Genomic DNA, 57,849 nt, shown 5'->3' on the forward strand with positions numbered 1-57,849 from the left:
ACAAAGAAGAGGGAGTCAAACTATTCTCCAAAGCACCTGAGGGTAGAACAAGAAGCAATGGGTGGAAACTAATCAAGGAGAGAAGCAACTTAGAACTAAGGAGAAATTTCCTGACAATTAGAACAATTAATCAGTGGAACAACTCACCTCCAGAAGTTGTGAATGCTCCAACACTGAAAGTTTTTAATAAGAGATTGGACAACCATTTGTCTAAAATGGTATAGTTTCCTGCCTAAGCAGTGGGTTGGACTAGAAGTCTTCCAAGATCCCTTCCAACTCTGTTGTTCTGTTCTATTCTATTCTGTTCTATTCTGTACTGTTCTATTCCATTCTATATATCTGATTCAAAGGATTTAAATCAGTGGTGGAATTCATAATGTCTTACTATCGGTTCTGTGGGTGTGGTGGGCATGGCATGGCTTTGTGGGCATGGCGTGGCGGGGGTGGCAGTGGAAGGTTACTGCAAAATCCCCATTCCCTCCAGATCAGCTGGGACTCAGGAGGCAGAGAATAGATGGGGATGGGGCCAGTCAGAGGTGGTATTACCGGTTCTTCGAACTACTCAAAATTTCCGCTACCGGTTCTCCAGAACTAGCCAGAAGTTGCTGAATACCACCTCTGATTTAAATTTACATTATGTTATAACTTTAAAGTGTGTTTTGGTAAAATGATGTTGCTTTATGATTCTAGGGAAATTGTTTAAAAGTATTTCAAATTTATGTTGGAAATGTGGATAACATCAAGGGTCATTTTATTATGTCTGGTGGACTTGTAAAAAGATAGAAATTTCTGGGTTCAAAAGCATATAATGATACAAAAAATTTCAAAGATCTACTTTCAACTGAAACCAGAACATTTTTTATTGTTGCTGGGATTAAGGGAAAGTCAACTACAAAAGATCCAGGAAGGTTTACATATAGTTACTGCTGTGAGGCTATTTTATGTGCAAAAATAGAAAGACTCTGAAATACCCACATAGGATGATTGGTTGGTGAAGATGACAGAACTAGCAGACATGACAAAATTAAGTTGTTTAATAAGAGAACGACAGCAGTTACATTTATCAGTGACTGGAAATCATTGATGGATTTTTACTGAAAAGGGAGAAAAATGAATTTGTGATTTATGGATTTGGAGATTAAAAAGAATAAACTAGGGAAACAAGAAAATTATGATGTAGCCTTAGAGAGAGATAAAATATAACTGTACTTATAACTATTGCACTGTGAAAAAAAATTGATGCAATTTTTGTTCTATTTCTATTTCCTTTTTCTATTTTCTCTCTTGTACACTACTTTTCCACTTTTTCTTTTATAGTATTGGTGTTATTTCTAGCTAAAAATTACATCAGTAAAATTATTATATTTTTAAAAACTCGTTTTTTTCTATTTAGTTTTGTCACTGCAAAAATTTTAAAGATTTTATTTTAATAAGTGTATGACGAGAAAGAGATCAGGAAAAATATCTAAAAAGCAAAAAAAAAATGCAAGATAAGTAAAACAGAATTCAGTTGTGACAAAGCACCTGCCTTCTTGCAGATTTTGACACACTAAGCAAAGCACAAGAAAGCAGGCAGAGATGCTTAAAGCAGGGGTCTCCAACCTTGGCAACTTTAAGCCTGGTGGACTTCAACTCCCAGAATTCCCCAGCCAGCTTGCTGGGAGTTGAAGTCCACCAGGCTTAAAGTTGCCCAGGTTGGAGACCCCTGTGCTACAGAAAGCTCAGCTTCACCTTGCAATGTTTGCTGACTGCTCATCTTTCTTCTTTCTTCAATCCCAGCTTTTCTCCTCCCAACCTCCATCGTTTTCTATCTAGTTTTTAATTGTCTTTAAATTATGTTGATGCCTTAGCTCAGTTTTTCTCATTTCTAGTATGATTTGATTGATTACGGTATTTAGCATCCTATGACTATCACTAAGTGTTGTATCTTATGATTCTTGATGAATGCATTTTTTTATGAACACTGAGAGTATATGCACCAGACAAATTCCTTGTGTCTCTAAACACACTTGGCCAATAAATTATTCTATTCTATTCTATTCTATTCTATTCTATACTGTTCTGTTCTGTTCTGTTCTGTTCTATTCTATTCTAAATGGCCCTATTCCACCGGAAGCGTTTTAAGAAATGTGAAAAGATGAATATTTGGCTCTAAAAAGCCATTTATACCAGCTTGGCAGTTGGTCCTGCTGCCAAGAACTTAATTGCTTATTTAAGACCAGGAAAGGCTCCACAATGATTCAATTCCTGTGTTAATTAAAAGTAATTCAACTTGGTGGTCACCAATTTTGGCTTCACTGTTTATATTTATGGATAAATATGCCTGTATGCCTATTTACTTGTAATGATAATTCCCATCTTTACAAAAGGGAATCCAACAAATTACAGACTCATCGGTTTGCTTAATTAACTGCAAACTACTCTACTGTACTCTACTCCACTCCATTCTATTCTATTCTATTTGTGTATACTTCAACTCCCAGAATTCCCCAGCCAGTCATGTGGACTGGAGAATACTGGGAATTGAAGTCCACCCTTCAAGTTGCTTGAAGGCTGAGAAATAGTGGATTAGCCTTCTGTTTTCATTGTTTACACCTCCCAGAGCCATATGCACAAGATGGGTGGCTGTATAAATTCAGGAAATAAATTCAACCCAATAAATAAATCACCTTTTGACAGACGAATGCTCTAGTTGTGTTCCCAGAACATCCTAAGCTTTGTTTTAATTATCCATGGTTTATTCAACAACTAACCCAAACTAGGTGCATATAATGCATTAACTATAAATCATGTTTGACCAACTACAATGATGAATGAGGTCAAATCAATGAGTGGAGGTCGTATTAAAGCCAAGGAAACCACATTATAGCTGAACAGCAATGCCCTAAGACAACCACATTGTGGTTATAATGACAATCAGTGCTTGAGGTCATCATAGAATTGCCATTGTGTCAGCACCACCTGACGTCTGATGTGAGTACGTAAGTTGCAAGCCCACACATTGCAGCCATGATTTCCCCGCCCCCTCCCTCACCTGCTCCAGGCTGAGCTATGGCCCTTCCCAAGAGTCAAGACAGATCTGCTAGTGATTCTCAGACAAGATCATTTTTTTTGCAATTCAAAAAAATCTGGAGATGCAGAATTCAAGAAAAACAGGCTGCAGGTGGAGAGTCTATTGGGGATTCAGGAGTTATAATTGCTGGACTTTGGTGGCGTGTCTCTCTGAAAAAGGAAAACTCAAGTTCAATTCCTGATCAGTTCGTGCATGCATTCATGTAGCAAAAACAAAGCCAACATCCTTTTCAATTTGTTCTTCTATACTTTTCCCCCTTCCTTATTTAGCTAATCACCGTGGTATTTCCGATGATTCCCCCACCAGGTTTGAAGGGACTCTGCTTAGCTTCAGCGAGGCATTGTCATTTCACATTCCTTCATCCTCAGCTTAACCCCTTCCTGTTCCACTAGCTTGTTCTGTTCTGTGCTTTCAGGCTCACGCTAAAAGAATAAAAGAACAACACTCTACAGCTCAAACTTTAGGAAAAATTATTTCCAAAACCCTAACTCCAACTTTAAGGGATGTGTTGGCTCTGTGGCTAAGACCCTGAGCTTGTTGATCAGAAGGTCGGCAATTCAGCAGTTTGAATCCCTAGTGCTGTAATGGAATGAGCTCCCATTACTTGTCCCAGCTTCTGCCAACCTAGCAGTTCGTAAGCACGTAAAAAATGCAAGTAGAAAAATAGGAACCATCTTTGGTGGGAAGGTAACAGCGTTCCATGTGCCTCTGGCATTTGGTCATGCCGGCCACATGATCACAGAGAAATCTTCAGACAGCGCTGGCTCTTCGGAATTGAAATGGAGATGAGCACCACCCCCTAGAGTCGGGAACAACTAGTACATATGTGCACAGGGAACCTTTACCTTTACCCCCAACTTTTCAATTTTGACTCTGGAAAGAGTGAAGAAAAGGTGATTAGGGGGCTGGAGGCTAAAATATATGAAGAACAGTAGCAGGAATTGGGTTTGTCCAGTTGTGAAAAAAATATATTGGGGTTTTGCAGTTTTGTGGTGTTGCTGTTGTGCCCCACGCAGACCCTTAAACACTATAAGGATTGTGGCCTGAGTTGGGTTCATTATCGGCACCCGTTGCCTATCGCAAATATAAAGGGAAAATTTGTAATCAGCATGAGTATATTAATTAATGGAGACTAAAACATATGAAGAACGGTTCCAGGAACTGGGTATGTCTAGTTTAATGAAAAGAAGGACTAGGGGAGACACAATAACAGTGATCCAATATCTCAGGGGTTGCCACAAATAAGAGGTAGTCAAACTATTCTCCAAGGCACCTGAGAATAGAACAAGAAGCAATGGGTGGAAACTAATCAAGGAGAGAAGCAATTTAGAACTGAGGAGAAATTTCCTGACAGTTAGAACAATTAATCAGTGGAACAGCTTGCCTCCAGAAGTTGTGAATGCCCCAACCCCGCAAGTCTTTAAGAAGATGTTGGATAGCTGTCTGTCTGAAACGGTATAGGGTTTCCTGCCTAGGCAGCGGGTTGGACTAGAAGACCTCCAAGGTCCCTTCCAGCTCTGCTATTCTGTTATTGCTTCCTTCCTACTGCTTTCACCTGTTTATGTGGTTTCAGATTTTCCCCAGAAGCAATAGCAGTGGACTTATATACCGCTTCATAGGCCTTTCAGGCCTCTCTAAGCGGTTTACAGAGAGTCAGCATATTGCCCCCAACAATCTGGGTCCTCATTTTACCCACCTCGGAAGGATGGAAGGCTGAGTCAACCCTGAGCCGGTGAGATTTGAACCGCTGACCTGCTGATCTAGCAGTAGCCTGCAGTGCTGCATTTAACCACTGGGCCACCTTGGCTCTTGGAAGCAAACTTAATCCTCCTCGCCCACAGTAGATATTCTCTTGATATTGTCTTCTCAACATCAACCAGTGAAGCTTCCTAATATCAGGAGTGGGGCAAGGGAAAGAGAGTGCAGTGAAGGTAGTAAAGGACCAAAATTGGATCCAGCATTTTTATTAGTAAGTAAGACAGTTGTCAAGTGAGTTACACCTGATTTCACAAACTTTTTTCTGCCATTGTTGTTAAGCCAATCAATGCAGCTATTAAGTGAATCATGGTCATTTAGCAAATCAGGTTTCCTCCCTTGACTTCACTTGTTGGAAGACGGCTGGGAAAGTCACAAATGGCGATCACACCACCCAAGGTCGTTGCAACCATTGTAAATACATGCCAGTTGTCAAGAACCCAAATTTTGATCATGTGACCCCGGGGTTGGGTTGGGGGGAATGCTGCGATAGTTGTCAGTGTGAGGATCCATTGCAAGTCCCTTTTTTCATTGCTGCTGTAACTTCAAACGGTTGCTAAATGAAAGGTTGTAAGTCGAGAACTTACCTGTATTATTTCAAGAAATACAACACGGGGGAAGCCTTCATCTCTGCTGCCTAACATAACCATAGCTAAGGCCATTCATATTTCTCAATAGCCTAGAAAGGAAGCCCGCATTTTTAGTCATTTACCCTTGCCCTAGTTAGAATTTCTCTCTGAGAAATGTTGCTTGCCAGTATAAAACTGAAACTCTATCCTGCACCACGAGATTTTTGTGGGTGGGAAGTGAAGAAGTGGACCAAAGCAAAGTAAGGTTAGATCACCCTTATTCCTTCTCATAAACAACCCACTTTCCAAGGAGTGTTAAAAGAAATAAAAACAACAGCTGTTATCCAAATCAAACACTACTCCTGCTACATTTTCATATGATGTTTATTAGTTGTGCACCTTCCATAGCCCACATTGCTCCTCTTCATCATTTGAGTGGAATATATTTTGTAAATAGCAGTTTTATCTCCACAGAACGATTCGTTATTGTAATAGAACAAATGCACGATGTGTTTACTGTCCAAGATCTACAGACCATGATATTGTTTCTAAACAGGCTAGCAAGATGCCTCCAAAAAGCCCAAAACAAAAAATATCAAGAAGAAAGAGAGCTGTCATCACTCACAGACTATGAATCTACTTTGCTTGGTACTTTTTAGGGTTTTGTTTTTTTAGTTCTTCAGAGCTTCAGTGTAGAGAAAGAGTTTTTCAACTCTTATTATCAGACATACAGTAATTGTAATCAACTTTAGTGGGATACTCACAGAGTTAGCGTGGACTGGATAATCAGATGCCAGTGGTGAACAGGGGACCATCCGCCCAGCTAATAATCAAGAGAAACACAACTTCTCCAATATATGTGTGCATGCCTACAAAAAGCTATATACATAAATATGCCACAGTAGCTTACAAAACTGCAGGAACACTAACTCCTAACACTCAAGAGTGCATTTACAATTTCCATCCTTTCTGCTTTCGTTGTGAACAAATGTAGTAGCGGCATGAAATCACAATGAAAATATTGACTGATTGCATTCATATCTCATCGGGCTGATGTCACAGGGATTACATTCAATCCTCTCCATAACTCAACAAGTAAAGAGACCTGAGACAGAAGGGCTGATGTGGAATTTTCACCAATGGGACCAGAGATGGGTTGCTCCCGCTTTGGCTTGGATCGGGCAAACTGGTAGTAGTGGTGGCGGGAGGCTCTGCCACCCACCCGGATGCTTGTGCACATGTGCAGAAGCATCACAAGCATGGGCGCACCTGAACCAGTAGTAAAAAAATTGGCAACCCACCACTGCAATGGACCCTCAACCCGACGAAGGAGTAAGATATTTGAATGAATCCAAAGATACTGAAGGAAGCCAATGTAAAAGACATCAATGTACAAGACAGAGCTAGAATTAAATGTCAGTTATGTTATAGAAGAGGGTAGGATCCCAACTTGAGATCCACTTCACTGGCCCCAAAGCTCTTCCAGGCCTTCCCTCTTCAATTACTGCTTGAAGTCTTTTTCCACAGAGGTGAATGTTTTCCTGTCCCCACGCAACATTTCAGTCTTATGCTTAGGAGCTGTTTTGAATTCTTAGTTGTCTTTGTCAATGTTTCCTTTAGCTCCTGGGATAAGAAAAAGCAAAATACAAGGAAAGGATTAAGTGGCTTGTCAAAATAACTTGACCAGTCATTAGAATTTGGACGCAGGTCAAGGTTGATATTAATCCTACATCCTGTTCTTCACAGTGACTAACTGGATGTTCTTGGGAAGCACACAAAAACATTGTGTGCACTCCACAGCCTTTCCCTTCTCCATACCTTGCGGGGATGATCTGCTTGTGATTTATAATCTGCTTAGCCATCATGGTGAACAACTTTGACCTGATCCCACCTTCTTCTTCCTCCTCCTTTTCAACAACCTTTCGAAAGCCTCTGAGATTATGGTATCGTCACCTTATGTGGTTTTAATTCCCATAAGCTAATTCTTTGAAACCCCAGTTTGCTACCTGTTCTTGATTTTCTTTTAACCTCAGAGTCAGTTTCAGAAATTTTGCTGTTGGAGACCAAATATTTTAACTTAGAGATGGAGCTAAGTGTTTATGCAACTCCCTCTGGTACAAAATCAATCAGCATTTGCACAAACTCTGCTCTCCAGCCCACTTAAATTAACCTGATGCTGCCCTCCAATTGGGAAACTTGAAAACCACAAATTCATCAACTTACTTGGACTGTCCCACTGGATTTACTGGTACTAAGTTTGACAACTTTCCGCTCTGTGTAGCAGCCTTCCAGATCTCCTTGACTTTGCTTTGTTCTAAAGAAAAAGCAGATATAAATTTGCACATAATAATGAAAGGATCGCCAGCCTTCCTGCCACAAGCACAAGATCTACTTTTTCCCACTCAGAATATTTGGGTAAAAATCATCTTCAGTAGGTGTAGCCCAACACATGTGGAAGACACCGGGTTGCAGAAGACCATTCTAGTCAAAGTGACAAAGTAAATTATGAAGAATTATTACTCTAGCAAACCACACTCACATGTTTTAAATATTACGTTAAATATTAGAAAGAACAGAGAATGAACTCAAGACAGTGATGTAATTTGGGACCGGGATCAGAGAAGAGTGACTACCCTGGAGAAATGGAGAGTTGGGCTATTTCCATTCCGTAATGTGCGCTTCTTAGTGATGATAACTCCTAGTGTAGCCAGAGATGTGATAGTGAGATAGGAGGCATATAAATTTCATACATACATGCATACATACATACATACATACATATCAATATGTACATATCAATACATACATACATACATACATACATGCATACATACATACATACATATCAATATGTACATATCAATACATACATACATACATACATACATACATACATACATATTCTGCTTCTCTGCCTTGATTTAAGAGCTGGTGTCAATTAATAGCATGTATAGCACTTAGACTTATATACTGCTTTACAGTGCCAGGGTTTTATAACCCTCTCTAAGCAGTTTACAGAGTCAGCTTATTGCCCCCAACACTTTGGGTCCTGATTTTACCCACCTCGGAAGGATAGAAGGCTGAATCAGCCTTGAGCCTGGTAGGATTTGAACTGCCAAATTGTAAGCAGTGGAAGTAGCCTGCAGTACTGCACTCTAACCACTGCCCCACCGTGGCTCATTAAGTTTCCTATTAGTTTGAATTTGACCAAAATTACAATACGAAGTCCTTTCTGGCCTGATCTATCCTTTAAGCAAGGGGTAGCCTGCAATGAATATCATTAAACACCACTATCCTATTCTCAGATTACTTATCAGAGGATCATTTCAACACTGTCCAAAGGAAGAATTGCTCCCCCTGTTTTATTCAAGGAGATCAGCAAAATCTTCTGTTGGGCATTCAAGAGTCATTCCATAAGTATCATTTCCAAATTCTCAAGCAGAAGGTCCAAGAAAGTGTCAGAATATCTCCCATATAAGGCAATTGAAAAGTGGCTCCGAATTTTGATATTTATGCTAATTTGGAGTGGGTGGCTCATGTTATCTTAGGACAAGTATCTTCTTAATTATATTTATGGTGTGTTCTGCTCTCCCATTGCACCAATTTACAGTTGCTTGTCAGTCATGGTGTAGTACACAATAAAGATTACGGCTGGCTAATGGGAGCCAAAGGATGTTTTCCCCTATCAGTTTTCAAGAAATCATATTCATATTTTCGGTTTAAGTTTGGGGCTGGAGGAGCTGCTAATTCTCAATGCTCTGTGGTTAAAGACTGCTAGAGTCTAGTAGAGCTTTAAGAACAGCAGTATTTATATGCAACCCCATCCAAGCTGACTTCAATCTTTCCAATGCCTCGATTGTCTTGAGTGCATTCTTAGTCTACTGCAGTGTTTCCCAACCTTGGTGACTTTAAGTCCTGTGGACTTCAACTCCCAGAATTCCCCAGCCAGCATAGCTGGCTGGGGAATTCTGGGAGTTGAAGTCCACAGGACTTAAAGTCACCAAGGTTGGGAAACACTGGTCTACTGTATCCTTCTCTTTCCTGATTTTTATTCATTCTGGTCATGAGCCACTCTCATTCTGGCTAGGGACACCGGTTTGAAATTAACATTTATTTTCTGTAACGTAAGTTGCCAAACCAAGCAATTGAGTTTGAAGATTATCTATTGGCATTATTTCTAACGCACCCAAATTCTAATGTCATTCTTGCTGGTAACCTTAATACTAGGTTGTGCCCTATAGCCCTTGGCTACAGCGCATTACAGGTTATATTCACGCAATATCTATACCTCGTTACCTATAAAGCCCTACATGGCATCGGACCTGGGTACCTGAGAGACCGCCTCCTGCTGATTACCTCCCATAGACCGATCAGATCTCACAGGTTGGGTCTCCTCCGGATTCCATCTGCCAGCCAATGTCGGCTGGCGACTCCCCGGGGGAGAGCCTTCTCTGTTGCAGCTCCAGCCCTCTGGAATGACCTCCCTGTGGAGATCCGGACCCTTACTACCCTCCCGGCCTTCCGCAAAGCCACCAAGTCCTGGCTGCTCCAGCAGGCCGGGGGGCTTGTGAAACATCCAGCCCCACGGAAATTGTGAATGTTGCGTTTTTTTTAAGTGTTGTCTTTGTCTATTTATCCCCCCTTCCCTTGTCTGTTGTGAGCCGCCCAGAGTCCTTCGGGAGTGGGCGGCATACAAGACAAATAAACTAAACTAACTAAACTAAACTAATATTATGACACATACCCAGTGATCTGTTCCTCCCCAAGGTTTACTGTATAAAAAAATAATCTGTGTGTATGTGTGGGGCTTGACTAAATACAGAGCCAGAAAGGTATGCAGTGGTAGTTGTTTAGGGGAAGCAGTGGAGAGATCCACATTCAAGTCCGGCCCTAGATTCAGGGCTCCATAGATGGTTTGGGGCCAATCACACTCCCTCAGCCCAATCTCTCTTAGAAGGTTGTTGTTATGGAGAAAAACATGACATAATTGCAATGTTGATCAACTTGACTGTTTCCAAAATGGAAATGGGGGGGGGGGATGCAGTTACTAAATAATTGATCACCAATTCAATCTAGTGTAAATGGGTTGGTTGAATGAGCTCCTGAGGGCTCATTTTGAGGTTTTTATGGGTGTCGGTACCATTGATCAGACAATAATATCCTCAAAGCCAACACAGTTCTAGGCTGCATAAACAGAGGGATAGAATCAAGATCACGTGAAGTGTTAATACCACTTTATAATGCCTTGGTAAGGCCACACTTGGAATACTGCATCCAGTTTCGGTCTCCACCAAGTAAAAAAAGAAGTCGAGACTCTAGAAAGAGTGCAGAGAAGAGCAACAAAGAGGATTAGGGGACTGGAAGTTAAAACATATGAAGAACAGTTGGTGGAACTGGGTATGTCTAGTTTGATGATAGCATTGTTCAAATATCTCAGGGGCTGCCACAAAGAAGAGAGAGTCAAGCTATTCTCCAAAGAATAGCTGAAGGCAGGACAAGAAGCAATGGGTGGAAACTAATAAAGGAGAGAAGCAACTTAGAACCAAGGAGAAATTTCCTGATACTTAGAACAATTAATCAGTGGAATGATCTTTCCTTCAGAAGTTGTAAATGATGCAACACTGGAAGTTTTTAAGAAGAGACTGGACAACCATTTGTCTGAAGTGGTTTAGGGTTTCCTGCCTAAGCAGGGGGTTGGACTAGAAGACCACCAAGGTCTCTTCCAACTCTGTTGTTCTTTCTGTTCTATTCTATTCTATTCTATTCTATTCTATTCTATTCTATTCTATTCTATTCTATAAATGTTACCAACAAGGAACTATAATCCTTTAAAAAATGTTTTCAAATTGACAACAATCATCTCCTTATTTATTGCAAGACTAGTTTCTAACATGACAACTAGCTGGCTTGGAATAATTAATTTATTTCTAATTAATATATTGGGTGGAGAACATCTTTTCAGAAAGCAATTATCAAATTACATGGTACCAGGAATTTAAAAGAGCTATTGCCCATCTTTATAGCTCATCAATAGTTTTCCGGCTTTAACAGCTCATTGAGTCGTAAAGGATGAGATGAACATATTACACATTGTGCATTAAATAATTAACATCACTAGAAATCTAATCATCGATGAAGATTCTCACTCATCCAGATAGAGTTTGTCTGGAACTGTTTGTACGTATGTAGAGCTGATTCATGGTAACTGGACCTCTTTTTTTTAAAACATTATCCTACTTATCCAAGAAGTTTCTTCAGTCTGCAAGAAGCTACTGAAGAAACTACTTGGATAAACAGTTTCAAACCAAAAAGCAAAGAAGTCCAATTGCCACGACTCAACATTTAGATCAGAGGTGGTATTCAGCAGGTTCTGACCAGTTCTGGAGAACTGGTAGCAGAAATTTTGAGTAGTTTGGAGAACCGGTAAATACTACCTGTGACTGGTTCCAGTCCCATCTATTCTCTGCCTTCCAAGTCCCAGCTGATCAGGAGGGAATGGGGATTTTGCAGTATCCTTCCCCTGCCACGCCCACCAAGCCACACCCACTATAGTATAATTGGTAGTAAAAAATGTTGAATCCCACCACTAATCCAGATAGGAATTTAATGGTTGAAGCTCCAACAAAGAGTACCAGAACTAAGTGTAAAACAAACCCCCGATATAATCAAGAGTGTGCAAAACTAATTGCAATTTGCAGGTTCTTTAATGATATATTTTTTAATTTTTTAAATTTATTTTATTTTATCAATTTCATATATACATTCACAATTATATGATCTCATAACTATTATTAATAATATGTATTTATAAAAAAATTTCCCTACTGTTGACAATATACTTGAAGATTGCTTTTTTATCATCCCATAGATCCATCTTATCTTACAACGGTCCTACTTCTTCTTCCCTCCCTCCCTCTTTCCTTCCCTCGTTTCTTCTCTCCTACTCCCCTTCCTTCCCTCCCTCCTTCTCTCCTTCCCTCCTTCCTTCCCTCCTTTCTTTTCTCCTTCTCTTCTTCCTTTCCCCCTTCCTTTCCTCCTTCCTTCACCCCTTCCTTCTCTCCTACATTCCCTCCTTCCTTCCCTCCTTCCTTCCCTCCTTTCTTCTCTCCTTTCTTCCCTCCTTCCTTCCCTCCTTCCTTCCCTCCTTGCTTCCCTCCCTCCTTCCTACCCCCCTTTCTTCTCTTTCTTCTCTCCTTCCTTCCTTCCTCCTCTCCTTTCCCTTCTCTCCTTCCCCTTCCTCCCCTTTACCCTTCCCCTCTTCTTCCCATTCCTCCCCTCTTTCCTACTCTTACCTTCCCTCCCACTCTTCCTCTGCCTTCCTCTTTAATGATAATTATAGGCACTGAGTGATACACTATTTGATCTGGAAAAATTCGATAAGATCTTGCTTCAAAGATGAAAGCAGGAGGCTCAGTTGGAACAATCAATTAAAGATAAATTTGTCATTGGTGGCTTGTAGCCTATTTTTTCCCCCAAAAGGGCTTCTGAGGTGCAATCAGATAATCTCATTTGAGAAAATTGGTTCAGCATTACCACGCTACATTTAGGGATGTTACACCTGATCCAATCCTTCTCAGGTTAATTTTAATCATTTTGCATTTATGCTTTTATGGCATTATAAGCTGCCCAGAGTCACTTTGGATTGTGAGATTTGGGTAGCTTATAGATTTAACAAAATTTAATAAATCTATACTTCCAACACTGGAAGTTTTTAAGAAGAAATTGGACAACCATTTGTCTGAAATGGTATAGGCTTTCCTGCCTGAGCCGGGGGTTGGACTAGAAGACCTCCAAGGTCCCTTCCAACTCTGTTATTCTGTTAAATAAATAAACTACAGAATGCTTTATTTAGTTGACTTTCTATATCCATGGCTGAGGTCTTTAAACTTTGCTTGCAACTGCAGGTTTCGGCTGTTGGGAAACCTGATGGAAAGAGAACTCTTTGCAATAAACTCTGATTGGTCGGTAACAGTACTGAGTTCTCAATTTACTGATGTAGGTTATCTCTTTCAGTTGCCAAAGAGGGTGTGTGTGTGTGTGTCATGAGATGGTATGTTGGAATGATCTTGAAAACTAGAGTGAAGAGATGCTGCCTGAGGAATGGTCAGAAAAGAGACAGCATAGCCCAGTGATGGCGAACCTTTTCGGCACCAAGTGCCCAAACTGGATCGCGTGCGTGTGTGTGTGCATGTGCATGTGCCCGCACCTGAAACCCAAAGCTGGCCGGTATGTGCATGCCTGTTTTTTGGTGATTTTGGGCCATTTTTCAGGCCTGTTTTTGGCCATTTTCAGGTCTCTTTTGGGGGCATTTTCAGGCCATTTTCAGGCTGCTTTTTGAGCCATTTTTGGCCTGAAAGTAGCCCCAAAACAGCCGTAAAATGACCTGTAAAATGGCCTGAAAACAGTCTAAAAAACAGTCTGTTGTAGGCTGTTTTTGGGCCATTTTTTGGCTCCCTGGCACTCGTGAAGACCAGCTGTCCGGCACACATGTGCATGCCAGAAACCCAAAGATCAGCTGTCTGGCATGCCGGAAACCAGAAGAACAGCTGGCGACGGTGTGCATGCCGACAGAGAGGGCTCTGCGTGCCACCACTGGTACATGTACCATAGGCTCCCCATCACGGGCATAGCCTGCAGCTCAGCTGGATAGCAGGTGGGGGGGAGGAAGGCTCAGAAGAGACCCTTCCTAGTTTCTCAGGATGTAAAGGAGACGGTGGGAGAATTGTACTTTCAGACTCAAAATTGTAGCTTTACAATAAAACTAAATTCGTTTATCTGGCCGTGTTTCCTGTCTGATGTCATCGTTCCGAGTAACGAACTCCGGGAAGTCAGGACTCTGACATTTTGTTCAGGTTCAAGAAATCCTTTCTTGAGTACGTCATATCGGCACTTAGAAAGGTGAAGCTAGCTCTGAATTATTCCCGTGCTTAGGGATAGCTAAAAGAATGAGACCTCCTCTATGTCTCTCAGGTCTCATGGGCCAATCAGTCCAGATCAGAGGTGGGTTCCTACCAGTTCGCACCAGTTCGGTAGAACCGGTTCGTCAAATCTACCGAACCAGTTAGAAGACGTTCCACCAGTGGACCTGGCAAGCAGGCCACACCTACCGAAGAGGTTCCAAAATTTTTTGAAATCCACCACTGGTCCAGATGTAGGTTCCCACTCAACTTCAACAGGTGTCCATTGACATGACCTTGGTTCTCACACCTGCTGGTAGATGTTATGGCTAGCTGGCTGAGGCACTACATTCCTGAGTCCCTGTCCCCCCACCCCCACAATACTCTCCCCCCTTCCCCTTGAATGGCAACCAGGAAGCGAAGCAGAAAGAAGCATGGCTTCAACTGAAGAGAGGAGAGGGTGAGGGGAAGCCTCTCTGCAGCGCACAAGCCGGGGTCCCAAGATGCAGGCCCCCTTCCCAGACCCCCCCCAAAAAACCTCCTCCCAGAGGCACATACCCCAAGACCCCTTCCCAGAGCCCAAGCCCCCTTCCAGACCCCCAAGCTCCCTTCCTAGACACCCCAATCCCCCTTCCCAGGCTGCCCAGACCCCTCCTAGACCTCCCAAGGCCCCTTCCCAGGCCCCCCAAAACCCCTTCCCAGGCCCCCCAAAACCCCTTCCCAGACGCACACACCCCAAGCCCCCTTCCCAGAGCCCAAGACCCCTCCAAACCCCCAAGACCCCGTCCCAGCCCCCCCAAGACCCCTTCTAAGAGCCAAGGTGGCGCAGTGGTTAAATGCAGCACTGCAGGCTACTGCTAGATCAGCAGGTCAGCAGTTCAAATCTCATCGGCTCAGGGTTGACTCAGCCTTCCATCCTTCCGAGGTGGGTAAAATGAGGACCCGGATTGTTGGGGGCAATATGCTGACTCTCTGTAAACCGCTTAGAGAGGCCTGAAAGGCCTATGAAGCGGTATATAAGTCTACTGCTATTGCTATTGCTATTGCTGTTCTAGAGCCCCAAGCCTCCTTCCTAGACTCCTCCAAGCCCCCTTCCCAGCCCCACCCCCCAACCCCTCCCCAGATGCACAAACCTCTGCTCTACCTGGTATGGCTGGCCTGATGTATAATCCTGATTTACATGAACAGTGACAATACTTCCTAGTCAAATTTTTCAGTCCCCTAAGCGTGTCTAATAGATTATATCCTGCATCTTCAGGGGAAGCCAGGTGACTCATTGTTTTAAGACAACGTGGTAGAGAAGCAAGCTGGGTAAAGGATGGGATGGTTAATAATGTTTCATCATTGACTTGAGCTGCAGGGCCTGGCAGAAAATCATTTCTTTAACTTCCCAGGCTGCCTTTCTGATTTAAAAAACAGCCTTTGGTTTAATCTGTAGAAAGAGGCTACAGGCAAAAATGTCAGCCTCTCCCAAATTGCTGACTGCTTCATCTAATTATGAAGCTACGTGGAAACACTGTGTGAGTAAGGTGTAAAATCTTTGCAGATTCCCTGTACTAGCACCTATCCAAGAAGGAATTAAGCAAGAGTGAATCCTAGCTCTCTTTTCAATCTCTGGGTCTGTTCCATAACTCAACCTTTGTTAAAAAATAAATAAAAATGAAATTCACCTTCCATTTCAGTGATGGCTAAACTTTTGGTCATTGCGTGCCCACACCTATAATACAATACATGCACCACACACACCCTGCATGCCCTGCCTCCCTGCGCATGCATACATGACCCCCTCTGCATTGCCCCCGCCCCCCGCGCATGCGCACGTGACCCCCAGTGCTCCCCACACACCCTGTTTCAGCCTAGCAGGCCTCCCTGACACCTCCTGGGACCAAAAATGGGGTGTGGGGGGCACCACATCCCCCCACGCTCCTCCCTGCACATGCACACAGAACTCCAGTGCCCCATGTATGTGTGTCTCCCGCATGTGTGTCCCCCCCCCGCACAGCAGAGACCTGAAAATCAGCTGGTCAGCAAGAGGCATGTGCACATGCACTGTGGAGCTGAGCTGGGGCAACGGCTCGCATGCCCACAGAGAGGGCTCGGCGTGCCACTTGTAGCATGCGTGCCATAAGTTCACCATCACAGTTCTATTGTCTTTATTAGTCACAATGACACCGTTATTTTATTTGTCACCCAAGTAAACTTAAGTTGAAGCTTTCAAGCTCTTGCTGTATATTGGAATAAGTGAAAAATGGACATTAGCTATTTTAAAATAAGTATTATTTGCCAAAAGGGAGGTGAACTGCAGTCATAGCAGGAAAATAACCAGAATCTCTTTAGAAGAGTGTTTCTCAATCTCCCCACATTTATGATGTGCGGACTTCAATTCCCAGAATTCCTCAGCCAGCTCACCCATTCTGGGAATTGAAGTCCCCATGCTGTAAGCTTGCTGAGGGTGGTAAACACTACTTTAGCATGCAAGGACTTTAAATATTTGGAGTTCAAATCATCCGTATCTTGAAAGAAGTTTGAGACCCTGGAAAGAGTGCAGAGAAGAGCAACAAAGATGATTAGGGGTCTGGAGGATAAACATGAAGAACAGTTGCAGGAACTGGGTATGTCTAGTCTACTGAAAAGAAGGACTGGGGGTGACATCGTAGCAGTGTTCCAGTATTTGAGGGGCTGCCACAAACAAGAAGGAGTCAACCTATTTTCCAAAGCAACAGAAGACAAGACAAGAAGCAATGGATGGAAAGAAGCAATCTAGAACTAAGGAGAAATTTCCTGACAGTAACAGCAATTAACCAGTGGAACAGTTCTTGCCTTCAGAAGTTGTGGATGCTCCATCTCTGGAGATTTTTAAGAAGAAGCTGGACAGCTATTTGTCAAGAATGATATGGGGTCTCCTGCTTGTGCAGGGGATTGGACAAAAAGACCACCAAGGTCTCCTTCAACCCTGTTGTTCTGTTACTCTACAACAGGGGTATCAAACTCCCTTCATCATGTCAGCGTCTCATGACATATCACGACTTTTCTCCCTAAACCGGGCATGGGCATGGCCAGCATGTGATGTATCTAACCCACAAGCTGAGGGTTTGGCAGCCCTGCTATACAAGATGATACCCTTCAGAGACTGACGAATGAAATCTTACAGTTTGCTAGCAACTATAATCCAGTAAGAAGCAATAATTATGTAATAGCAATAGCAATAGCAGTAGACTTATATACCGCTTCATAGGCCTTTCAGGCCTCTCTAAGCGGTTTACAGAGAGTCAGCATATTGCCCCCAACAATCTGGGTCCTCATTTTACCCACCTCGGAAGGATGGAAGGCTGAGTCAACCCTGAGCCGGTGAGATTTGAACCGCTGACCTGCTGATCTAGCAGTAGCCTGCAGTGCTGCATTTAACCACTGCGCCACCTTGGCTCTTATGTCCCCGCAGTCTTAAACATACTTGAAGTTAAAAGCACAGATCCTTTTGCTTTATCCCTCAAAGGGGTGGTCCCCACCTGTGAGTCCCAGGACATGAGTTCTCAGATTAGTTAGAGGCATCTTAGGGAACTAAACCCCATTCTTTCCAAAAATGGATTACTTACCAGCGGGGCTTAGATTTCGCTGAGATCCAGAACTCGGCTGAGCGGGTGAACTTGGCCTCCCCCATGGATTGCTGAAGACATTAGAGCTTGCTGCAGGATTCACGAGACTTCCTGTGTTCCCCACACTTCTCGGAAAGGAACCAAAGGGATTAGGTGGGCCCAGACTTAACGGGTTCCTCAAAGCCGTGTTGCCCGGAGCTGAAGTCTATGGAAATAAGAAGTTTGTTGAGCTTTCCAATACCTGAATGGACCCATTAACAGTCTGTATTTTTCTCTTAAAAATTGGAAAACTACAGCCCCCAAACTGACATTGCACCTCCTAATTTCAACAACGTGGTCATGTAGTTGCAAAAATCAGGCCAGTCAATTTAAACCTGGCCTTTAGTTCCAGAAATAGACTAAACTGCAGAGAGTAAGTGAACAATTAATCAATGGAACAAACTTAGAAAGGCTGTGAATGCTCCAACACTGGAAGTTTTTAAGAAGAGATTGGACAACCACTTTTTGGAAATGGTATAGGGTTTCCAGAGCCAAGGTGGCGCAGTGGTTAAATGCAGCACTGCAGGCTACTGCTAGATCAGCAGGTCAGCGGTTCAAATCTCACCGGCTCAGGGTTGACTCAGCCTTCCATCCTTGCGAGGTGGGTAAAATGAGGACCCAGATTGTTGGGGGCAATATGCTGACTCTCTGTAAACCGCTTAGAGAGGCCTGAAAGGCCTATGAAGCGGTATATAAGTCTACTGCTATTGCTATTGCTATCCTGCCTAAGCAGGGGGTTGGACTAGAAGACCTCCAAGGTCCCTTCCAAATCTGTTATTCCGTAACCTCTCGTTGACTTCCCTGTACTTATTTTCTTAAAAAGTTATCTTGTTTTATATTTTACATGTTTTCTTTTCCACCCATGCCACTAAAAAAATGAAGACATATTTAGCATCCTAAAATCCTGCAAAGAATTTGTAGAACATTTACATTTTTGTAAAATCAGAGATGGACCCTCCTTCTTTCCCCATATTATTATTTTGCTCTATTGACACAACTAAACCTCTTTTCTGATCAAGAAAATTCTTTATGTCTTTAAAGTAACATTAAGTGATTGGAATGCAGAGGAGAAAGAGATAAAAGAGATGCTGGAATATCATAAACCCAAAAGGCCAAATCGATGTTTCACGAAGGAGAGATTTTTAAGCAGATTTGCATATTTCTACACAACATCTAAATAATGTTCTTGACTTACAACCATTTATTTAGTGACAGCTTGAAGTTACGACGACACTGGGGAAAAAGAGACTCATGACAGCTTTTCACAGTTACGACCATTGCAGCATCCCCACGATCCCATGATCAAAATTCGGATGCTTAGCAACTGGCATGTATTTGTGGCAGTTGTAGTCTCCAGTCCCAGAGTCATGGGATCACCCTCTGCCACCTTCAGACAAACAAAGTCAAAGGGGAAGCCAGATTGACTTAACAACTGTGTTACTAACTTAACAACTGCAGTGATTCACTTAACAACTGTGGCAAGAAGCTGGTAAAATGGGGCCTAACTCACTTAACAACTGCTGTGCTTAGCAACTGAAATTTTGGGCTTCGTTGTGGTTGTAAGTTGAGGACCATCTGCATAGCTCTTCAATGCTAGCCTGCCCTCACCCTAAATTAGGACTGCTGAGATCAGTCCTTCTAGCCAGGAGTATCTTGGGTGCAGATGAGAAGGTCCCAAGGGTGCCTACAATTGTGCAATTGAGAGCCCACCCCTCTTTTACAGGGGTTACGTGGGGCACCCCTGGTATAAAAGAGCAGAGCTTCTATCTCACAGCCTCAGCCACCACCCTGGTTTTGGGGGGCAGCCTGCACCCCTTGTAGATGCTTCTGTAGCCCAGGGCCCATCTGGCAGCAGCTGCTTCTAGAACCTCAGAGCTGCTGAGATCTGGTCTAGTGGGGATGAACTCTGCCCACCCAAGGAAAGGAAATTGGGGGTCTTGCTTTACCCTCAGGCCGATGCAGGCCTGTTTGGTTTGCTGGACCTGCAGCTTCAAGCTTTCGTTCTCGTCAATCATCTTGCTGCACTCGGCCCTTATTTTCCGAATTTGGTTTTCTTGGGAGTCTTGGATGATCTGCTTCTCCCACTCAAACTGCTCCTTGTGGCGGCTCATCTGTTGGTCCCGATCCTGCAGGTGTTGCTTACAAGCAGCCTTCTGGCTTTGCAACAAGGCATTCTCTCGAGTCACCTCGTTGGCCTTCTGGTCAAATTGTATCGCCACCGTATCAAGCTGGCTCTGCATATTTCTGAACATGGAGCGGAACGCAGGTTCAATCTCACTGCGGTAACAGCCACGTAATTCATAGGTAGCAAAAAACCGCTCCGCGGAATCCTTAATGTTCTTAAGGACAGGGTCGAACTCTTGGACCACGGTGGACTTCAGCTCCTGTTGCTTCTGTTCCCGCGTCTGCAGCTCGAGTTTTTCTAGCTGGCATTCGTTCTTCTCTTTCTCTTCATTTTCGGCTTTGCCTTGCCAAGACTTACTTTCCTGGCTTAATTTTTCTCGCTCCCTCTGGCTGTGCAGCTCCAAGGCCACCAGCTGCTTCTCCAGCAACGTCACTTGTGCTGTAGACCAAATTCAAATTCAAACCTTTATTGTCAGAGTACAATATGTGTACAATGAGTTTGGCTGAGCCTCCCTTCGTGCACACACACATCCCAACACAACCAAGCGACAAGCACAAAAGCCAGCCGGTCAATATTGCAAAACTGGGCATGGATGTGTGCATTAAAGACCCCTCTTCTCCCCCCGCCACACCACCACAGATGTCTTTGCAATTATAATCAGAACAAATAAAGTAAAGTACTGACTACATATAATTAACCTAAGTCTCTTTTTAGAACTGTAGCCTTACAGTGTTCCAATATTTGAGGGGCTCCCACAACGAAGAGGGCGTCACCTTGTTTTCTAAAGCACCAGAAGCAGGGGTAAAATTCAGCAGGTTCTGACAGGTTCTGGAGAACCAGTAGCAGAAATTTTGAGTAGTTCAGGAAACCGGCAAAAAGCACATCTGGCTGGCCCCAGAGTAGGGTGGGAATGGAGTTTTTGCAGTTTCCTTCCTCTGCCATGCCCACCAAGCCGTGCCCACAGAACCGGTAGTAAAAAAATTTGAATTTCCCCACTGATCGGAAGGCAGGACAAGACGCAATGGATGCAGGGGGTTGGACTAGAAGACCTCCAAGGTCCCTTCCAATTCTATTCTGTATTGTATTCTAAAACATTATGGTCAGGGCATGGTCAGAGTTAGGGAGTGGATAATTATCTGCATGGGAAATCAGTTATTTGGTTTTGTGGCCCATCCACCCTCCAAATATTGGCACTTTTGCACCAAACAAACCTCTTGAACTGTTTTCAAAGACAGCCCAAAGGCAACGCAAATACATTGAAAGGAGGAATCAGAAAGAGATATAAGTAGGAAAGATCACTGCAAATTTCTCTGGTTTTGTGTCACAGAGCTAATAGTAAAGATGGGTTTGCAATACTCACCAACGCAGGTAATATTCAAATAACGCAATTGGAATTTATCTTCATTTGCTGCTAGGAGAGCTGCTGTATTGCTCGCCTGTTGTTCCTTCAGCTTTGTCTAGAAAAGGATGGAAAGTCCATTAAGTGTCTTCGATGCCCTCTGGGGAATAACAGAAGAGCCACCGGCTTGCTTTCAAGCCTTCTCAACCTTCTCAGAGGAGACTCCTCTGATGAAATAGATTTTAACCAACGGCTTGTATGTGTTCTAAAAAGTTAAGTCAGCCTCCAATAGGTGCACAAACACCATTGTGGCTGTGAAAGTGGTTGATCTCATTCAAAAAAAGTATCCAATCTATAGATAAATTAACTGTCACAAACTACACTGTCTCAAGAGACACAGAAGGGGAAACAACCTGTCACTTATATTTTCTTCCAGACCTGGTTGGGCACAAATCCCCCCCCCCACACTGCCCAAACAATCTCATGGGCTGTTTTCCCACAAATGTCCTTCTCCATTCCTTGGGAGAAGATTGTTCTCAAACTGACCACTCCAGGTGTTTCATTTTCTCTTGCAAGGAGTTGGTCACTTTCCATGGGTCTGTCCTCATGTAGAATTCAATCTATTTGAATTCTGTCTTCTGCAGCATCCCCAATGCCATCCCTCTTTTGTTTGTCAGCAAGTGTTCAATGTCCTAAAGGTGAAGGTAAAGGTTCCCCTCGCACATATGTGCTAGTCGTTCCTGACTCTAGGGGGCGGTGCACATCTCCATCCCAAAGCCGAAGAACCAGCGCTGTCCAAAGACTTCTCCATGGATATGTGGCCGGCATGACTAAACGCTGAAGGCGCACGGAGCGCTGTAACCTTCCCACCAAGGTGGTCCCTATTTTTTTACTTGCATTTTTACATGCTTTCGAACTGCTAGGTGGGCAGAAGCTGGGACAAGTAACGGGAGCTCACTCCGTTACGCGGCACTAGAGGTTCAAACCACCAACCTGCTGACCTTTCTGATCGACAAGCTCAGCGTCTTAGCCACTGAGCCACCGCATCCTTACATTTATCGTAAGGTACTTTACCTTATAAAGTACCTCACCATAAATATGAAGGAAGTGAAGTCACCAAAGACTGACCCACTTTGAAGTTGATTTTTGGGTGGATAGGAAACCAGAAAACACTATAAGCTCGTGGGAAAGAATGGGGAAATTCATCTGGTGTAGACATAATTTCAAAAACCATAGAAACATGGCACTTGTCATAAAGTAGGCGGTTTCAAAATCCAGCTAATCTAACTGATGTCAAAAAAGGTAAGCAGGATTGAACCTAGATAGTAGTGTGATGGAAGACCACCAGGAAATCTCTAGACTAGGAAATTGAGAAAAACAGTAGCAAACTAACTCCATACAGGTAGTCCTTGAGTTACGATGACAATTGGTGGTGGGGGGGGGAGAGAAGGCACGGCGTCCCACATTCAATGTCCTAGAATGGCTTAATAATCTAGAATATCCCCCAACCAAAGTTCCTAGGACTGGGGAAGTCTCCAGAAAAGATCTGAATAGGATTGAGGGTTCTAGAACGCCTGCTTTGTGGGTTAAGTGCCAGGTCTATCATCTGAAGCTGAAACAATTCACACAACACCTTATTATTTCCAACAATGGTAACACAGATGCCCAAAGTAGAAGCCTTTTGTCCTTGGTATTTATTCTCTGGTATCTGCTACTTCAGAGACTGCCTCTGAATATGAAAGTTTAATGTAGCCGTCATGACTAATACCCATGCCTTTATTAAATAGCATGTCTCCTTGGCTGCCCATCTTACCATCGGGTACGGTAAATTAACTTACATTTGCATTTAAATTAAATAACTTAATATTTAATTAATTTATAACACCCTATTTAACAGACAAATCTTTCCATACACTTCATATTCCATCCACATTGTCCATGCGCTTATCATTTCTCCCTTCCTTTGGAAAAGGAACTCAACTTCATGCTTAAAATTGCATAGAAAAAGGCGGATGCTCATGGCACCCTGGAGATAGATAGATAGATAGATAGATAGATAGATAGATAGATAGATAGATAGATAGACAGACAGACAGACAGACAGACAGACAGACAGACAGACAGACAGACAGACAGACAGACAGACAGACAGACAGACAGAATTCTTTATTGGCCAAGTGTGATTGGACACACAAGGAAGTTGTCTTTGGTGCATCTGCTCTCAGTATACATAAAGAAAAATAAAATAGAATACATTCATCAAGAATCATAAGATACAACACAGTGATTGTCATAAGTTAGGTTACTAATAAGCAATCAGATCTAGGTTCTAGGCTGCATAAACAGAGGGATAGAATCAAGATCATGTAAAGTGTTAATACCACTTTATAATGCCTTGGTAAGGCCACACTTGGAATACTGCATCCAGTTTTGGTCGCCACGAGGTAAAAAAATGTGGAGACTCTAGAAAGAGTGCAGAGAAGAGCAACAAAGATGATTAGGGGACTGGAGGCTAAAACATATGAAGAACGGTTGCAGGAACTGGGTATGTCTAGTTTAATAAAAAGGACTAGGGGTGACATGATAGCAGTGTTCCAATATCTCAGGGGTTGCCACAAAGAAGAGGGAGTCAAGCTATTCTCCAAAGCACCTGAGGGTAGAACAAGAAGCAATGGGTGGAAACTAATCAAGGAAAGAAGCAACCTAGAACTGAGGAGAAATTTCCTGACAGTTAGAACAATTAATCAGTGGAACAACTTGCCTCCAGAAGTTGTAAATGCTCCAACACTGGAAGTTTTTAAGAAGATGTTGGATAAACCATTTGTTTGAAATGCTATAGGGTTTCCTGCCTAGCCAGGGGGTTGGCCTAGAAGACCTCCAAGGTCCCTTCCAACTCTGTTATTCTAAAATCATACTAGGAAACAAATAAAGCAATATAAATTGCAAAGATACAAGCCACATGGGCCGTCTGCCTCCAAGTTCTTCCTCTCCCAGGGCTTACCTTTTCACTGTTGCAAAACCTCAAGGTGGCGTTCAACCTGAGCATTTGGGTCTGGACCAGACGCGCTTCCTTCTCCGTGGCATTCAGCTGGCGCTTGAGTTTGCCAATCTCTTCGCTGAGGGCTTTGATCTTCTTGTCGCTCTCCTGCAGCTGGTTTGTCAAGCCCTTGAGGTGCTTCTCGGTGACTTCCAGCGGGTTGCTGTAGATCATGAAAAGTACCAATCCCAAAATGATAAGGAACTGGATGAGGGAGAGGAAGAGGAAGAAATATTTCATGTAGAAGCCACAATCCCGCTTTGGTTGAAGGCCACCCTTGGAGTCTAGCCCCAAAGTGGCCATGGCGTATGCATTCTTCTCCATCATGTTATCAGCTGCCTTGGTTAGTTCGCGGCTCAGCCTTTGGGTTCAACTGGGTGGGGACTTACGTCTCCCCCTGTTTATATTGCATCTGATTAATATTTCCTCTCACTTGGCTCCTTGTTTCCTTCCTGCTTAGTTGGAGAAGCTGGTGGTTACGGGTTAGCATAACACAGCCGCCATTCCAAGAAAGCAGTATTGTTATCAGCGAATCAAAGAACGCTTCCTCTTTCCTTGTTTGCTTTCTGCTGGCCCACAGTCGCCCCCTTTGTCAAAACAAGGTCAGCATTGCCCCCCGCCCTTCATTAAGAGGTCTCAGAGGACCCTCTGAAAGACGTCAACCCCATCTCTTGGCAGAGGACTGGACTGGCCGAAAGTCATGTTTGTTACCTAAACAGCACACCCCATTCGACTTTCAGCACAGAAGCCAAACAGACCAGAGCAATCATGTCCTGTCCAACCCTTTTCCATCTCTTTGCCCTCCAGAATTGAGTCACGAACGAGAGAGACACTGAAGTGTGGGTATCTGGTGGGTAAAAAGGTAGGAAGAATCTGGATGATTCCTCAGAACCAGATCTGGTAGTCCTCAATGTGCGACTACCCTGTTTCCCCCCAAATAAGACCTCCCCGGATAACAAGCCCATTTTTTTTGTAGCCTATTCTAAATCATTCTATCATTTTATTATTAATAATAATTCTCTAATAATTTTCAATTCCATGTTTTTTCCATTATTAGTATCATCAATCTAATATACATTTATACAAATTATTATAATTGTTAAACTTTAAGCATAGCTATTATTGCATCCTTTTTATATGAGGCATATTAAATTTGAAGTAAATTTATATTATGGCATTTCATGACATCATCCTGAAATCATCCAAGGATATTACATCTTTATTTTCTATTCTATATAGAATTGTTTATCTTTTATAAAAAGGCTTTTCAACATCATCTCCATCATCCTCACTTACAGTTTATATAAAATTTCACATGATCAATCTAGTATATATAAATGCTTTATTATCATTATTGATCATTTATTTGATTATAGCTATTAGTACTTTATCTTATACATAATACTAAAAGTTTAACCACATTTAACTACATTTTATTGTGACATTTCATTTCATCATCTTGTATCCTTCCAGAAATAGTGCAGCCCAATATCTCTTGCCATTTGTAGAATCTGTATTCTAAGTGTTTTCTTGATAAGTCTTACACTATATTGCCAAAAGTATTCGCTTAGTCATCCACATAATCAGTATGTGGACTTTTCTTGACAACTTGTTGTTCATTGGATACCTTAAAAGAATTCAAAACCCTCCATCTGTTCCTTTCATCTGCTTGACTTTTGATATCACTGGTGCTTCTGCCGAAATTACTCTAGTCATAATTAAACAAATGAAGTACAATAATAATGTATACAAAGATATTTGATTGACAATAAGTGATTTTTGATAAAGCTCAAGTGATGACTATGGAACGGACGGAGAAAAATTTTATAACCAATCAACACAGTTGAAGTTGAAGTTGTTTTGTCTGTTTATGTTTGTTTGAAAATAAAAATTTTATTAAAAAATAAATAAATAATAAGACCTCCCCGAAAATAAGGCCAAGCGCTTATTTCGAGGGTCTAAAGAAAATAAAGGTGATGGGATTAAGGCATGCTGGTATTAGCCCTTTACCCATCTCCCCACAGGGCACCTGGGAAGAAGCGATGCTCAACCAAATTTAGACTCAAAGCACAACCTACAGAGTTGCCCCTGCATGGCCCCATGGGAGTCTGACAACCAATCAGAATACAAGATCAAGATCAAAGGCCAGAGAGGGCATAAAGCCAGGAACTTTCAGCATCTCGCTCTCTTTTTCTTCTTCACCCAACATCTGGAACCATGTGATCCCCCTTTTCTGTTCAGGACCTCAAGCCATGTGATCCTGTGCGGTTCCACCACAAAACCTCGGTAGACAAAAGCGCGCTCGACGAAAGCGCGTACGTGACGTCATCACAGCGCGACGAAAACATCGCGCTGTGAGCAGTAAATTTAAAATTAAAGCGAAAACCTTACCCTAACCCCCCCAAACCTAACCCTAAACCTAACCCTAAACCTAACCCTAAACCTAACCCTAAACCTAACCCTAAACCTAACCCTTAACCTAACGCTAAACCTAACGCTAACCCTTAACCTAACGCTAAACCTAACCCTAACGCTTAACGTAACCCTAAACCTAACCCTAACCCTTAACCTAACCCTAACCCTAACCCTAAACCTAACCCTTACCTTTATGTGAATCGGCTTGCTTTAATTTTATTTTAATTTCAATTTAATTTATTTTTAATTTTTTTCGTCGCGCTGCTGATGACGTCAGGTACGCGCTTTCGTCGAGCGCGCTTTTGTCTACCGCGGTTTTGACGGGTCACGATCCTGTGCACCATTAAACCATCTTTCCAAGCAGCCTCCATGTTTCCAGCGTCTTTTTCCCCCCCATTTGGAACTGAACCCAGAAGGGCATTTTCTTCCAATAGATCCATTGACTTGTCAGTAGGTTGCAAAAGGGAATCAATCATATGATCTGATGATGCTGCAGCTGTCATAATTGTGAGTCAGCTGTCAAGCATCGGAACGTAAATCAGGTGACCATGGGGATGCTGCAATGGTCATAGGTGTGAAACATGGTCATAAGTCACTTTTTCAGTGCCATTGTAACTTTGAATGGTCGCTAAGCGAACTGCTGATCAACCACTTCTGGCCACCCAAGCAACATTTTGATGGACCCACAACCGCTCTCTGGAAAGCATCGCCATATTCTGGGATCACATGGAAATTTTGGGTGGTGTGATTTCTGGGGAGGGGAGGTTTTTTGAAAACCTATTTAAGACGCTAAGAATAAGATGCTAAGTCTCTGGAGTCTCCTTATTTTATATAAACAACCTCTAATCCCTCCAGCCTTGACGAAAATCCATTGGACTGGACCCAAGTATAGATAATTAGGGTCAGAAATCAGTCCTTAAACAAGGTCTTGGTTTTATTTAGTCTCTTTTTTTAATGGGTGGCTGCTTGTGATGTTACACCTTGAACTAGGACGCCTCTCACAGCTGTCTGCAGATACAGGTAGCCTTCAAGTTATGAACACAATCAGAACAGAATAACAGAGTTGGAAGGGACCTTGGAGGTCTTTTAGTCCAACCCCCTGCTTAGGCAGGAAACCCCACACTATTTCAGACAAATGGTTATCCAATATCTTCTTACAAACTTACAGTGTTGGAGCGTTCACAACTTCTGGAGGCAAGTTGTTCCACTGATTAATTGTTCTAACTGTCAGGAAATTTCTCCTCAGTTCTAAGTTGCTTCTCTCCTTGATTAGTTTCCACCCATTGCTTCTTGTTCTACCCTCAGGTTCCTTGGAGAATAGTTTGACTCCCTCTTCTTTGTGGCATCCCCTGAGATATTGGAAGACTGCTATCATGTCTCCCCTAGTCCTTCTTTTCATTAAACTAGACATACCCAGTTCCTGCAACCGTTCTTCATATGTTTTAGTCTCCAGTCCCCTAATCATCTTTGTTGCTTTTCTCTGCACTCTTTCCAGAGTCTCCATATCTTTTCTACATCGTGGCGACCAAAACTGAATGCAGTATTCCAAGTGTGGCCTTACCAAGGCATTATAAAGTGGTATTAATTAAGTGATCTTGATTCTATCCCTGTGTTTATGCAGCCTAGAACTGTGTTGGCTTTTTTGGCAGCTGCTACACACTGCTCCAGCTGCTCCATAACTGGGACCAGAATTTCCATTGCTAAGCATGGGGGTTGTTAAGTGACTCACCTCCAATTCTATGATCTTTTTGCCACAGTTGTTAAGCAAATCACTGCAGTTGTTAAGTGAATCCAGTTTCCCCTAATGATTTTCTGGCTTGTCAGCAGCCAAGGTTGCAAATTTGTCACCACAGGACCCTCGGATGTTGCAAACGTCATAAATACATGTCAGTTGCCAAGCACCTTAATTTTGCTCATATGACCACGGAGATGCTGTGACAGTTGTAAGTGCGAGGATCGGTCATAATTCAATTTTCGGTTCAGTGCTGTCGTAACTTTGAAGTGTCACTGAACAAATGGTTGTAAGCTGAGGACTACCTGCGTAGCAATACATTTACAACTTTGTATGAAACGTGAGGCGCAACAGAGAATTAAACCTGGCCCAGGAAAAGTTTATCAGTATTTAGTCAACAAGCTGCTCTCCCTCCCCCTCCCCCTCCCCCCCCCCCCCCCCCCCGGTATGTGTGTGTGTCTCTGTGTGTGTAGTATTATCCCAGGGATGCTGGGATAGCCTGTTGTCTGTTGTCTTCCGCCCAAATGAATTTGCAACAACCTTAGAAATTGTTGCAAAGCTTTATTCTCTACAGAATAACGATGCTTGGGAATAGATTTCAAATCAAGCAAGTTGTCTGTTTCAGGGCAAGTTCCTTTTATCCAATTCTCACAAAGCATGTCCCCTTAAAGAAATATACTGTCATAAATCATTAGGTCTTAGATCTTTTACTGCCTGTCTGTTCCCACCATTGCTGCTTCCCAGCTATCACTAAATAGAATCTCCAGTTAGCTTATTTTCTGTATAGTCCTATTTATCTCTATCCTGTGGAAATTGCCCTATTGTTCTCACATTTCACGTCCTGCTCCTTTAATAAGTTCCTTGCAATTCCATGTATTTTACTATCTATTACCTTTTTATAACTCTAATCTACAATTTGCTGCTATTTCCTTGAGATCATTCCCCTCTTTCTCTCCCCAATAAACGAGCGGCATCAAAGCCGGAAAAGCATCCTGTCTTAAATGTAGCTAAATAAGCTATCTAATTAGTATTGTAGGCTCCGGAGAGTTTATTTCTTTTTAGATCAGATAGTTTAGATCTGTGTTTCTCAACTTCAGCAACTTTAAGATGGGTGGACTTCAACTCCCAGAATTCTCCACCCATGGGAAATTCTGGGAGTTGAAGTATGCCCATCTTAAATCTTCATTTAAATATAAAGAAGTGGTGCTCCCTGAGAGGGAGATCTTGGCTAGGGGTCTCCCCCACCCAGCCTGGTTCATGGAACGGCACTAGGCCATGTCGTGCCAGAAACCAGTCCACACAAACAAGCGAAGTCCCAGGCAGCACACATAACCATGTCCCCTCCTGTCCACGAAAAACCCTTCTATGTAGAACCCGGTGCCCAAAAGGTTGGGGGCCTCTGATCTAGATGACAGTAGAAATAGCCCACCTATGGAGACTGCGAGTCCTCCATCTCTGGGAGGTTTTTAAAACAAGCCCGGCAGCTGCCTTTTGTGGATGCTTTATTCTGTTGAAAGAAATGTCCTTCTGGGTTCGGCTCCAAGTGGGGAAAAAGACACTGGAGGCTGCTTGGAAAGATGGTTTTAATGGTGGACAGGACCACATGGCTCGAGCCCTGAACAGAAAAGGTGGATCACATGCTTCAATGTTGGTGGAGAAGAAGAGAAGGAAGGACTGAGATGCTGAAAGTCCCTGGTTTTATGCCCTCTCTGGCCTTTGATCTTGTATTCTGATTGGTTGTCAGACTCCCATGGGGCCATGCAGGGGCAACTCTCTAGGCTGCGTTTTGAATCCAGGTTTGGTTGAGTTCTCAGATGCCATGTGGGGAGTTGGGAAAAGGGCCAATATTATCATGCCTTAATCCCATCCCCCTGGAGCTGAAGGGGAGAACTCTTTATTATGTAAAGGGACTGGATTGGCCTTCTTAATGGCCCATTGACGAAGTGGGTGGGGGCAGGAAGCTGCAGGGAGCTATTCTGTCTTTAAAACATGATTCTTCCTTTTCACATTCAGAGAAATATAATATTCTGCCATTTCAATATTTCCTAGGGTATTTCATTTTTCTGGGAGAGGGCTGGGTGCTAACTTCCTACAATTCCTTGAATGAAACAGGCAGTGACGTGCGGTGAGCTTCATGGCCAGTGAGGCAAGCACAAAAGCCCCGCCAAAGCCCCACCACCACGTCCGCCATAGAGCGGGTTCCAGTCCCACTCTATGGCGGACGCGGCGCCGGGACTTTAAAGCCCTGCTGCCAGGCCCTGCTGCCACTTTAAAGGCTTTAAAGTGGCGGCAGGGCCCCAGCAGCAGGGCTTTAAAGTCCTGGCGCCGTGTCCACCATAGAGCGGGTCCCGGTCCCGCTCTATGGCGGACGCAGCACCAGGACTTTAAATCCCTGCCACCAGGGCCCTCTCCCGGCCAGGCTCTTCCCTCTTGCTCTTCATCTTGATGATGTCGCTGCAGCTGCCAGGCGCAGATGGACAGAGGTAGCCAGAGCAGTCTGAAACGGTCTGGGCAGGCGAAACAGCGAGTGAGCGAGCAATGGGGGATCAGGCAGCCTGATCCCGCCCTCGCTTGCTCGCTGGGAGGCGCAGAGAAGAGCGCGAAGTCCAGTGAACGCAGGAATCAGCGAAGGAAACCGCCTGGGTCTCCGCTCCCTGCCTCACCTGTCTGGAGCCGCCAAAAGCTTTAGATTCTGGTGGTGGTGCTGGTTTCCCGCCACTTTGGCGTCCCTGAAATGCGACTCCGCATTCTCCCTTTCCTTTGCCCCTCCTCTCTTCAAAAGCTGTGAGACGCTTTCTTAGAGTCGGTTGCCCAGCTGGCACAGCCCCACCCGCACGCCTCCTCCTCCCTCCTCCTCCTCACTTCCCAAAGGCTCTTCTCCTCCTTCCCAGAGCTCAGGAGGAGCCGAGCACAAGCGATGGGAAGCTGCTTTTGAAACCACACCTTGGAAAACTCCGGGAAGGGAGGTGGGGAACCAGTGGGGGAGGACGCCCTGGATTGCCCCCGTGCTTTGCTGGTAGCCATGCCTCTTAGGCAAGTTCAGGGAGGTCCTTTAAAGTGGCAGCAGGGCCCCGGCGGCAGGGCTTTAAAATCCCGGCACCGCATCTGCCATAGAGCGGGTCCCAGTCCCACTCTATGGCGGATGCAGCACCGGGACTTTAAAGCCTTGCCGCCGGGGCCTGAGCAGCCATGATTCTCCCCTCCCCAGCCAGCCAGCCCACCCAGCCCATTTCTCCCCCGGTGCGGCGAGCTCCAGCGGATTGGATGCGGGTGCGAGGGGCCTGGCAAAAGAAAGGAAGTGCCAGCCCGCCACCACTGTGTCCAACAGGCCAGGCATCTCGTGTTTATGGCAGACATAAAAGCGAGATGCCTGGCCTGTTGGACACAGTGGCGAGAACGTCCCTGCCGCTGCCGCGTTCCGCCGCCTCGCCCCACGCCTCCTCCAACCCCACCACTGTGAAGAAAGAAAACACGCACACGCACACACACACACACAAATTCCCCACAATAAAAAATTACAAATTAAATTACAATAATTTTGAATCCCCTCCTCCCTCCGTCCGATCCACATACCTTTTCCAGCTGTGGATTTCAAGTCTCCTCTTGTCCGCCCGCCATGATGAAAATGTAAAAAATTAAATAAAAAAACAATTTACTTAGGCAAGGCATGATTTCCTGCTCCCGGATCAGGAGGCGGGAGAATCACGTGCCTCCTTTGCATAAGGAATTTTTCGCCTTTTAACCCTTCCTTAACTCTGAGCAAGGCGAAAAATTCCTTATGCAAAGGAGGCCCATAGTTCTCTCGCCTCCCCCTACAGTTAGCACTAAGCAGACTCAAAGTCACTGTGACTCTGGAGTCTGGCAGCAACTACCTTAGCCTTTTTAATTATTTTTAAAATTCTTTTCGTTTCCTCATGACACTGGTGAGGCCCCGCCTCTCCTGACTGCACGTCCCTGGAAACAGGAAGGTTGCCTTCTCTGTCCTGGTGCTGTTTTTTTTGGAACACGTCTCCCCAGCGATCCATACAGCTGACTTTGTTGACATTCAGAAAGTCATTGAAAATTTCGCTGTTCTCCCATAACTGGGAGAAAAGGGATGGTTTAACCCCTATAGGACGTGATGGTGACCTGTAGGAAGTTAAAACCCAGTCCTCTCCTAGAAAAATGAAATATCCTAGGAAATATCGAAAAGGCAGAATATTACATTTTCCTGGATGTGAAAATGGAGAAACACGTTTTAAACACAAAGTAAATTCCTGCAGCTTCCTGCCCACCCCCCCATTTGTCAATGGGCCATTAAGAAGCCCGAGCCAATCTATTTACATAACAAAGACCCCTCCACTTCAGCATGGAATGGCTGATGGAATCAAGGCATTAGCCCTTTACCCAACTCACCACAGGGCATCTGAGAACTCAACCAAACTTGGGACTCAAAACACAGAGTTGCCCCTGCATGGCCCCATGGGAGTCTGACACCCAATCAGAATACATTTCTTACACAGGAACAAGAAACAAAGAGGTGGGGCCAAACAGAGTATTAAAAACCTAGCAAGCCTCTCCTCTCTCTTCTTCTTCTTCTTCTCCTTCACCTGGAAGCATGCAATCATTTTTTCCCCCAGGACCACAAGCCATGTGATTCTGTCCACCATTAAACCATCTTTCCAAGGTTTTTGGGTCTCTGCCACACATGCGTGAGGGGGACATGCAGGAGACATGCACGCGTGTGCAGGAGGCCTGGGGGTGTGCGTGCATGCGCAGAGAGCAGGGGGAGTGTGGGGGGGGGTCATGTGCGCATGTGCAGGGTGTGGGGCAGTGTCACATGTGGGGTGTGTGATGTCACACGTGCATTGCATTATGTGTGCAGGCACTTTCGCCATGCGGCGACAAAAAGGTTAGCCATCATTGCCTTAGGATGTTTTTATTGTTGTTGTGTAGAATTTGTCTTTTGGTTGCTTGTGATCTGTCTCTCTCTTTGCGTTTACTTTTTCTTAGCTGCCAGCCAGCCATTTCCAGTTACAGTTGGGTGGCCTCTAAATTGTATTACTGTATATACTTGCAGACAAGCTGAACATTTTAAGCACTAAACCACACAGATCGCCATGTGCACACAAAAAAATGGGTTTGAGGCAGGGGTGCGTTCCTGCCAGGTTCTTCTATAGAAGAGGTTCCACAAATCTACAGTGCCGTTTAGAACCGGTTCCAGCTCCCTCCCCTCACCCGTCCACACATCATCAAGATGAAGAGCGAGAGGAGGAATTCTGGGAGTTGGAGTCCACAAGTCTTAAAGCTGCCAAGTTTGAACACCCCTGGGTTTTTTTCCCCTAAAACGTTAGGGGTGCAAGGGTCTTGTAACTTGACAGCTTTAAAACCTGCGTGCTTCAAATGCCAGAGTTTCTGAGCCAACATTTTGGTTGCTAAGCAAGAGCGTTAAGTGAGTTTCACCACATTTTACAAGTTGGCCATGCCCACCTAGTCACATGACTGCCAAACCACTCCCAGCCAGTCACATGGCCAGCAAGCCACTCCCACCCATCATATGGCTGGCAAGCCACTCCCACATAGCAGGCCACACCTACAGAAGAGGTTCTAAAAAATGTTGAACCCCACCACCGGTTTGAGGTATCTGCAAATGGGTTTATCTTATACTTTTTTATACTACCCATATTTCTCGTATACACTTACACATAGTCCCATTCACAGATATGTCAACTTTTAAGACATCTTTTTTGTGAGTGGCACATTTTCATGCTATCTTGGTTAAAAAATCAAGGGGCAGATTATTAATGGGTTTATTCACAAGCATATATGGTAGAACAAACTGCTAAATCATTGTTTTCCAATCTTTTTAAATATATTTTTTTTATTAAAAATTTAATTGCAGTAGTAAAAACTAATACAAACTAAATTTAAACGGAATGAAAAAAGGAACAAAAATGCAGAAGAGAGAGAGAGAGAAAAGACAGGACACATTACTTTTTATAGTTAATTCCAAAATCTTATAGCAAAGTTAATATTCTAAATGTATCTGGATCTTTAATCTGTTTATAAACCTCTTAGCTCCAACTCTTGTTTAGCTTTTTGTTGTTTATTTCAAATTCCTTGTTTTTAAGCATATATCTTTTTCTTCTGTTCAGAATTCAAGATAGACTTAATAAGACTTTTCAAGCTGCTTGTTTTGAAGATCTCTAATAGTTCAAGATGGTTAATAGGCAATTTCAAAAAGTGATTAGAAAGTGAGGCTTGTGAAGTTAATGTCCTTTGTGATTGCAAGCAAGGTGGCTAATCTCTTCATTTCTTCGAACACAAATCCACCAAAAACTGCTCAGTTTGGTTTTAAGAGAAAGAAAGAAAGAAAGAAAGAAAGAAAGAAAGAAAGAACGAACGAAAGTAAGTAAGTAAGTAAGTAAGTAAGTAAGTAAGTAAGTAAGTAAGTCAGGACAGCAGTAAATAATTTTAACTCTCCTTATTTTCACGTCATAACTTCAGAAAAATTAAGAATGTGGTGGCTCAGTGGCTAAGACGCTGAGCTTGTCGATCAGAAAGGTCAGCAGTTTGGCGGTTTGAATCCCTAGTGCTGCGTAACAGAGTGAGCTCCCATTACTTGTCCCAGCTTCTGCCAACCTAGCAGTTCATAAGTACTAAAAAATGCAAGTAGAAAAATAGGAACCACCTTTGGTGGGAAGGTAACAGCTTTCCGTGCAACTTCGGTGTTTAATCATGCTGGCCACATGTCCACGGAGACATCTTGGGACAGCGCAGCCGGCTTTTTGGCTTTGAAATGGAGATGAGCACCGCCCCCTAAAGTAGGGAACGATTAGCACATATGTGCGAGGGAAACCTTTACCTTTACTTCATAAAAAACTTCCTTAATGGAATCTTAGCCTCTTGTGTGGCTATGAAAAGATTCAAAAGGCAAATTGTAATTAGGCTTCTAAACCAGAGCTGGTGGGAATGTGTTGTTTTCCAAAATGGTGTTGCCTTATTGCTCGTCTCTGAAGTTTACCTTTCCATCCATCCATTTTTTCCCCCCTTTTCCGTTTTGATCAGAACGTTCTGTTTCTTCCTCAGTGACCCTTGAAACAGTGCAGAATGGGATGGGAGCTGGCAGGGGCTTCATGTGGATGTGCCCGCTGACTGGTGCCTTATGACAGGTACCAATTTAGAAATCCCAATTGCTCTTTTCGGGAGCAATTAGAAAGCATGGCTTAATTTCTGGGTAGACCGGAACTTTACATGAACTCTTCTCAAGTTAATAAAACTAAATAGACTGCGGGCTGCGGTGGGAAGATCAAAGGACAATCTAAGAAAATGGAGTTTCCTTACGGAAGATACTCTTTGAAGGCAGAGAACAATCCATCTCACATGTCCTGGTGGTGCAAACAACACGTACGAAGGAAGGCCTCATGCTGGCGAGAGAAAATGCTGTCGATGTGACCCAATGCTGGGAAAATATTTAGCTTTAATCTTATTTATTTTATACACCCTTTATATAGTGGTGCAATTCAGCTGGTTGTGTTCGGTTCGGGCAAACCAGTAGCAGTGGCGGTGGGCGTCATCACGTCCCGTTTTTGACGCTCTGCGTATGCGCGGAAGGTCCGCCTGCGCTCACATTTGAGAACCGGTAGCGAAGGTACGTTGATTTCACCCCTACTCTTATGCTCTATTTCTATGACCTACCGTATATACTCGAGTATAGGCCGGCCCGAATATAAGCCGAGGCACCTAATTTTACCACAAAATACTGGAAAAGTTATTGACTCGAGTATAAGCCTAGGGTGGGAAATGCAGCAGCTACTGGTAAATTTCAAAAATAAAAATAGATACCAATAATGTTTTTGAATATTTATTTCAAAGAAAAACAGTAAACTAGCTCTGGGACATCGTTATGTGGCTGCTTGCCATAACAAGGAGGAGGTGGGACATCGTTGCAGAGCGGCAGGAGGGGGAGGAAGGGGAATCGTAAGACAGCCCTGCATTACATTAGAACGTGAGGAGGGGGGATGGTGTGGTGCGCGCTGCGCGGCAAACTGACACAGAGGGAGGGGAAACTCACAGGGGCGCCGGGCCATTCACGAGCGTCACCCAGCGGCATGGCCCCGCCCCTTTTTCTCCTCCATTTCGGGCAAATTTTTCACTGACTCGAGTATAAGCCGAGGCGGCTTTTTTCAGCCCAAAAAGTGGGCTGAAAAACTCGGCTTATACTTGAGTATTTTATACTTATTTTACTTGCTCAGTGTTAAATGTTATATGCCCATAATTTGAAGGTGATTTTGACACGTATAAAGAAAGTTAACAAAGCTGCACCCTTTTCTTGCTGAATTTTAGCAGGGAGAGGGTTAGAAGGCGATGTCTTCTCTATAGCTGAACTGGAATTGTATTTTTTTTCTTGGCAATCTTACACCTTGTATTCCTATTGTCTGGGATGTATGGTTGACTTCTCAGTCTGGCCTTCAGCCCTAGGATTCTTCCTGGTGGTCTCCCATTCTGAACCCATCCCTGCTGAGCTTTGTGGGAGAGCCAAAGGCAGGTTACCTGTCCCTTAAAGATTTCTGGCTGCAATCAGATGAAGGGAAATGAAAAATGAACATAAAATAAAGTCACAGAATAAAGTATAAGCATGCACTGCCCTCTGCTGGACAGCTCCTGCCTTGCACAACTGAGAACATGACCTGAACTCAAACTGGACAAAATCTGAACAAGCCTACAGACAGTCCGCGACTTATGACTACAATTGAGCCCAACATTTCTTTTGTTAAGTGAGACATTTGTTAAGTAAATTTTGCCCCATTTTACAATCTTTCTTCCCACAGTTGCTAAGTGAACCTGGCTTCCCCACTGGCTTTGCTTGTCAGAAGGGCGCAAAAAGTGATCACATGACCTTGGGACCCAGCAATGGTCATAAAGATGAACCAGTGGCCAAGAATCTGAAAAACAGCCACAGGGCACTTTTTTCACTGCTGTTACATTGTAACTTTGAACAGTCACTAAATGAACTGATATAAGTTGAGGACTACCTGTATTTGGAGTATTCTGTCTCCCAGAATACTGACCTCCTCTAACAAGTGCTGTACAGAGATAGATTACCTCTAAAACTGGAGGTTCCATATAACTAATGACATCTATCCATTTGTCTAATTCCGTGTTGGCAAACCTATTTCACGCGTGCCAGAGGGGACACGCAGACCCCTCTCTGTGCGCAGATGTGCAGTCGACAACTGCTCTTCTGGTTCCCAGCATACACATACGTTTTCCAGGACGTTTTGGGGGCCATTTCTCAGGCCGTTTTCCTGGCTGTTTTTAGGCTGTTTTTCAGGGCATTTTAAAGCAGTTTTTCAGGCAGTTTTTTGTCCAAAAATGGCTGGGAAACAGCCTCAAAATGGCCCCCAAAACAGCCAGAAAATAGGCATGCACACCAGCCAGGGCGTGATTCTCCATCACTGGTCTAATTCCTTTTAAAGGCCATTTAAATGAAGGCTATCATAACAGGACATAAAAAGGAACTCCCTGACTTAAGTACGGATGATATGGATTTCATTTTATTTTTTGAATCTCTTAGTCCAGAATGCTCCACCCAGTAATTTCTAATTTTGAATTCCAGGTTCTATTATTACATTAATAAAAAAAGGGAAAAGATTACAAAGGAGAAATTTCCTGACCGTTAGAACAAATAATCAGTGGAATAACTTGCCTTCAGAAGTGGTAAATGCTCCAACACTGGAAGTTTTTAAGAAGATGGTGGATGACCATTTTTCTGAAGTGGTGTAGGGTTTTCTGCCTAGGCAGGGGGTTGGACTAGAAGACCTCCAAGGTCCCTTCCAACTCTGTTATTCTATAAATTACACAAATAAGTGTTTCTACTTAGAGAAAATTCTACTTAGAGTGTCCACTGCTTCCAGTCTAGGCCTATGTTACGGTTTTTTTCCCTCAATTAAAATTTTCCAAAGTTTTAACAAAGTCTTCCCATCCTGTTGTCCTATAAACATTTTATGTTTCAAGTTCATAATCCCCAGTCATAACTTTAAGGATTATGAGTATTCAAATCCAAAAGATATGGAAACCATTGGTTAAAGAGGATGTTTGATTGCATCAACCTTGGCAACTGTAAGATGTGTGGCTTTCAGCTCCCAGAATTCCCTGGCCAGGAAATTAGAAGCCAGTCCCAAAGGTGCTTTTTTCAAAAGGTAGCTGGGCTTTTTCTGTTTTTCCTTGAAAACATTTTGCTTCTCATCCAAGAAGCTTCTTCAGTTCTGACTGAATGCTGGAAAAGAACTGAGGAAGCTTCTTGGATGAGAAGCTACAAGGCAAAGCGAAGAAAGTCCAGTTGTCTTTTGAATAATATCCTTGGGGACAACCATGATCTGGATGGCTGAGCATCTCCATAGACATCACGGAGCTCAGTGGGACCTGAAATACTGAAATTGAATTATACAACAAAGTAGTCAGCTAAGTAGAAAATGATTTTAATTCAGCACAAAACTTCAGGCTGATATATTTTTATCCACCAGTTTAAACACCTTTAGATAAACAGATAAACATTTTAAACAAATAAGCATTTTTATCTGTTTGCTCTAACCCTGAAAGCATACTACAGGCAGTCCTCAACTTACGGCCAGAACCGTGCCCAAAATTTTTGTTGCTAAGTGAGACACATGCTCATTGAATTTTGCCCCATTTTACGACCCTTCTTGCCATAATTGTTAAGTGCATCATTGCAGTTCATAAGTTAGCAACATGGTTGTTAAGTGAATCCGGCTTCCCCATTGACTTTGATTATCAGAAGGTCACAAAAGGGGACACTGCAACCGTCCTAAGTGCGAGTCAGTTGCCAAGCGTCAGAATTTTGATCCCGTGATCAAAATGGGGATGCTTCAAAGGTCGCAAGTGTGAAAAATGGTCTTAAGTCACTTTTTTCAATGCTGTTGTAAATTTGAATGGTCACTGAATGATCTGTTGTAAGTCGAGGACTATGTGTAGGAGCCGCATTGCATTTCAGTCTTGTGAGGGTCTATCTTCTCTTCTCCTTTAAAGTATGGGGAAAGGGGGTTGAAAAAAAATATCTTCTATCACTTCCCATCTTTTTCCAGGTCCTGGTTAGTTGCTTTAGACTTAGAGGAAAAAGATCAGCCTTTCCTGAAACATAATAAAAATGTGTTTAAGCAGAAGGAAACAGAAGGAAATAAAATAGCAAGAACTAATTAAAAAAAAAAAAGCAGGTTCTCACAAGCACCTTAGTAATTTGCGTACATTTTTGATGGCATAAATAAGTTTTCTTGAACTTGGTGCTGCCTTTTTATAGGAAAGTGAAAAATTCACACCTTAATAAGCCTGACATAGGTACTAGAGCAGGGGTCAGCAAACTCTGGAGCCGCATGTGGCTCTTTCCTCCATCTGCTGCGGCTCTGTCCGCTACAATTTTGAGAGGAGTTTCTGGCGGAGGGGGGGGGAAGCACAGTGCGCCAGGAGAAGACTCTATGACAAGAGGAGGGTTTTCCAGTTGTCTCCACAATTCATAGGGTTTTCGGTTATGACAGGCAGAGGAAAAAGTACGCCGCGCTAGGAGGAGACTCTATGGTGGGTGAACTGAACTTCCGGTCAGGTCCAGAATTGAACAGGGAGCTTCCGGGTAGGACCTTAGTGGCTCCCGGTGTTTTCTTTTCTGTGGGAAACGGGTCCAAATGGCTCTTTGAGTGTTTAAGTTTGCCGATCCCTGTACTAGAGGGTTTGGAGCTAAAAATACCATGACTGTATACTGTATATAATTATAAAAATAAATATCAGCAAAAAGGAACAGGTTAAAAATCCTTTCCCTGGAGTAATTTTATTCCCTTCTCTTTTTAGAATCAATAGCTCCTAAAATAAAAGCTTTGATGATTGATCTTTGGTATTAAAATCAGAATAGTATAAGCAGCCTTTTCATTCCTATACCTACTACTATCTACTTAGAAGACAATCCCCTTTAATTGGGATTTCTTTTCATATACATACAACTATCTTCTCAGTGTTTGATTTCTTATATAATTAAACATGTTTATTATAAATAGAATTATAAATAGAATAGGAAATGGCTGTGTTTTCATGCATTAGAAATTACATCCTAGAAATTAAATTTTTAAAAATTTTCACAGAATATATGCAGTGTTATTATGTTACTATAATAATGAAGGAACCAGAAACCTGATGTTTTATTCTGGGTTAATTTCAGTTTAGCCTACATATACACTCTCACCACCTTTATTTTGGGATTTGGTCAATGTAAGCCCCCTTCTCTTGTCCTGGTTTAATTTCAAAAAGGGCTTTTAATTGTCAAGATTTAGTGTGGAATAAGACATCTGAATATATGAATTCAGATGTCTTATTGATCCAGAATTATTGATCCAGAATTGATCCTGAGCTATAGGGTGGACTACATTGATTAAATGGAAAAAGAAGGCTAACAGGGGAGAAAAGGCCATAGACTATTGGAGTTTAAAGCAAATTAAAAACTCTGCGAATGTTGAACCCCAGAAAAGCAGGTTTTCATTCATTAACAGCAAGGATAAGGAGAATTCCAAGGCAGGAGAATAGAGGGGGAAAAACCAACTCAGAATAAGAGAGAGTTTCTAAAAGAGGAAACTCTGAAAATACAATTGCGGTGAAAATAAAACGAGAGCAGAAGAGGCTAAAAAAAGACACTTTTAGCACTGAAAGGCATTGGATTAGAAACCAGAAGAAAAAATGTGTCCGTTCTTTGACAAAAATGACAAAATGCCAAAAAGCAAGCAAGAAAACATGGAGAGCCAAAATGGAGAAAGCGTGCAGGGGAGGATCTTGGATTCCTGAGGGGTGGGCTTGATGTTCTCAGTGGTCCCTTCCAATTCTGATCCAATCATCTACGGAAGTATTTATTCTACTCAGCTTGGAGGGGCAAATTGTTTTCTGCGGAACAAAGTATTTTAGAATTACTGCACATCACTGTCTTTTGGTGAGTGGGGCTAAATTAATTGATGAGGAGTGGGTGGAGCCAAAACAAGAGTGGGTGGAGCCAAAACAAGGGAGGGGAGTGCAGAAGCAAGGATGGGTGGAGCCAAAGCAAAGGTGGGCAGGGTAAAAGCAAGGGATGGATAGAACCAAAGCAAAGGTGGGTGGGGCAGAAACAAGGATGGGTGGAGCCAAAGCAAAGGTGGGCAGGGTAAAAGCAAGGGATGGATAGAACCAAAGCAAAGGTGGGTGGGGCAGAAGCAAGGATGGGTGGAGCCAAAGCAAAGGTGGGCAGGACAGAAGCAAGGATGGGTGGAACCAAAGCAAAGGTGGGAGGGGCAGAAGCAAGGATAGGTGGAGCCAAAGCAAGGGGTGGGTGGAGCCAAAGCAAGGGTGGCAAGTCCTTTTCTTTCTGATTCCCTCTTCTCTTTTTCTAGACTTTCTTTTCCTTTTTTTTAACTTTCTGTTTGCTCTTTTCTGTCTCTTTTCCTCCTCCAACAGAAGATTTCAGAGAAATGGACAGCTCCTTCCTGGAAAAAGTCCAAAGTGAACTTTTGCAAAGAGCTTTGAAGCTTTGAAGTTTGGGCTGAGAGCTCCAGGCTCCCATCCGTCATTTACTAATTGACATCCCAACAACACAGAGGCAACCTCTGCATTCCAATGACCCTTCCTTAGATTTTTTTTTTCTTCCTCCTCGGGACTCTCACCACCCTTGTGCAATGTTGCCCCAGAGACCCCTTCTCTCTGCTCCCAAACTTACAAGCCGGAAAAGAACGCAAAAACTGGCCAGTCCCCACAATAAGTACCAGAAGGGGGGGCACCTGCGGCGGGCAGAGGAGGAACGGGCTTGCAGGCGATGCTGGAGGGAGGCAATCTCAGCCAGGTAGCTGTGCCTGGAAGGAAATAGCAAGAAGACATGTCAGTCAAAGGGGAAACACAACCGGCTCTCGACTGCTACATCAGCTCCAGAGGCTGCTGCTCCTTCCGACAACACCATGAATGGACTTTCCCCCTGGAACTTTGCAATGGGGATGGGGGTGGGGTCAGTGACACTACCAGATTTCTAATTGGTCACTTGAGGAGTTGGAGGTACCCCAATACTCTGATCATTTGTTCATTTAGCTGAGATTCCTTTTTTAGGTGGCCAACACCCTTCCCAACTGTTAAGCAAAGAAAGGAATTCCCTATCACTTGACACATGGGACTGGCAATGCCAGGGGCCACCCGGAGGCCTTCAGCTTCCCTATTGCTGATATATAAATAGCCTGTTATCCAGGGGTGAAATCCAGCAGGTTCTGACAGGAGCCGAGGTGGCACAGTGGTTAAATGCAGCACTGCAGGCTACTTCAGCTGACTGCAGTTCAGCAATTCGGCTGTTCAAATCCCACTAGGCTCAAGGTTGACTCAGCCTTCCATCCTTCCGAGGTGGGTAAAATGAGGACCCGGATTGTTGTTGGGGGCAATATGCTGACTCTGTAAACCGCTTAGAGAGGGCTGAAAGCCCTATGAAGCGGTATATAAGTCTAACTATTGCTATTGCTATTCTGGAGAACTGGTAGTGGAAATTTTGAGTAGTTCAGAGAACCGGCAAATGCTACCTCTGGATGGCCCCAGAGTGCGGTGGGAATGGAGATTTTGCAGTATCCTTCCTCTGCCACGCCCACCAAGCCACGCCCACCAAGCCACACCACGCCCGCCACGCCACGCCCACAGAACCGGTAGTTTTAAAAAAGTGATTTTTATCACTGCTGTTATCCATCCATCCATCCATCCATCCAGGGGTGAAATCAACTTACCTTCGCTACCAGTTCACAAATGTGAGTATGGGCAGGACCTTCCGCGCATGCGCAGAGCATAAAAAACGGAACGTGATGACGTCTGGGCAGGTGCGGGAGCCTCCTGCTGCCACCACTACTGGTTCGCCCGAACCGGATACAACCAGTTGAATAGCACCACTGTATCCCTCCCTCCCTCCCTCCATCCATCTATAGAGATTCTCTGTCATTCAGGTTATGGTTCTTTTTCAAAAGGCAACTCGACTTCATTTTTCCTTAAAGACGTTTTGCTTCTCATCCAAGAAACTTCTTCAGTTTTTGACAACGTCTTCAAGGAAAAACAAAGGAAATCCAGTTGCCTCTTGAAAAAGCACCTTTGGGACATCCATCCACCCATCCATCGTGGCAGGGCAAGCTAATATATATAAATAAGCAGAAGCCCCACATTCCCTCACAATGATGATGTTACCTACTTGGGCAATGAAAAACCTGCAAGCAAATAATTAGGCTCAGAAAGCAACAAGGATCTCTCACATTGCAATCCTGAACTACAGATATTCTATTGCTGTCTATCTCTGTTAGAATATTCATGACCGAGAGAGACATGGTAACAAGGTCAGCCAATGAATAGGCATGGCAACTAAGTCAGCCAATGGGAGCTTAAGCAGGTCTGAGTCTGTGCTGAGAATCGAAACTGAAACTACTCTGTCTGCTCTGAGATGAAACGGTTCTCTCCTGCTTGTGTTCTGCTTGCAACTTCTATCACGTTGAAAGAATCTACTATTGGTATTGTACATTTATTCATCTGTTATTAAGTATATAAAGAATTTAATGGATCCAGTTGAATCAGTTATCTGTCTGTACTTTCTGGATTTGATTTTTCTGCAACAAACTTTGACAGTCTCTGTCTGTCTGTCTGTCTATGCCTGCTTGCCTCCTGCCTGTCTCTCTTCTTTCTAATTTGGAACCCGGAAAGAAAACACAGTGTTAACTGAGTTCAATGTCCTTATTTCCATTGCCGTTCCTGTCCCTTTCACTCCATGCCCTGCTTTCTCAAAGGAGCAGCTGACAATAGGCCCTTTAATGGCTTGACACTCCTTATTTCAGGAGGCAGATATTAAAAAAAAATAATCCACCAGGTTTCTATTCTTTCTCCAAAGCAAAACCAAATAATAAGAGGGAGAAATCTCACAAAATGGGATTGTGTTCTCTCTGGAAATTTTGCAAGATTTTAAGTGTAAAATGCTGGGTTAAAGGAAGGGGGATGGGATTCCTGAATTCTCAGGAGATTCAATAATCCTGTGCTATTTCTGGCTATTTTTAAACGTTGCAAGAGGAGGAATGATGCTTGTCAGTACAGCACCTGCTACTTGAAAAAGTGGAATATATTTGGAGTTGTGCTTCATTTCCTACTCCAGTGCTCTGCAATGGAATCTAGTGGGGCAAAAGATTAAAAAAAGAAAAATAAATTTAAAATTCATTAAGATTATTTCACGAACCCTTTGGTGTGATGACACAAGACAGCCTCTTCCTAACGGAGACATTCTGATCTTTCTGAGTCCACTTAGAGCAGGGATGTCTGACCTTGGCAACTTTAAGACTTGTGGACTTCAATTCCCAGAATTCTCCAGCCGGCCGGCTGGAGAATTCTGGGAATTGAAGTCCACAAGTCTTAAAGTTGCCAAGGTTGGACACCCTGATTTAGAGCTAATCGCTTTACTCACATGCTTTCTTGGAGGGCCTTCTCCCGTGCTTCGCAGTGTCCTTTCTCTGCCTCTACAACATCTCGCGCTCCAACTGCTTCCTCCAGTTTCTCTTCAAGCTTGGTCATCTCCACTTGGGGGAACAGAGAAGAGAAAGAGCTTCAAGTCAACGACCTTATATCCAACTTTGGTTAGATCAGTGGTGCAATTCAGCCGATTCTATCCGGTTCGGCCGAACTGCTAACGGTGGTGGTGGGAGGCTCCACCCACCGACTCGGATGTCATCACATCCCATTTTTGACGATCTGCACATGTACAGAAGGTCCTGCGCATGCACGGAGGTGGGATGGTCAAGGTAAGTTGATTTCACCCCTGGGTTAGATGTTTTGATTCCCTGAAGCTCAGGGGAAATCTGAGTGTCCATAGATACCTTGGTCCCCCTTAACTCCTTAGAGTTAGACTGGTCTAGTGGTTAAAGCGATTAGTAGTTAGGAAACCAGGAGACTGTGAATCCTAGTCTTCTTAGGCACAAGACACCTGAGTTGCTTTGAGCCAGACACATTCTCTCAGCCCTAGGAAGGAAGCAATGGGAAACCACTTCTGAAAAAAAGTGATTTCCCCTGGGGAATTCTGGGAGTTGGAGTCCATACATCTGAAAACAGCCAATTTTGAGAAACACTGGGATATAGACAGACAGACCAGGGTTATTTTCATCTGGCGTTCTCCACGGAGCAGTGAGCAAACCACATCACCCCCTTCAGGCCTAGGATTCTAACATTCCTTAGTTTTTTTGTGCCTTTGAATGTTTTGTGAAACCAGCCCATGCAATACATTCGTAGTTCCGTGTATTGTGTGAATCCCCAAATGGGTGAACTAAGTAACTGGAATCTTAGCTGATGTCTTGTGTCCACTCTTAGGTATAAGTATAAACTTTATTGTCATTGTACTTAAATACAACGAAATTGGTTACAACCAATGTTGTAAAAGCTGGTGGATACATGGCAGATGGCCATACCTTTTTTCAGAATTTTGTCAGAATCCCATTTTACTTTTACAATTTTTTTTTTAAAAGGAACCATACCATGTTTCCCTGAAAATAAGACAAGCGCTTGGCTCGGGGCGGTCTTATTATTTTTGAGCTGCAGGAAGCCCCTTAACCTCGGCCCGTGGCTCTGTTTCTGGCACACTCTTCCCAGCCCTAGTGTTCACTGGGCCTGCTGCTTTTTTTGTGGCAGCCATTAAGAGAAGGGGCGTGGTAGCTAGGGTTTGCGATAGCGGCCTCCACAAGGTTGGGGACTGGCTGCACATGCGTTTAAATATTTTAGGGAGGGGCTTATTTTCAGGGAGGGGCTTATTTTAGCGCACGTGCTCAAAAACCCAATTGAACTTATTATCTGGGGAGGTCTTATTTTTGGGGAAACAGGGTAGATAGATAGGCAGAAAGCCTGCAAAATCAGAGTAATATATTCCAGGATATAATCCATTACCAGTTCACACTTATTCTCTGCATGCATGTATTTCATTGTCCAAGAACTTTGCAACCTGTTTTTTTTATGGTGTTAAACATAAATCCATAACATAAACATAAAAATACATTTTAATGTCTTTAATGATTTTCTGTAGTTATATTTTTAGTGGGGTTTGTATCATTTAAAAAAAAAAACATTGTACACTGCCCAGAGTTCTGGCAATGTGATGGCTAAACAAATAAAATTTAATAATAGTAATAATACATTATCAAACAGTAACATCTTCCTGTCCTGGAAAGATTCAATAAGTGGATAAAAATGCAGAATCTAGTCTAAATGTGTCACTGACTCTGCAGTGAACCATAATAATAATAATCTAATGCTTTACCTAGCAAGGCACCATTTTGGCTGTCCATCTTCATGCCTTCTGCTTGAAGGGTGGACATTTCATTGTGAAGAGCTGACAGGTTAGCATTCAAGTGGATCTGCAAGACAGAGAGAAGTTAATGGCATGAAACCTGGGGGTGGGGGGTGGGGGGGGGAGAACTGTTTGTAATATAGCTCAACCATCCAACAAACCTTAGCAAATTTCCCCAAACTTAAGCAAAGTTGGACCTATTCAGGCTTCCAGAGCTGTAAACGTGACAGGGAATTGAAAAAATGTCCCAGAAAAAAATGGAAATCCATGTCCATATTATTGCCAAAAACCTGCATGGAACTTAAACTGAAGTAACTCTTGTCTTAATCTATTGCATAGTCAGGTCTCTTCCATATGTACTAAGCCACAGCTCTTAGAATTCAATGTTCTTTTTCCTGGCAAGAATATCCTAACTATGCGCAGATATCACATTCCTTTCATTTAAGAATAAATTATCACAGATAAAAAAAAATCCTGTTTCTTTGCTGTTAATAATCACAGATTACAGACTTACAACCATTTGTTTAACGACTGTCTGAAGTTACAACAGCACTGAAAACATGACTTATGACCGGTCCTTGCACTTACAACTGTCACAGCCTCTCCACTGTCACGTAATAAAAATGTGGGCCCTTGGCAAGGAGTGTGCATTTACAACAGTTGCAGCATCCCATGGTCACACTATCAACATTTCCAACCTTCCCAGCCAATGTCCGGCAAGCAAGTCAACAGAGAAAGCCAGATTCGCTTAATGACCACCTAATTTACTTAAGGACTGCAGTGATTAGCTTAACGGCTCTGGCATTAAAAAGTAATAAAATCAGACACAATGGGGGTTGAAGTCTACCCATGTTCAAGTCGCCAAGGTGGCGCAGTGGTTAAATGCAGCACTGCAGGCTACTGCTAGATCAGCAGTTCAGCGGTTCAAATTCAGCGGTTCAAATCTCACCGGCTCAGGGTTGACTCAGCCTTCCATCCTTCCGAGGTGGGTAAAATGAGGACCCAGATTGTTGGGGGCAATATGCTGACTCTCTGTAAACCGCTTAGAGAGGGCTGAAAGCCCTATGAAGCGGTATATAAGTCTACTGCTATTTCTCTCTCCTTCCCTCCCTCCCTCCCCCTCTCCTTCCCTCTCCCTCCCTCCCTCCTCCCTCTTTCTCTCTCCTTTCCTCTCCCTCCCTTCCTCCCTTCCCTCTTTCTCTCTCCTTCCTTCCCTCCCTCCCTCTCTCTCCCTCCCTCTCTCTCCCCTCTCCTTCCCTCCCTCTCTCTCCCCCTCTCCTTCCCTCCCTCTCCCTCTTTCTCTCTCCTTCACTCCCTCCTCCTCTCCCCCTCTCTCCCTCTCTCCTTCCCTCTCCCTCCCTCTCAATCTTCCTCCCTCCATCTCCCTCCCCCTCTCCTTCCCTCCCTCTCTCTCCCCCTCTCCCTCCCTCCCCCCTCTCTCTCATGCGACGCTTCTGTGAATGCGGAGAAGCATCTGGGTGGGTGGGCGGAGCCTCCCGCTGCTGCTGCTACTACCAGTTCAACTGGGAGCAACCCAACTCTGCCCAGCACCAGTGTGACTCCACTCCAGTGGTGGGTTGCAGGCGGTACATCCTGGTACGCACGTTCCAGTGCCTGCTGGAAGCAGCAGCCACCATACAAGAACGGTGCTTTGGAGGACCCGCCTGTTTGCTCTCGTTCCTTACCTGTATTTGAAGGAAACTGGCCATCTGCGCACACACATGTAGTGTACGGCACTTGCATGATGCTCCGCCGAGCAGCTGGAGCGTCGCAGGCGGTGGGTGCGCATGCATGCGCAGCCCGCATGCCTGTGGTGCACACCCTGCTCCTGTTGCAGCGTACCGGTTGCAACGGGAGCTGAAACCCACTACTGCTCCACCCCCTCCAGGCCTTTGTTTACTATGGCCGGGGCATATGGTCAAAAAAGTCAAAATGGCGGCCATGGCAGTACAACAGAAGTTGTACCACACATTTTTAAAAAAGCAGAGCTTCTTCACAATGTCGCATTTGCCATCTTGACTGTTTTGACAGAGGCAGAGATGCCTGATTGTGATTTTTCCTGACAGCACAAGACAGCCTGTACAGAGTAGCCAGAGGTGGGTTCCTCCCGGTTCGGTCCGGTACGCCAGAAGAGGTGGTGAAAATCTGTTGGACTGGACCAGTAGTAATGGTGGCCTGGCCATGCCCCCAAGCCTTCGTCAGAAGCTTTTTTTCCCCTGCCGGTTCAGGCAAGGGAAAGGAGGTTTTAAAAACTAAAAGAGAGAGGGGGGAGGAGAGGGGGAGGAAGGAAGGGAAGGGAGAAAGAAAGAGAAAGTAAAAGAAAGAAGGAAACTTGCTTTTAATCCAGTAGATTCAGCAAAGGAGAAAAACAAATGCTGTAGCTTTAAATCGGAACTGTGGAATTCTGGGAGTTGAAGTCCACAAGTCTTAATATTGCAAACTTTAAATTGAAATCTGCTTTAAATTGAAAAGCTGCTCAAAAGGAAGTTTGCAAAGTGACATTCAGCAGTTTGTTTCTGGGTCACCTGAACAACATACTGGATAAAAGGTAGGATTCTTATATGGTTCTATGTTTTTGAAGTTTTGGGATTTGTACAATATGGGCTTTGCGTTTCTAAAAGGGTTTGGATCATTCCCTGCTTGTGAATGGAACTAAACTTTCTATAGGCTCATTATCTCATTAGCTTTATCTGGCAGGAATGTGGAATGAGCCTTTCTGGAAGTAATATTTTATTTGGGGGGGATTCCACAGAGGGAAGGAAGGAAGGAAGGAAGGAGGAAAGAAAGAAAGAAAGAAAGAAAGAAAGAAAGAAAGAAAGAAAGAAAGAAAGAAAGAAAGACAGCGCAGCAATTTAGGGATATAAGGCTACTTAGAGGTCATCTAGTCCAACCCCCTGCTGCAGCAGGAAACCTTACATTGTCTGGATTATTTTGGTGCCTCTAACAGAGAGGAAAATTGCCAGAAAGGAGAAGGAGTTTACTAGGACAAGGCTGCCATGCAAAGAAACTTTGACTTATGACTACAATTGAGTCCAAAATTTTGGTTGCTAAGCAAGAGCATTGTTAAGTGAGCTTCACCACATTTTACCCAATCCATGACATCTCCTGGTGAGTGACATGACTGCCAAGCCCACCCAGTCACATGACCACCAAGCCACGGCCACAGAATAGGTAGTAAAAAAATTTGAAACCCACCCCTGAGAGTAGCTCTAGCCACTTTATTTCCCTGGCCCCTGACAAGGCTGTGTTTTATTTGGGCTGGGGAGAATTAGCCATTCCCTCAAACTCAAACACTAGCCAAGGCTGCTCTATAGTCAAGTGGGATTCTCCATAGGTTCTCCCACCACAGGCAAATTGTTTAACCCAGGAGTGGGCAATTATGGCCCCTTTACAACCAATGCACTTCAATTTCCAGAATTCCATGACAGGAATTCTGGGAGTTGAAGTCCACAGGTCATAAAGGGGCCATAGTTGTCCAGCCCTGCTTTAATACCTGCACTACTGAAGGGCTGGTACTTTCACTTCATTTTTTACTACCCGTTGTCTCTCTCTCCCTCTCTCCCCCTCCCTCTCCCTCCCTCCCTCTTTCTCTGGATTGTCGCCCACATGGACGCACGCAGCACGTGTGCGCATGCATGCGGTATGTGCATGCATTGTAGCTGCCAGCGACACTTCCGCAAGCCTCTGTGACACTCCAGCTGCTCGTCGGAGCGTCGTGCAGGTGCTGTATGCGCCATGTGCATGCACGGAAGCACCAAAGGTTTTAAAGGACAGGTAAGGAGCTTGGCGGACAGGTGGGCCCTCCGGAGCACCGTACCAGAACGGTACCCGGTGCTCCAGGCAGGCTCCGATATGCCCCTACCAGGGCGTACTGCCTGCAACCCATCACTGATGCTATGTAGCCATAACAAAATTCTTTCTAGAAAGCCAAGGTCATCTTTTGTCTCTTCACCTCTGCACCTGACCGGAACTGGATGGGTGGAACTGCCAGCATGGCAGTGGGAGATTGGACCATGTGATGGACGTGTGGGTGTGGGGGCAAGATCTTGAACTTTCAACTGGGTGGGGAAAACCGGGAAGCTTTCAGATTCGTGTTTTCCCAGATGTGCCAACATGGCTCTCTTAATAAATTGGAACTTTGAGCAATACTTTGCCTTGGACTCCGATTTACTTTTGGATGCTATTTGGAACCCTGACACCTTGCCCTGCAGCTGCGATGGTGTGACTGGGAGGCATCTCCAGTTTTGGATGGTGCCTGATTGGACCGGGTGACGGACATGAGGGTGCTGGGCAGAGGCTTGGATTTTCATTTGGGTGGGGAAAACCTGGAACCTTTTAGATTCGGGTTTTCCCAGATGCGCCAATATGACATCTCTAATAAAATGGAACTTCGAGGAACTTCAAGCCTCGGAGTCTTCTTTCGTTGGGGGTGTTACTTGGAACCCTGACACCAAAACACACACCTCCCAAGCCACAACTACATGTTGTGTGGAGATGTGCATCCTGCGTGCAGATTAGTTCTTCGACTTTTGAGGGGAGGCAGGCAGAAGTCAAGGAACATTCAAACCACAAAATGGAGCAGCTGGAGGGTTTAAGGATAAATGCAACAGCCTCTGAATGTCAGATACATACATTCCGTGGAGTGCAGTAAGTCTGGTCTAGGCTTAAGAAATGTTGCGAGTCAGCCCACTCTTTGGAATAAAGGAAGGGTAAATTGACATTTAGCTGAAGTGGGGATAGGAAGACAACTGTTGGAAGAAAGAGCCTTCTTGGTTCAGTTCCAAGTGGGGAGAAAGACACTGGAAACATGGTGGCTGTTTGGAAAGATGGTTTTTAAAGGTGCACAGGACCACATGGTTTGAAGATGTTGGGTGCAGAAGAAGAAAAAGGGAAGGGAAGCTGAGAGTGCCTGAGTTTTATACCCTCTCTTGGGCTCCACCTTAGAGTTTCCTGTTCCTGTACAAGAAATGTATCCCATTGGCTATCAGACTCCCAGGGGGTGGGTGTCTTAGCTAAATTTGTGGGTTGTCTGTCTTTTGAGTCCAAGTTTGGTTGGGCCTTGCTGGGTGGTGATGTAATGAAAGGGCTTTGGGATTCCTATTATGGGTCTGCCTGAAGTAGGTAGAACTTTGTTATGTAGAATAGACTGGCTTAGGCCTTAATGACGCATTGACAAAGGTGGGGTGGGGAGGAAGCTGCAGGGAGCTGCTTTGTCTTTAAAACATGTTTCTCCTTTTCTCATTCAGGGAAATATAATATTCTGCACTCCCAAAATTTCCCAGAATATTTCATTCTTCCAGGAGAGGGGTGGGGGCTAACTTCCTACACAACCTCAAGCAGAAAAGAGAGATGGCTAATTTCTGAGCTGCAGAACAACAATATTGATGGAACTCCACATAAATCAAGCTCCTTTCTTTTAATGTTAAGTGGTGACTCATTGGCAAGGAAACTGCCCCACATGAAAACCGATGCAAACAGAAAGAAATCCTTTTTTGATGATTGCATTTATTTGCTATCAACTCCCTTCACATCTGGAAAAGTCCCTTCCTTTTCTTACTCCATCTCTTTGGGAAAACAATGAGGAGAGAAGATTGATTTTCCTGGTCAATGTTTACAATCTTTTGTTTTTCTCGGAAAACTTGACAATTGAGTCTGTTTATGCTTTTTTTAACAGATGTGGGGCAGGCCCACAATCTCCTCCTGGCAACAGCATTTCCTTCCATCTGGGGCTGGTCAGGGCATTTCTTTTTTAGTCCTTTTTAAAATGGGACTGGCCTCCTTTTAATGTCCACCTGGAGGCGTTTGCTAAATTATAGGCTTAGCTGAAAATGTCTCTAGAGAGTGATTGTGCCAAGCTAGGAATAAGCAGTTGTGGCCTCCATATTGTGACCTCTTTGCTCTCACTCACCTACAGTACTGTTTTAAAAATAGGTTTCCTAAACAAGGGATATGTGCATCTTGGCAAAAAAGGATTCTTTGCAAGATTCTTTGGGACAATTCAAAGAATACAACTAGTATACTACAAATTGTAGGACGTTAGCACCCACCCCTCTCCTAGAAAAATGAAATATTTTAGGAAATATTAAAAGGGCAGAATATTTCCCCTAAGGGAGGCAGAAACTCTCTCTCTCACACACACACCTTTGTCAATGGGCCATTAAGGGCTGAGCCAGTCTATTCTACATAACAAAGATCTACCTCCTTCAGGCAGAGCCATAGTAGGAATTGCCCAAAGCCCTTTCATTACATCATCACCCAGCAAGTGTCAACCAAGCTTGGGACTCAGGACAGCCTACAGAGTTGCCCCTACATGGCCCCAGGACAGTCTGACAAACAAGCAGAATACAAGCTCAAATTCAAAGACCAACAGAGGGTATAATTCTCTCTCTCTTTCACCCATGTGCCTTTTTGCTGAGGATCTCAAACCATATGGTCCTGCCATCTTTTCAAGCAGTCTCCAAGTTTCCGGGGTCTTTCTCCCCACTTGGAATTGAACCCAGATGGGCTTTTCTTCCAACCAAATATTATCTAGTCCAGCGTTTTTCACACCTGGAAATTTTAAGAGGTATGGACTTCAACTCCTAGAATTCCCCAACCAACATGGAATTCTGGGAACAAAAGCACACATCTTAAATTTGCCAGGTTTGAAAATTTTCAAACAAGTCCAACTGATCCGCAATGCCGGAGATACCTTAAGCATTCTTCATTTAAACAAATACTGTGGGGGTAAGACACCTCCAACACCCCTCGGGGTATGTGTTCTGTTAAGATACAGCCTGTTGTGCTCTACTGCCATGCTGGCTTCAACTGTACAGTGCAGTGGAGTTGCCATGGTAATGGCTTCACAGTACTCCACAAGGGGGCTCCCTCTGATAAGGGGGAAAATCCAACATAAAAAATTAACATTTGGTCGGGACATTTCCCCCCTATAAATAAATACCTGGGCAACGTCGGATTATCAACTAGTACTATATAAATTTGGGATACCAATTACTGTATATGATGGCAAGAAGATATTGAAAAATCTCACCCTTGCTGCTCTCTTGTGTGTCTGGAGTTCTCAGCCTTAAAAGCTTATAATTTCTTAAGGCTTGTATGACCCTGTTCCAAAACAGATGGAGAATCTCTAGCTTATTTCATTTTGGGGCAAGTTTATGCTTTTCTATATATTAACAGTACTTTTTTAAAATGGGAATCACAACCTTGGAAAAGGGGTTAATCCAAAGAATTAGGGCATCAAATTAAGGAGAAAAGTTTTGTTGCAGAAAATTACGAGACTCAGACCTCGGAATCAAAAGAAGTTGTCATTTATTTGCGCAAAGGTTCAGAGCTATATAGCCGAAGCACCATCTGAACCCCCTCTTATGGAAAAGCAAGTGCTTATATATTCTTCAAAAGCAGCAAAACATGGAAATGTAACATCTCAGCATTGATTGGTTACATAATTTATAGGCCCCTGTTGCTATGCTAAAGAAGCTAAATATCTTGTCCCCCTCTATGCACTGACCTAGGGGATATCCCTAATGTGCCAAGCCACAGCAGCTGGGAGGCAGGCAGAGCACCACATGGCTTGGCGCCTTAGGGATACCCCCTAGGTCAGTGAATGGTTCTCTGCCCAGCTTGAGAGGGGGGTTGCCGGGTGGCTGCTCATGAGCATGGTCACCTCATGGCTGCTTCGCCCCTGAGGCTATGCCCGGCTCTTTGGGAGCCCGCTCGCAAGGGAGCAGCCGCCCGGCAACTTTCCCCTCCAGCCAGGCAGATGCCACTCCCCAACATAGCGGTATCCTGAAGGTGCCAAGCAATGTGAGTGCCTTTCTTCTGCCCCCCCCCCCAAATCCCACAGCTTGGTGCCTTCGGGATACCGCTAGGTCGGTGGGCAGTGCTCTACCTCGCTGGGGGGGGGGTTGTCCAGGGGGCTTATTTTGGGGGCAGGGGCTTATATTTTTGCCCACCCGAAAAATGTGGCAAGGCTTTAGTTTCAAGACATGTTGTATTTTTGGGGAAACGCCGTATAATTAAACATGCTGACACATTGAAACAAAACAAGGCCACAAAACAAAGAATGAGATCTGTGTGTTTGAATTCAAGAAATAATCTTAAATTTGATCTTTATTTATTACGTACTTTTTATCCCACCCTTATTTCTTTATAAGTAACTCAAGGCAATGAACATACCCATTCTTCTGTTATATGTTCCCCATAACAACAACCCTGTGAGGTAGGTCGGGCTGAGACAGTGGGCTTGTTTTGAGTTTGGAATCCAGAGCAGTTGGCTTTTTAATTCACCCATCCAGCGCCCCAACTGGCTTGCTCAATGGGGAGTCACAGAACCTAGAGGGGCATTCAATTCAAGAGGCACAAACTAACAGTCTTTCCTTTAGTATGTTATAGTAATGATGACTAAATCAAATGAACTATTTTTATTTTTGGAGATCTGTCCGCATCTATTAGGCACGGTAGCTAAAACAGAACCTTCCTATACAGGGGCAGTTGAATCGCTATTCCCAACCCAATTGGAAGGTGGCTGGATCACACCTGCCTTCTCTAATTGAATGTCCCCTGCTTCTTTTGGGATTACAATTTCTAGCATTCCCAGCACTGAGGAATTCTGGGAATTGAAGTCTACGCATCTTAAAAGTTGCCAAGGTTGAGAGAGCTGCAGAAAAAACAATTACTACCAACCTGCCTTCCATTGAGAACCTGTACACTGCACAAGTCGAAAAGAGGGCTGTGAAAATATTTAAAGACCCCTCACATCCTGGACATAAATTGTTTCACCTTCTACCCTCAAAACAACACTATAGGGCACTGCACACCAAGACAACTAGACACAAGGACAGTTTTCCCCCCGGAACGCCATCACTCTGTTAAACAAATAATTCCCTCACCACTGTCAAACTATTCACTAAAGTTGCATTACTATTACTATCAGTCTTCTCATTGTTCCTATCGCCCGTCTCCTCCTACTTATGACTGCAGGACTGTAACTTTGTTGCTTGTATCCTTACAATGTATACTGGTATTGATTGTTTCCTGATTGCTTATTTGTATCCTATGACTATCATTAAGTGCTATACCTTATGATTCTTGACAAATGTATCTTTTCTTTTTATGCACACTGAGAGCATATAGAGTTTAGAGTTTAGAGTTTTATTTCATTTGTATGCCGCCCTTTTCCCTAAGGGGACTCAGGGCGGCTCACAACTCAAAGAAGGGAAGGGGGGGATACAAACAGTTTAACAAGAACACAAAACTATACATAGTTAAAAAGCACAACAATCATACCATTCGAAATAGGGGCAGCGAATCTTTAGCCCCAGGCCTGTCGGAATAGCCAGGTTTTAAGGGCTATGTGGAAGGCCTGGAGGGTGGTGAGGGTACGAATCTCCACGGGGAGTTCATTCCAGAGGGTCGGAGCAGCCACAGAGAAGGCTCTCCTCCGGGTAGTCGCCAGTCGACACTGGCCGGCGGATGGAATTCGGAGGAGGCCTAGTCTGTGGGATCTAATTGGTCTAGTGGAGGTAATTGGCAGTAGGCGGTCTCTCAAGTACCCAGGTCCAATACCATGAAGGGCTTTATAAGTGACGACTAGCGCCTTGAAGCGTATCTGGAGACCAATAGGCAGCCAGTGCAGCTCGCGGAGGATAGGTGTTACGTGGGTGAACCGAGGTGCACCCACAATCGCTCGCGCGGCTGCATTCTGGACAAGCTGAAGTCGCCGAATACTCTTCAAGGGCTGCCCCATGTAGAGCACGTTGCAGTAGTCCAGTCTGGAGGTCACATACACCAAAGACAAATTCCTTGTGTGTCCAATCACACTTGGCCAATAAAGAATTCTATTCTATTCTATTTATATTATTTCTATTTCTATTCTATTCTTATTCTTTCTTATTCTTATTCTTATTCTTATTCTTATTCTTATTCTTATTCTTATTCTTATTCTTATTCTTATTCTTATTCTTATTCTTATTCTTATTCTTATTCTTATTCTAATTCTAATTCTATTTCTATTCTATTCTTTAAACTGATCAAGCAGGACTCCGTATTCCTAGGGCTTTAGCTGCCATGAAAGTAATCATCATTCCAGCATGCCACCCACCCCCAAAGATAATTCCCCACTACCCCCCACACATACCATGTTATCCAAGCAACCCATCAAGGTGGCATTAAGCCTCTTCTTGCCCTCTTTAGCTTGGATCAGTTGCTTCTGCAGGTCTTTTTCCCTCTGTGCCAATTTCTCCAGTTGTTTTTCTCGCCGGGTTCTTTCCTGCTCCAATTCGGCCACCCGCGATGTCAGGGCTGCTGTCTCGTTGGATGCCCGCTCCTGGCACCCTCTCAGCTGGCGGGCCGCTTCGGATTGCCTCACCATCACGGCCACCGAGATGGTCACTGCAGCCACCAGGAGCAGCAACAGGGCACACAAACCCAGCACTTTAAGCGTGGCTCGCGTGGCCGAGGGCTCCATGGCTCTCTCAGGCGAGGTTTCTTGTAACTGCTCTCTGTTGGCGTCCTGCGAGCTCTCCCTGCTTTCCGTTGGCTAAAATTGCTCTACGTGGGCCTCCCCAAAGTAAGAGAAACCCTTCATCTGCGGCTTACCGCAAACCACAATAAAAAGACCACAATAGTGTTTGTTGCAATATGTTCGGCGATGAGCAGACGAGCATCTGTCAGAAAGAGCATCTTGAGAGAAGAGTCCAGAGAAACTCAAATGTAACCTCTTCTTTGTTAAGCGATAACCCACACTTTTTCTGCCTTTTTTTATCCCAACGGTAGAGTACAATTTCTTTGTTTTGCTTTGGCCAATTTTAGACTGTAAACCTAGGAGTCATGCTTTTGAACTTGTGTACCACCCGTAATGTTGCTGCTGTGGCCTGCCAGCAGCCAGTGGAGCTGGTGGCAGACTCAGAAAGTGAGGAGGTTGGGGAGGAACATGGGCCAGTCCTGGAGGCTGCG

General features: G+C 43.9%; 2 protein-coding genes across 2 annotated transcripts; both read right to left on the minus strand.

Moving 5' to 3' along the window:
• Positions 1 to 5,763: 5,763 nt before the first annotated feature.
• Positions 5,764 to 24,809, minus strand: PLVAP (plasmalemma vesicle associated protein). Its single transcript, XM_087702302.1, has 6 exons — positions 24,392 to 24,809; positions 21,412 to 21,508; positions 19,873 to 20,489; positions 17,888 to 18,092; positions 7,621 to 7,711; positions 5,764 to 7,020 (listed from the first exon to the last, which is right to left on the minus strand). The coding sequence occupies exons 1-6, from the start codon at positions 24,752 to 24,754 to the stop codon at positions 7,014 to 7,016; spliced, it is 1,380 nt and encodes a 459-aa protein (XP_087558428.1). The 5' UTR covers positions 24,755 to 24,809; the 3' UTR covers positions 5,764 to 7,013.
• Positions 24,810 to 40,647: 15,838 nt separating this feature from the next.
• Positions 40,648 to 57,361, minus strand: CCDC194 (coiled-coil domain containing 194). Its single transcript, XM_087704875.1, has 5 exons — positions 57,032 to 57,361; positions 46,867 to 46,963; positions 45,031 to 45,142; positions 42,292 to 42,424; positions 40,648 to 40,668 (listed from the first exon to the last, which is right to left on the minus strand). The coding sequence occupies exons 1-5, from the start codon at positions 57,359 to 57,361 to the stop codon at positions 40,648 to 40,650; spliced, it is 693 nt and encodes a 230-aa protein (XP_087561001.1).
• Between the last annotated feature and the right edge of the window lie 488 nt (positions 57,362 to 57,849).

The sequence above is a fragment of the Thamnophis sirtalis genome, unplaced genomic scaffold, assembly GCF_051295495.1.
Source record: "Thamnophis sirtalis isolate CommonGarterSnake01/CBP01778 unplaced genomic scaffold, rThaSir2_p1.2 scaffold_1, whole genome shotgun sequence".
Classification (NCBI taxonomy): Eukaryota; Metazoa; Chordata; class Lepidosauria; order Squamata; family Natricidae; genus Thamnophis; species Thamnophis sirtalis.

What these genes read in the sequence shown, in the direction of transcription:
- PLVAP (XM_087702302.1), bottom strand. Translation starts at nt 24,754, where the DNA reads ATGATGGAGAAGAATGCATACGCCATGGCCACTTTGGGGCTAGACTCC. An exon ending in GGTTTTGCAACAGTGAAAAG is followed by an intron (nt 21,509 to 24,391) that starts GTAAGCCCTGGG and finishes ATCCTTTTCTAG; the next exon opens with ACAAAGCTGAAGGAACAACA. An exon ending in AGGCCTGCATCGGCCTGAGG is followed by an intron (nt 18,093 to 19,872) that starts GTAAAGCAAGAC and finishes TTATTTCCATAG; the next exon opens with ACTTCAGCTCCGGGCAACAC.
- CCDC194 (XM_087704875.1), bottom strand. Translation starts at nt 57,361, where the DNA reads ATGGAGCCCTCGGCCACGCGAGCCACGCTTAAAGTGCTGGGTTTGTGT. An exon ending in TGGGTTGCTTGGATAACATG is followed by an intron (nt 46,964 to 57,031) that starts GTATGTGTGGGG and finishes TCTGTCTTGCAG; the next exon opens with ATCCACTTGAATGCTAACCT. An exon ending in TTTGCGTTCTTTTCCGGCTT is followed by an intron (nt 40,669 to 42,291) that starts GTAAGTTTGGGA and finishes TTTAATTTCTAG; the next exon opens with GATGTAATTTCTAATGCATG.